Source organism: Topomyia yanbarensis, unplaced genomic scaffold (genome assembly GCF_030247195.1).
Source record: "Topomyia yanbarensis strain Yona2022 unplaced genomic scaffold, ASM3024719v1 HiC_scaffold_7, whole genome shotgun sequence".
In the NCBI taxonomy this organism is placed as follows: Eukaryota; Metazoa; Arthropoda; class Insecta; order Diptera; family Culicidae; genus Topomyia; species Topomyia yanbarensis.
Genome location: NW_026683935.1, coordinates 13,429 through 76,876, shown reverse-complemented (window position 1 = coordinate 76,876; position 63,448 = coordinate 13,429). Strand labels below are relative to the sequence as shown.

The window sequence follows — 63,448 nt, the reverse complement described above, 5'->3', positions numbered from 1 at the left end:
AAACTATCACAAAAAGGAATGAAAAATATACCTGTTATACCTGTAGAACACACCTCATGTGTTACGTTGTAAACTCGGTGCCCGTTGTTTGACAATGTGACACCTGCTGTTCTTCTTCGTCGCGTTGCTTCTTCAGTAGAGAAATAGTCCTACCTGCAACACTTCAAAACTCTCTCCGATTAAGCTGCTCGTCGGTATCACCACCACAAGCGCGCTCTCTCCGTTTCCACCACCTCGGTAGACAAATGTGGCTACCTGTGGCTTGCTGCGAAAATCCCACTGTCGATGCGGCACTTTTCAGTGCCACTTGTTTTCCTTATTCGTCGTACCACTTCTGCGGTAGACAAATAGAGCAAATGGGTCTACCTGTGACGCTTCCCTCTCGTCGATTAGAATTGCCCGACGACACCAATACACTATATTTTTTTCTGTGGGTACAGGCACGATCACTGTCGATCTCTGCCACCGCGGTAGGCAAATTCGTCTACCCGCGGTTTGCTGTCAAAACACCACTTGTCGAGGATGCCGTTGACCACGCCTCCGACGTATCAACTGTCGACTCACACTTAACAAACTGGCCTCTCTCTCTCTCTCCCACAATAACGCATACAGCGTCTCGCACTCCGTCACTCTCTCGAGAACAAATCCTTCCACCTGGAGGCACAACCGTCTCGGTCGGTTGCAAAAACTGTTATGTAGTGATCTGCCCCTAGGCTGGCATCCAATATCTCCGACACTACACAAAATCTTGATCCAGGGAGCAGAAATAATAAAACACACGTTGCTTCCAATAGGGCAGCTCTCAGAAGAAGCTGCGGAGGCTCACAATAAGCATTTTCTAAATTACCGACTAAAGTTTGCTAGAAAGTTTTCTACACAGCTGTGTAACCGCGATATAAATAACTGGTTTTTATTAAGTTCCTATCCCTTGCTGAGCAGTTCACGTCCGAAGGTGAATAAAAAGAATAAACCGTTTTCCACAGAAGCACTCCAACTTCTACTTCCCGATCAGCTTATTGTGAACGCTCGGACAGGAAACGAAAATTCAGACGAAGACGAGAGTGATTCGGATTGATAAAAGCTTAATATTAATGAAATAATTTCTAATATGGAAAAAAAGGATTATATTATCTTTGAATAAATATATCAAATATGAGAATTGTTGGCGGGTGTACCATAGTTGGTAAATCGATTGCCTAATACGCATTTCATCTGTATTCTACTTCCAGCCCACGGGTTAGAGATTTTTCTAACCCGAATAATGAGGCTAATGACCCTAAGGTTAAAACCTGTATAAAAGAAACACAAAAAAAAACAATATAAATTTTTAACAAGAATTTTATTTACAACGTTTAACGTGATTAACATTAGTGTGATTGCAATAAAAGAGCGAAGAGTGTATTGAAAAGCTATGTCACTGTTAAGTGAATTTTACTGTAAATAAACGTTTCTTTAGTCTACTTGATGTGCAAGATGACCGAAAATCCATCGAAATAATTTTGGCCACATTTTTACATAACATACTCCTATGTGCTTCGTTGGGCAAACCTTCATGAAAATGAATCACTGTATTCGGGTCATTGCTAGAGTATTACTGATTCATCTTCATAAAGATTTTTCCAACAATGTGAAAAAAAACTGAATTTTTCGTTTTCTAAGATGGCCGCTTTTACTAGCATTTCTCAGTTGAATCATATGAGGTTTTCGATTGATTGACACCAGTGTAGTGGAGTGCACTGAAACTGCACCGTTTTTGCACTTTCTAGCAGAAGTGCAGAAAACTGGTTATGTTCCATTGACACTTCTGCTAGAAAGTGCAAAACCAGTGCAATCCAATAAATTTAAACGGTCGCAAGTGTAAACTTTCAAAACACGATCATGAAAATTTTGCAACATTTTGTATAACGCTTGTTAGTTTGATAAATATAGGGCATAGTAAGTTCTGGTTTCCGGTATTCGATAGCTACTCACTTAGTTTAAATTACTGGCTACCGTAAAATTATACTGTGGATTTGAACAGTACATTATTCGATAATCAATTCAGTAAAACAATTTTGTTACTGAACTCTCCGCGATATTCCATTTTTATCCAAACATCAGAAAATACTGGTCAGTCAGCAAAATTTTCAGATCGTTAGCGGTATATTTCAGCTGAGGATTGATGACTTGTTCAGTAGTTTAATAATTGAATTTGACGAATTACCAGTGAAATCAACTTTTTTATCAATTTTTTACTGGTTGTATAGAAAATTAAATGACGTAAGGTGTGATTTCTCTATTTAAAGAAACGCATTTGAATATTCTACAAATAAAAAAATAATCCGAAAATTCTATCTTCATAACATAACTCATCTCCCAATCATTTAATGCTGAATTACGGATGATCGCTTTAGTACCCTAGGTTCACTAATGCTTTATTATTTATTAATACGCTTGTTCCCAAAAATCACCAACAATGTAAAAAACAGGGAAATGAATGTTGTCAAAAGTCACAGCTCTCCTCTTGGAAACACATAATTCTTTCCAATTTTCTTCCAGATAGAAAAGTAACGTTTTTCGCAGTTCTTCACTTATTTCGGCTTGCCATTATAAAACTTGACATATAAATTCATTATCCAAAGTCGTGATATCCCGGATAGAATTTTACAATAGATTTACCCTACAAACAATGATAAAACAATAAATATTTTAGTTATTACTGTTTCAACATTGTTCGATGCCAAGTTCTCACAGTAGATTTACAATAAAATTTCATGTAACAATAAATTTCACTGTTCAGCAAAAAACTGATACAGTGCATTCACATTAAATTTTACTGTTTGCGAGAAAAAAATGTATGGAGAAAAATTGATTTTTTTAATGTTAAGATACATAACCACCCCCCTTTTTCACTGTAAAAGTCTATTTTACATTGAAATCTACTGTAAAAACGTTAAAGTTTATTGTTTTTGTATTGTAGCATAACACTAAAACTTACCGTAAATTATTGTAAAATTACTGTACTGTCACAGTGAAAATCATGGTTTTGTTACTGTACATTTCTATTCGGGATGTGAAATTGGATTAATCAGGCAATAAATGCACCTCAAACACCATGATTTTTCCGAGGATTTTTCGAGGTAAAACATCGATTGAGAAAAAATCGCATCGATCAATGGGAATTTTGGAGGGAACATCGATTTTATTGAACTAATATAATAATAATCGATGATGGCAAACATCGAACCGAAAAGATCGGATGCAACAGATCGATTTTCCGAGGTGAAAAGAACGATTTTGAAAACATCGCATCGACATAATCCATTCTATTAACAGTAATTTAATTACTGTTAAAATACAGACTCCAATGTCGTTTTCGATTGAGAACCTAAAAACTAACCCAGATTAGTTGCTTCAAACAAACGTTTGCAGTTGGGTTCTCGCGAACTGGTGGTGCGAGCGAACCCGATTACCCGAAATGTTTTTAGGTTAGAACCCAGACTTTCAGTTTTCAGTTCAGTGGCGCATGACCTAGGTTCGAAACTGGCTTCAAACAAACGGTTTGACAGCAATTAGGTCCGAAGCCGAGTTAGTTTCTGCCTCAAGCAAAAATGACATAAAAAATACATGCTGCTGCTGTGGGAAAATATAAAGAAAATTTCATAATTTAATAATCTACGACATATAACTCCATAGCCTAAGCAACAGGTTTAAATACGAATAAACCAAATCCAGCATTTAAATAGAAAACGTTTGCACTTTGCAATATGTCATTTATGAAATTATTGCTGTAATTTTTCGCCAACGAATCAAAATGGTCTGAAATATAATGATCATCCCTATTATACTTTCGATATCGAATTCTCAATTTCGAACAAACAACCAACACAAAAACAAACACCCGAGAAAAGAAGTAATAAAACGAAAGTCGCAAAAGTCAAAACGCAACGTCGTAAAACGCGTAAGTGAGACAGCAAAATTGAATTGTGGAATGACGCACGCGTTAGAGAGAAATGGCATTAAAAGCTCCAGCGCATCAGTCATTCATTAGAGCACAACAGCGCTATAGTGATCGAAGCGAGAGCGAAGAAAAATAAATTTTTTGACAAAACGCGTCTCTTCGTACGAAAAATATCAGCAGTAGCAAAGAAGTGCAGAAGAAAAAGTAAATTTAATCAGTTTTTTCGCCGATATAATTTGCAAGCGTTATTGGCAAATTGACCAGATATTCGAGGTTAATAATTTGGAATATTTTTCCAAGCGTGAAAAATGGTGCGTTTTACAACGCGGACGGTGTTTTTAAATCGCGGTGCGATGTGAAAAACAAGCAACTTGAAATCGGATCAAACTCCGGTGGAGCAGGCAAGGACGCAAGGAGGCAAAAGTAAAAAAAGTGGCAAGAAATCGATTCCTGTGAGTGAATGAGCAAAAAAGTATGATTTCTGTAGGAATTTGCTAGAACTGGAACTGTAGTTAAATTTATCGGCTTGATAGTGGGAAATATTGTGCTGTTCGGCTGTAAGCTCAATAAACTATCGATTGCGAAATAAGTGGTCTTAGTCAAAAAGGGTATTTTGTAATGTCCACATCTGGAAGTTCATCGCCAGGCAGTAACAGCAACAATATCACCAGTAGCAGCGGGATCAACAGTTTGGAGATCAATAGCGAACGACGAGTCAATAACAGCACTCCCGGCTCTGGAAGGACTCCCCGTAAATTGGCTGCCAATAGTGCAGCGGGGAGTAACGGGACAACTTCCAGCAGTAGTTCATGCGTTTGGTGTGGGGAGAGCAAATCTCCCCTAAAGTACGTTCTTCCTACCCAGAACGGGAAGAAGGAATTCTGTTCGGAAACGTGTATCCTCGAATTCCGCAAGGCATACAGCAAAGGGGCCTGTATCCAGTGCGATAATGTGATACGAGCCAACGCGCCGAAACCCAACTACTGTTCGACGTTCTGCATGAAGAAACATCAGAAAAAGTCGCTGGCCGGCGGAACTTCCGCGGCACAGCCGACCGATGGGATAATCCCATCGACGACTTCCGGTTCGTCGGTCGGTTCCAAGATAAATGGCAACAACAACAACAACAATAATAATAACAGCAACAACAACAACAATGGCCGGAGAAGTAATGGAAACAATTCGCCGGGCCGGGAGCCTACCGCTAGCAGAATAAGTCCGGTGAGTTTGAATTGTAGAAATAAGTCTATGCTGTATACGACTATAGTACACATTATTGTTTAACTTTATATTCGTTGCGCAAAGCTGCATTTATAAAATGCGCCAAGTTGGATCGTACAAATATATACTCTTGTTATTACGAATTACGAGAATGACCAACAATCTAAACCTTTCCAACTCCTTCGTTACCTTGTTCTCCACTGTCATACTATCCTTTATTCTTCCTTGACCTGAATCAAACGAATTTTTCGAGCTAAGAATTAATAGAAGTTATTGATTACACTTTAAAACCAACCTACAGGATAATGTAATAGTTATTGATTGTTATGTCTTGAAATGAAGTTATGGCTTAACTCACTAGTTCCTTTAGAGCACGTAAATTATCCTCCAGAGTATAGGAGATAAACCAAAAAAATCAAACTAAATAATCGTGAGTAAGGACGTTTCCCAAGTAATAATGTGAATATATTTCATGATCCTATAGAAATCGTAATATGGCAATTATTATAGTCGCGCAGCTTGAACGATTTGCAACCTATGGTTTGTTCTACTCTGTCGTACCTTACCTAAATATGCATTGTTTTAAGCGAATATAAAATTTCCGACGTAAATATATGAACAGTTTTGATACTTTTGCAATGCAAGGTAGCCTTCCGGAATCTTTCAAAACGCTGGTCACAGCTCTAGAAAATCAATCAGAGAAGGTATTATTATTTACAAATTAATAAAAAGAACTGTGGTGAGAATGCATAACATAGGTTGAAAGAGAAGAATCACTTCACCCAGTTATTAGAATCGAGCTTCCATTTAATCAACGACAACTGCCTAAGGTTGCTCAGCATCACCGCAGTCCAGATTATCTGCAGGACCTATTTTACATATTTTGATTAACGGACTTTGCTCCGATGTCGTTGATAACAGGACTAAGGACCGAACGTCGATTATGACCATTACGTGATGGTGTGTAAGATTCGCGATAGACTTCCCAGCGTGACCATTTCCAAGCGTAAGAGTACCGCGCGGCTGAACATACAGCAACTTTAGGCTGAGAGTGCCAGGAATATACCAAATAAAGTCAGCAAGAGATCATCTCAGTCTGACTTCTTAGTTTCTCGCTCAGTTTAGAAGCTGAAAATCACTCCGCTGTCGCATCAGGGAAAGTAATCATACTTTGTTTACCTGCAAAAACAAAATATTCCTTCTATCTACTGTGTGAAATGCGGACGACCTGTGTTGCTGCTGACTTTTCGATATATCCCATAAAACCATCTATTCGTGAAGTGTTATAATTGTTGAATATGAATATGAAACTTAGCATCGCAGAATTAATAGCAGCACAATTTCACCACCCACAACAGGCGGTATTAATTGTTTTCAAAATCATTATAATTGGGTTTAAACATCAGCTACTTAACTTTTTTCGTGAGAACTTTTACATAAAAAAATATAACTTTCAAATATCATTATCCCGTGGGCTTGGCAGTGGACTCCAGAGTACAATTTTTTGTGCTTAGAGATTGGTAGGCTGGAGGCCTCGGCTCGGATCCTGGTGGTCCCTAGAATCTAGTAATTATCAGATTCACGATTCGCGCGCAATCGTTCGAGAATTCATGCGAATATGCGAATGGCCACGCGATTATAAAATCGACGCAAAGTATAAGACTCGCTAGCATTCAAACGCTCGAGCCCTTCGCGATCACACTATTACACAATTAGTCAACACCCACGCCAACCCAGACAGATATGCACCCATGGACTCAAACGCTAAAACTCACACCTTCCACGCACACACCACCACAGGACTCATAATCAGATTCGTACATACAAAGTCACAAGCAATAATTACAGGTATTCGTCTGGCAACCGGGGGAAGTGCATCTCAAACGCAGAACAAATCATTGCAATAATGGCCTTGGATCTGCGTTGCCTGTGTTCAAGTCACCATAGCGTTGTCTGTCAATTCAAGGATGTACTAAATCCGCTAACCACCACCCTCGGCCCTAGTGTCCGTAAAGGGATAAAAAAATAAAAAAAATAAAGCTTTCAAATAATATTATCGATTAGGGCACTTAATATTAAATACCGTTGCAGTCATATGAAATATCTTGATTTGTGGTACAGATTATCAAAAATAGTAAATGTGAAATGGCTATTTTTGAATGTCTTGCAATCTTTACTCAAGAAATAGTTCATTTTTAGAAAAAAAAAAAAATATATAGCTTAAAAACGAACGAAGCTAGAGGTTCAAAATATTCAGAAAACTGTTCTCCTGTGAAATATCTGAAAGTAAATCTAAAGTCATCTTAATGAAAAGTTAAAACTGCAAAGTTATATAAATAAAACCATTTTTAAAGAAACACCCGAATTTTTCGGTAAATTTCTTGTAAAATGAAAAGTACAAGAAAGAGTTCCAGTGTCTTCAATAAAGTTTTTCTCACTCTCGGCCCTAGCAGCCTAGGCCTATGTCTTCAGTTGAACCAATAAAAAATGACGCTCATATCCACTAGACAACATAACCGAAAACTCTACTGATATGGGAAAGCTTACTTTCTTCTAGCATCTGAACCGTACACCGAAATTTAGGTATCAGATTCACGACCCGCGCGCGATCATCGAGGAACACACGCGAATATGCGGATTTATACACACGGTTTTAAAATCAAATTTCTACACGCGAAGTTACATACCCGCTAGCACACGCGACATACAACGTACCAGCGCTCGATCCTTTCGCGGTAATACACACGATCGTGAAGTCCCCAACGTTCGCACATATCTGAACCGTACAATGAATATCACTTTCAGAATTACGGCCTGTTGCAATTGGTCTTAAACAGTGTTTTAGTGGGTGATATTTCCCGTCTCCCGTTGCAATGATTCTGACGAGGAATCACTCACTACAATTGCTCTAGAGCTCCAGTAGGACAATTCTCATAAAAAAAATAACGTGATCAATCTAAGTCACTATTCGGATTGATCATACGCTATCGGCAAAATTCTCATAAAAAGAAAGCAAAAATCGACTTCTTAACCAAGGCCCGGAAGACCGAGTGTCATATACCATTCGATTCAGTTCGTTGAAATTGGAAAATGTCTGTGTGCATGTATGTTTTTATAGTAAGGTTTAAAAAGCTTCAAAAGCCTATCCTGTAGTATATTGGCACTATGTAGGATTCAAGACTCCCGTTCGTGCCTAACCACTAAAAACAATCACTTTTTTTATTTCGATTATAGAGGTTTTAACCTCAAGGTCATTCGCCTCTTCGGGTTAGAAAAATCTCTTATGAAAAATTTCTAACTCTATGTGCGGGGTCGGGACTCGAACCCAGGTGCGCTGCGTACAAGGCAATCGATTTACCAATACGCTACGCCCACCCCCAAAACAATCACTTTTCACGCCCTTCCCCACGGCACTACGTCAACTATTACTTCGGTGGGGGTGAATCGTTTTGCTTTCGTCGCACCTCTTTCTTATGCTCCTTCTCGGAGGCTCACTTGGTTTATAGAATGGCTCGACCTATGAGCTTTAACTCTCGATTCTTCTCTTCTTTTCTCCATCTATTACGTAGCCGTTTTGCTCTCGTCCCCATGAGCCATTTAGGTGCTGATACCTTAAGCCAGTTAGCTCATGTTTCCGTGAGTCATTCAGCTGCCGGTTTTATCACGATCTGCTTGGACAGTCCCCAACGGTGAACTCACTCTACTCCGGCCGATGGTACTCCGACGGAGGAATTTCCCCCGATACCGATACCGGTTTTATTGAGCCATTTAGCTACCACATGTATCGAGAGCAGCTCAGATATTATCCTACTCCGACTGAGAACTCCCCGACAATGGAATTTCTTTCATTACCGGTATTTGTTTCGTGCTCTAATTAGCTTGCACTTTTGTTACGATTCTGTCGAGCAGTCTACGGCAGCGAATCTACACTACCGTGAATTTCCCGGAGGTAGATTTCTCCCGATACCGATGTACGTTTCTATGAGCCATTTAGCTCCCCGTTCTGTCTACTCGGTCTAGTCCCCGTCGTTGGACCTAGCCTACTCAACGGGCCATCCGGTAGGTGCTGAGGTCTATCCAGCGATTCCGGGTGGAGCGTAGCTTCCGATTCACTGGCGCCCCAACAACCCACTGCTAGCTATTCGACGCGGTCTACTCGGTTTAATTCCCGGCGGTGGATCTAGCCTACTCACGAGCTACCCGGTAGGGTGTCGAGGTCGGTCCGGCGATTCCAGTGAAGCCTGACGTCCGGTTTGCTGCCGAACACGGTGCTTCTCCGCGTGCTACTCAACTGGTCCCCGGTGGTGGACCCAGTCTACACCGACGTAGAGTTCCTCGGCAGCGGAATTTCTCCCGAAACCCGATTTGCGGTTCAACGTTCTAGCCAATAGCGCTACTTTGTTGGTCCCTTCGCCACTTGTTCTGCAGCTCGAAGAGTATACTAGTTACCACTCTGTTGACAGCGTATCAAATACGCTTGTCGCGGCACATCTCCTCGACGACATTGTCCACTGTCACACCAGACATATCCCTTAGAACTTCTTCGAACCTAGTGCATTCGAAGATTACGTGTTCCGGTGTGTCTTGAATGTTCACACGCTCCGGGCAAAGGGATGACGAAGCGTGCCCAAACCGATGGAGGTACTTCCGGAAGCATCCATGCCCGGACAAAAACTGCGTCAAATGGAAGTTGACCTCTCCCTGCTTCATATGTACCCAAGCAGACACATTTTGGGATGAGTCGGTGGGTCCACCATCCTTTCTCCGCGTTGTCCCACTCTTGCTGCCACTTAGCCAACGAGTTCGCTCGGATCAGTCTCCTTGCATTACGTGCATTTCTCCGTTGGTAGCATTCCACGTCCGCACCCAGAGTGATACAGATGGGAATCATCCCGACAACTACGCATACCGCCTCCGACGATACCGTTCTGTGCGTACTCTCGATCCGAACAGCCATTAGACGAAACGTGCTTGTCGCTTAGAGTTCAGCGCATCAACCCAGGCCGGTACGCCATACCTCAGTATTGAGGATGAGACACCCGCCAGGAGGCGCCTCGTGCAGCCTCTTGCTCCTCCGTTATTCGGCATGATCCTTGCAAATGCGTTAGTTGTCCTCGCAGCCCTCTCACATACATAGTCGACATGGCTGTTGTAATTTAACCGATCGTCGACCATCACACTCAGGTGCTTCAGCGCACGCATCGATGGAATGGATTGTCCCCCGACGCTGATCTCGACGTGCTGAATTCTTTTACGGTTACTGACCAGCACTACCTCGATCTTGCGGTGAGCCAGCTGTAATTTGACGTCAGCCATCCAGTTTCCACGATGCCTATTGTCTCTGCCGTCAGCATCTCCACTTCCTCAAGGGTTTCGTCTGTTATCGTCAGGACAACATCATCTGCAAAGCCGACGATCTCAAAGCCCGTTGGCAGTTCCAGTGTTAACACTCCGTGTAAATTATATTCCAGACTACTACTACTCCATGTTCGTTTCGTAGACCAGTTCTCGGCTCTTGAAGTAACTTTTCAGAACATTGCACGGGTAGTCCGGAACCCGCAATTTATGTAGCGCTACGGCGATCGCCTCCCAGCTAGCATTGTTGAACGCGTTCTTCACGTCTATCGTTACCACAGCGCCGTAGCAGTTCATTTTTGCTTCAGTTTTCTCCGCGCTCGCGATGATTGTGCGGATGTTGTTCACCGTCTATTTCCCTTTTCGGAACCCGATACAATATGCGATATTCCGTTCTCGCTTTCAGCGTAGGTCGTCAGCCTGTTAAGGAAGACCCTTTCCAGGAGCTTACCAAGAGTATCCAGCAGGCATATAGGCTGATACGATACTGGATCTCCTGGTGGTTTTCTCGATTTTTGCAGCAAACCAGCTTCTGAATCTTCCATCTATCCGGGAAGTAGCCATCGTCCAGGCATTCCTGTAGGACTATCCTGAACATGTCCGGAAACGCAAGAATCGCAGTCTTCCGTGGCACGTTGGGAATCGTGCTTCGGGAAAAGACCCTCCATGATAATTTTCAGTTTGTCAGCGCACATTTCGACTGGCGTCATTGGACCCTTGATCCTGGCCATAACGACACGGTAAGCATTGCCCCAGAGGTTAACGTCTTCTTCTCTGCACAGCTCCTTGTAGCAGGTGGACTTGCTTAGCACTACCTCTTGCGCGGCCAGCGCGGAATATTACCTTGCACTCTTTTCTGATTGCCTCAGATCTTGCTCTCTGAACGCGTCTTCTAGCTTTTTGGCAGGCAGCGTGGAGGTTGCTGAACCTTTCGTTCCACCAATACGCCGGACGCCGGTAGTTCCTCGGCTCCATTTTCCTCGGCATTGCTACATCACATGCCCTCACTACTGTTTCCGATAGCTCATCGGCACACGGAATTAGAATAACGCTGTTAGCACGAAGTGCTTTTCACTTCCGCTCGCCAGTCCTCACTCTCGGCGTTATGGTGCAATTTCGCCGACCAATGATGTAGTGGATCACTTGGTGGTCACTATGTGTGTACTGCTTACTAACTCGCTAATTCATGTTATCCATAAGCGAGGGACTGCAAAATGTTATGTCGATGATGGATTCTCGATCGTCTTTACGGAATATGGTAGCGAAACCTTCGTTGCACAGTCTCACATCCAGCTTCGCCAAGGCTTCCATCAAGCTGTAACCACTTACGTTGATCAGTCTGCTACCCCACTCCACGGCCCAAGCGTTAAAGTCTCCTATAACAACCGGCGTTAGTCCGACTAACGAGTCGGTTAGTGCGTCCAGCATCCGATTGTACTGCTCTGGTGTCCATCTCGGAGAGCATAGCAGCTACAGACAAATACGCTGTTGGTCCTGACGATCACGAAACCTTCATGTGTGTAGTCCTTCATCTCTTGGACAGGAAAACCGCCCATTACTTGGATTGCACTATCCACCACCCAGTTACCATTATCGGGAGGAACATGACACGGCTCTGCAATAATTGTAACGTAGCACTTCGTTTCTGTTGTCAACTGCCACAATGTCGCAATGATTGAGATTAAGCTGGGTTATTTCCGTCATCATGGGCCTGCCTTCGCCTTTATGTACACAAGGCATTTGAAGTCTCCCATCTATTGGTCGTTTCTGTCCTTCGGCTTGCAGATCCGCATGTTCTACACAGTGCAGACCTGTCTGGGCCCTTGCAGATCCTCGCCAGGTGTCCGAGGTCAAAGTATCGCACCGTCTGCTTGGTAACTCACGCAGCAACTCTCAGCGAGCATCTCGACCATTCGACTTTTATCTTACCGGTTTCCGCCAGCTTATTGGCAACGACCACCGGTAGTCGAATCGCCGCCGTGTAAATGTCTCCATACTGCTACTTTCTTGAGAAGAGGGGCGTAGGACACCGTATCGTTTGCTTCGACAATCAGTGCATCTGACGAGCCGAAGGTTTTCCTTTCCGCTTTTTGGGCCCGTCTGCTCTTCCGTCTCCTGGTGAGGATCTAGTCCTCTTTGGAGTCACGGAAACTGGTGTGTTCCCCACACCAATCTGCTTCTCCTTACCCTGCTTCGTAGCGCTAGGAAGAGAATAGCCTTGGCCGACGCCAATACTCGCTCAGCTACATCAGCCCTCTGCATTGCCATATCATACTCATTTACGGCAGATAGTAGCGCCGTTCGGATTCTGATTACCATCTCCTTAATATCGTTTTGGGCGTTGTTTCTCGCATCCACAAACTTGTGGCGCTCCTACGTCAAGTGCTTCGCTGCCACTACTTTTGGCTTCTGCTGGGTGTAATTAATCCCGCTCTGTTCTGGTTGTTGCTGCCGCTGCCGCTTCTCCTCCTCTTGTTCTTGCTGAATGAGTTTAGCTGCCGCTGGTGGTGGTGACCTCACTAACCCACCTACGGCGAACGAATTCGCCGTGATTACTCCGTATATGTTAGTTTCTTGTTTTTTCCATTTTATTGGATCCCGTCTCCGAACCGCTATCTCCACTCGTCGTACGACGGATCACGACAATGATTATATATGAAGCAGGGAGGTCATGTAAGGATTGACACTATCCTTCACGGAGAGTAGTGTTCAGAGCCGGATCAGCGTAAAATCGGGGATGCTTCAACCGATCCTAGTGCCATCAACTAAATGGTGACGGGTTTTCAACGTACCCGGAAACCTGCCACGGTGTTGTCGAGACGGAGGCAGCTGTGCTGTTAGCCTACTCGCCATTTCAAGTCGGTATCATGCTTCCTTACTCAGGGAGTAGAACAGCACGCCTGTCAGCCCAAAGCCGCTGTCCAATTCGTGATCCGTGTCTTGTCCGTTGTCGTTCGCCAAGGCCAGTATGCCATAATCAGAATGTTACTGGCGTCGATCCTGATGTGCCGGTTGGCACTCCGGTTGGGCTAGAGTGCTTTTATTGTTAAGATCTTAGATTATTGGAATCTTAAGATCTTAGCAGAAACAATACAGGCTCGCTTCTTCGGAGCTGCTTTCGGAGTTATGGTTTTTTTAGAGGTTTAACAGAGCCCAATCCAAACGCAACCATATTCTAGCAAAGCTCCCCAGCTCGCACTAGGACTGGGGGCGGGGTTCGTTAAGCCCCAAGACTACTGTCCTTACTGTCCCTGCTGCCCCTTGTGTATGTATGTGTGTGTCATTTAAACTCACTCAATTTTCTGAGAGATGGCTGAACCGATTTACGCAAACTAAGTTGCATCTGAAAGGTATAACGCTCCCATAAGTTGCTATTGAATTTTTATTTGATCCGACTTCCGGTTCCGGAGTTACGGGTTGAAGAGTGCGGTCACACAGCAAATTGCCAAATAAACTGGTACCACTATGATGTCCAAATGATGTTAAACATTAAAATGAATGCAACATTACTTGAATTTGCGGATTTAGTGATCAATCAAAGTAGCTTTGACCACATTGACCCCCAATGGCGGTTCTTGATGCATCCAGGGAACTCGCCAAGTTCCTAAACAAATATCTCCTATTTCCAGGCAAATTCCTGATAGATTTTTACTAACTTGTTTTCTTTTTTTTCGAGAGTTGTCCTACTGGAGCTATAGAACTAGGTTCTCGGAAGGGCTCCCCGTCAGAATCACATACTAAAATTTGCAGACGAGACAGGCAATGTCGCCCACTAAAACACTGCTTTAGGCCAATTGTAGCAGGCCGTGATTCTGAATGTGATACGGTTCAGGTATGTGCGGGCGTACGGATTTCGCGATCGTGTGTATCATCGCGAAGGACTTGAGCATTTGTACGTTAACGTGTTCGAAATTCTAAAACCGTTTGCCTTTCGCATATTCGCGTGTGTTCTAGAATGACCGCGCGCGGATCGCGAATCTGATACTTAATTTTTCGTGTACGGTTCAGATTCTAAAACAAAGTGGGTTCTTCCATATCACTAGAGTTCCCAGTCAGGTCGCCATGGAACGTGTTGTCTAGTGGAAGTGAGCTTTATTTTTTGATTGGTATAATTGAATGTATGGACCTTAGTTGCTAGAATGGAGGGTAAACATTTCCGGACGTGAACGATTCACTATCGCGCGCGTTTGCGGGTTCGCGTTTTTAACTTCGTAAGCACTAGAACGTTAACATTGTTACCGGAGTGTTTTAAAGTTTGCGCGATCGCGAACGTAGGTGTGCGTAGATGATTGCGAAGAGCTTAAGCGTTCGTATGTTGACGTGTTTATCGCGTGTGCCCATGTGTATGCGAATTCGATTTTGTATCCTTGTGTAACATATTCGCGTGTGTTCTTGGACGGCCACGCGGACCGTCATTCTGATATTTAGTTTTCGGTGTACGGATCACATTCTGACAGGGAGTGAGTTACACCATATCACTAGGGTTCCTGGTCATGTCGCCATTGAACGTTGTTGTCCAGTGGATATGAGAGTTTTCTTTTTAATTGATTCAATTGAAGGCATGGATCTAGACTGCTAGAATCGAGGATAGAGACTTCCGGACGTAACCGATTCATGCTCGCGCGAGTGCGGGGGACTGTATATTCACGCTTGAGATCGCGTTTGAATGTTTATAAGTGCTGAGACGCTCACCGGGATGTTATCATGTCTGCGAGAGCACGGGTGTAGGTTGCGTGGATGATCGCGAAAAGCTCAAGCATTTGTATATTTGTTTGTCGCGTGTATTCGTAACACGTTCCAAATTCGATTTTTATGTCGCCATGGAACGTGTAGTTTAGTGGATATAAGTATCATCTTTTTGATTAGTTCACCTGAAGGCATTGGCTGCTAGGGCCGAGAACAGGGGCTTCCGGACGAAACCGATTCATGATCGCGCGAACATGGGCCTCCAAATGGAGGTTCACTCTTGATACCGCGTTTGTGAATTTATAAGTAATAAAACGTTCACTTAGTCACCGGTGTTATCCCTTTTACGAGATCGTGGGTGTGGTTGTACGTGGATAATCGCGAAAGACTCGAGCGTTAATATGTTGTCGTTTTTGTCGCGAGTGATAGTGTGTAACTTCGCGTGGACACATTATAAGCGTATGGGCATTCGCATGTTCGCGTGTTCTTCAATGAGAGCGCGTAGATGTCTTCTCTAGTTTTTATTTCTATTGTTCCAACTGAAGGCATGCGTTTGAGTTGCTAGGATCAAGGGTAGAGACTTCCGGACGTGACCGATTAATGATTGTGCGAGCGGTGGGTTGATGCTTGAGACCGCGTTAGGAAATTTTTAGGTGCACACGTTCATTAAATTTGAATGCTGGCGAGATCGCGGGGGTTCGCATTCGTGATCAGGTGTGTGTTATCGCGAAGGCCACGTTTGTACGTTTGGAATGAGAGATTGTGAGTGTATATGAGAGAGTTAGCAATTTATGTTAGTGAGTGTTAGCATGGATCTAATTTAAAATATAGCAATAAAAAAGGGTGCCTGCAGAGAAAATTGGGCCCTAAACCCACATTGTATATTATTTGACCATGGCAGTGGATAATAAAGGTGGCCAAGTTAAGTGCTAAAATTGATCACAATGTAGCTGAACTAAAAAGAAAATATTCGTGTCCCAAGTTTCTGTGATATAATCACTGTAATACTGCTTTGATGAAAAAGCCCCCGGACCACATCAAGGCACAGTATCATGCCGAGGGAGATTTTTACTAACTTGTTTTCAAATTAAAAATACAGTAATTGCATTGACTACTGATGAATTTTATCCGGTTCTGACTCTTGGTTCCGGAGTTACAGATTGGTTAGTAAGGCTGCACTGGATTTTCCCATATAACGTTACAATCGTAATACCTCAGAGGCTAAAAACAATTGAAGTCGTCACCAAACTACTCCTAATCGCAGATCTATATCACTGATCGCCAATCCAATATTCTTTGAATATATTGTCCACTATCGACGATTCCGGAAGTCCCGAATTCCGGACATATTCTAAATTTAAAGTCACGTCGGTTCTTCGGTGATGACTGAACCGATTCTATCAAACCAGGTCTCAAGTGGAAGGCAAAATATGCAGTTTAGTATTGTGTCGCCACCTCCCCCCCGTCCCCCTTTGCCATCCACCTCCAGCTTTCATCACCCCTTCCTCCCCTATTGGACCATCATCAAAACAATTCTTCACCAACCCCGTATACCGAAATAAGATGAAGGATTTCTGACGCATCCTATACTCTCACTCTGCTATCTTCTCCCCCCCCCCCCCTTTCCAAATCCATTCACACAGCATTTCTAAATATGGTCGCGTAAAAATAGCATAAACTCGTGCTGATTAAGGGCCGATTTCTTCACCCTCGCTTACTTTTAAACCCGGTTTACCAGTACGTTTAAACCTGGTTTAAGCGAAAAGCGAGGGTGAAGAAATCGGCTCTAAGGGCCGATTTCTTCACCCTCGCTTACCTTTTGAACCAGGTTCAGCAGTACGTTTAAACCTGGCTTAAGCGCAAAGGGGAGGTGAAGAAATCGGCCCTAAACGAATTAAATATACTTTTTCTATTTAAAGTGTGTCAGCATCTACTTTCGTGGTAGTTGTGAGATACGTGCTATGGGGGACGGGTATAGCGTAGTTGGTAAATCGATTGCCTTGTACACAACTCACCTGGGTTCAATTCGCAACCCCGCACATAGGGTTAGAGATTTTTTCAAACACCTCAGAAGAGGCGAATGACCCTAAAACCGCATTATGTCTGTAGCCCTCAGCGATCTAACAATATACATGTCCACATTAGTCGCCGATTACTCCCCACTTTTCGAAGTTCGATCGAGATTCCGTCCTTTCCAACGTCCTAGCAATTTTCAGCTCTCGAATAACCTTTCGCTCTCCGTCTAGCGTCAGTTGATCCATAGCTTGTCCATCGACCTAACCCTGTGCATAAAGGGCCAGAAAGGATTAAGAAAACTTTGCTCAGCTTTCTAATGAAACTAGAGTCATTAAACTAAGCATACATAGGATATTACGACAAATAAACGAATTACAATCGCAATTTTTCTTTTTGTTTACGTCTTTTGATACGTGAGTTGATATTTGATATTTTTGATTACTTTATTTTTATTTGCAATTTCATTATTGAAAAATATAGGGGAACCCGAGCTATTCGTACCTACCTAAGCAAATCGCCCTTTTAGGTGGATAGATGTGAAAGAATTTATCGGTCAAAAGTTTCCAATGGCAGTGCTAGGCGACGATTTGCGCCACTCTACGTTTTTCTATCCTTTTACAATGTAGGGGTAAATCGGACCACCCTACGGGACAATTTAGGCCGCCATTCATTATCATTTTTTTTTTCAATTGAATTGTTTACCTATGAAATATTTATTGGAGAAACTCCTTAAGAAACAAAAAAAATTGCGTTACAAAAACTTAAACTGGTTAGTCACAGCTGTTAATTGGCGCATCAAGTATTTTCGTTGCTGTGGCATGTACAATCGTGTGCGTAGTTGCAAGCCGCTGAACGGTGGTTGACGGAATAGGGGGTCCGAATAGCCCCGTCCGCTCATTTCGTACAAAAGTAGTGAGCGCCTTGAAAATGTCATTCCATAAAATAGGACCCTCAAGCTTTCCAAAACACTTGCATGTTATTTTTTCACTTTTATTTGTTGCTTTAATCACGGTTTTACCATTATAATGATTTTTGTTTTAAGGATGACAAAAAATTGAAACAATTTGATTCAGGTGCCAAAATTAATGTTTTAGAATAGCGGTTCCACAAATTTAGACGACAGTCAGAAAATCGTTCGATTTTCTGAGAAATCTAGGGGGTCCGATTTACCCCCACGGTCTTAATAGCCCGGGTTGCCCTACGCTTAAGCATCTGTAAATCTTGAGTTTTTAATCAAAAGGTAGCGTTCGGCCAAGCAAACTTTTCGCAATTAGTTCATCTTTTCAGACGGGGTTTTTTTTTGTAAAATGGGGGTGTAAGCAAACAAGACAACCTATTCGGTATGAATTACTATTGTATTCAGTAATTTAAATGGCCAGCACGGTGAATCAATTTTTCCAAATACTAATCAGAACAACGCATTTTTCCCTTCAGGTAACAACCACAACCTCGACCGGCCCATTCCAGTACGAAAGTTTCCACGTGTTCGACTGGACCGAATATCTTCGCGAGTCCGGCAGTGTTCCCGCACCCGCTGAATGCTTCAAACAGGCCGTTACGCCTCCGAAAAATGAATTCAAAATCGGAATGAAACTGGAGGCTCTTGATCCGCGTAACGTGACCTCAACCTGCATCGCAAGTGTTGTGGGGGTGCTTGGTTCGCGGCTTCGGCTTCGACTGGATGGCAGTGACAACAAAAATGATTTCTGGCGGCTAGTTGACTCGAATGAAATTCATCCAATTGGTCATTGTGAGCAGACAGGGGAGATGCTGCAGCCACCGCTCGGTTTCCGTATGAACGCCAGCAGTTGGCCAACGTTTCTGCTGAAAACTTTGAATGGAGCCCCGATGGCTCCATCTCATATTTTCATGCCAGAACCACCAACGCCCAAGTGCAATTTGTATCAGGTTAGCTTTCATTTGTAATCTGCTCTTTTATTTAATATTTTACCAAAACAAAAATGTATAATTTTACAGGTTGGCCAGAAGCTGGAAGCCGTCGACAAAAAGAACCCGCAACTGATTTGCTGTGCAACGGTAGATGCGGTCAAAGAAGATCAGATTCACGTAACATTCGACGGTTGGCGAGGTGCTTTCGATTACTGGTGTCGTTACGATTCCCGAGATATATTTCCCGTCGGTTGGTGCGCAAAAAGTTGCCATCCGATGCAACCGCCCGGTCAGAAGAACAAAATGGATGGAAGTAACGCTCGCTCCAAAGGAGCCCGTTCGTCATTTGCGATGATATCCGAACCGGATTCGATGATGCCAACCACTCCCGTTACAGCGCATTTCCACAGCAGATGCAAGGGTGGTCCATTTATCAATAGCTCGAAGCTTCCTTCGATGGTGACCGCTCCGAATCATCAAACATTGGCAAAACTGTGCCTCCAGGAAGTACTGGCTGCATCCAAGGATCACTCGCAGCTTTCTCCGTTGCTGTTTGGCCTAGAAGGCGACGTACACATTGTGACAGCTGCTGGAAAGAATTTTACCGTTAAAATACCAGCTTATATCCGACAGAAGGGAAATAGTGCATTGGCGGAATTCCTCGAGACGTTATGTACGGCGTGCAGAGCATGCAGACATCTGATCACCTTGGAACCCGGTCCAGAGCAATGCGACGCATGTATGGTGCAATCGCCGCCGCTCAAACGACCGATCAAAACCGAACCGACTGTGCGGTCGGCTAGCCCACCGCCAACGGCGGCTTCCTCTCCGAAAGCAGCATCTATAACTAGAGAATCGCAGCACGAGAGCCCGCGAAGTCCTTCGCCGAAACGTAAGGCAGTTGAACGAGAGACGGCAACGTCAACGACCAACAATGAGCCAAGCTCGTCCTCTCCTGCCCCTTCCATGCTGGCGGTCAGTGTCGGTAAGTGTAAATGTTTCGTCCGGCTTACCGACGTACTCCGGGGCTTCAAGCGTTGAATGATATTGTTTGTTTTAAATTACCTGAACTATTTGACATCTTGAAATCTAAATGGCTATAAGATAATTTCGCCTTGCACCGTCTTTTCCTTATATAGCGCTAAATCATTACCATGTTATTCTTGAAGTACGTTTCTGTTGTTTTTCGTAGTGTACAAGTTGATAGAATGAAATCCAAATCTTATTGTTTTTCAATTTCGGGTGTGCCCTTTCACACATGATCAGTGCTGAGCTCCATCACGGTACTGATGGCAAACCTACTAGACAAAAGAGAATGAAACGGTTAGCAGTTAAAACAGTAAGCGATGCTTATTGAGCTACGGTTCTCATTCCAATGAATTGACAACAGTCAGACGGTTCTCTTCTGAATCTCTCACTCATTGGAATTATTATTGAGAGGAAGGCAAACTGACCGTCATTTCATTAACAATATAAATACGGTTATGACGGTCATCTTATCACAAACAACGAGCTTGAATTAACAAACAGGCGGTTCCACATAAATAGCTATGCTTAAAATAAACAGAAAGGTGGAGAAAAAATCAACAAAGCACCGCATGCTGCCCGAATACAATATTTCGTTTACTATACCAATGCAAAATAAATGGTACTCAATCTGTCTATCATTTCAAAGCGTTCTCTCTCTCACGGCTTCTGTGAGAGATAGTTAACTGAAACACTAACCGAGGAAAATGGAAATGAAATAACGGTCATTTTTGTGGTAATACGGTCACTTCATATTTACCCTCACAATTCAAAGACCACCGTGAGATTGCACAGCACTGCACATGATAGTCTTTTCATGTAGGATACACTAACATTTTATCCTAGGCGACTCGTTTCACATATATTAACAGAAGCTTGTGTTGAAAGTGGAAGGGCTTGAAACGATGTATACTTTCGATGTTTTTCAGCGCAGTATTTCTGGATGGCTTCTTTCTCGCTTGACATATTGGGCCGATGCGATGATTTTGTCGGACGACGAACAGGGTTACAGTATAATCTGTATTCATTCGTATTCGCCATTTTGGGATCAAATTTCTATAAAGATTTTTATTCTGGTAAAATGGTATGCAGTCCTTTGTAAATTCTGATTTGCATTCGAAATAAAAACGAAACCATCAAAGAAGTTAGTTGTCCACCGTTGCTGACCTAGAAGGCCTAGCTTTCGGCGATATCATGTTTGATTTTGTTGAATCCTCGAATGATGTAAATAGCAATGAAATATACCAGTAGTAAGGGATTGTTCAAGGATTCATCGAAGTGTTTTTTTTTGTTGTTTACCCTGTGTGCGGGGTTGTGTATAGCACCCAGGCGAACTGCGTGCACCAAAGTATTTGAAACGTGGAATTTTTTGCAGATCGAGAATTATCGACGTCAATTTAGTTTATGTAGAGAAGGAGTGAGATTCGCGGTCAATCAAACAATAAATTCAAAAGTTGAAATATTTAAAATTCAAAAACATCAATAAAAACTTCAAGCGTTTAAAAAATAAAAGAATCAAAAAAATAATTTATAAATTGTCATAAGTTTTATAAGTGTTTTAATATTACCTAATCAGTTTTGTTCTGAAAACGAATTTTACAAAAATATCCAAACAGGAAATCAATATTAAAAATGGTGCGGCAAATAAAATAATAATTTGGATTACTTTCTCATTCCAGAAACAGTCCTTGTGTAGAAAGTTTGCAGTGTCCTCAGGTCGTTCAGTCTCAAAAGAACATCTCAATCGATGAAGTTCGTATAGTAATTTAACAGCTTAAAAACAATCTAGCACTGTCACTTTCGATTTCCAGCATTTTAAAATACCCGTATTGGTTGGAAGTGAAACTGAAGCATGTCCACATTTTTCGACAAACTTTGCTTCCAATTCGTTGTGTTCCTCAATCTGATGCACGTAGAATGTCGATGGCTCGCTTGTTGAGCTTGGTTTGTAGCTCGTTTTAGTAACCGCGTTCCTAGAAAAAAAAAGGTAAAAATAGAGATATTTGAACTAATTTGGTTGTGATAGATAATTCAGAGATACTTATGTCATTCTTGTATAAAGCGAAACTGTGTCAGGTTTTAAAAAATGAAAGGGTTGTGTGCAGGACACGACCACGGTGACATTGAAAGTGTAGTGTGCAATATAATTCGCGATTGAATATTTAATCTACCTATTATCGACTCGCGTTCTAGCTTACTCTCTTGTTCATATATGTTAGAATTCACTATACATCCTTCCCATTAAACTATAATTTATTGAAGGTCATTCAACAATAACCAAATCATAAAACGATGTAAAACACCACGCTCTCTACAACACCTTTAAACTAATCTATTGTTTGAATTAACCAATTAAGGTGAAGCGATGCCTAAAATAACAAAGGTTCGATTATGCTCGGATATGTTCGGGTTACGTTCAGCATCTGTGTGCGGCTATAACGTACTATACCGATAGAGGATGGCATGCACACAAGCGTATCGTTCAGCAATCTGCTGACTGATTTTTGTACCACGTGTTTGATTTGTTTTGAAAAAAAAGGCACAAATTTTCCAAACGAATCAAAATTTCGTGAAGAGAATCTATTCATCTGAATGTGCTAACATGCCTACATACAGTGATACAATTTCTAAGCAATCTGAGATAAGACATTTAAGTTACAAACGATTTTATCTTGCGCGCCAATGCAATGTTTTGATTTCGACGATGAAATATAAAGAAGAAGCAGAAACGACGGCAACCATTTTAGCTGCCACCTTGTGACTCTGTTCAGCATATCCTTAATAGGAGGAAATATTCAGTTCTTCTACGAAATATGAAATTTCATTTTCCAATTAACTTATCAATAATGTGCTAATGAACTTAGGTAAACAATTTTCAGGTTAAGTATTTAATCCATTAATAGCCAAAATGAAATTATTTGTTAAATTACAGTGTTATTAAACCGGTTCCAATTTGAAACTAAAACAATGAACTTAATGCATGTTATGCAGTGTTTTATTTTATATAGATGTTTCAATGTGGAACTAGCACTCAAAAAATTACATACCCAGTATAACGGCTTGTTTCATAATTTAAAAATGTTTTGCTTTAAAAGTTCAATTGGTATGCACCACCGTTCTATTTGGTGCCTAATTTAAACAAGTTTAGAACTGCTTTTTTAATACATAGGGCAGGACATATACTGCCGTTCTACGCATAATTGTCCCATGTATATAGGGAATCCCATAGAACATGGGACAATTAAGCTTATAACGGCAGTATACTTAGACTGGGTAAACTGGGGAACTCAACACTTTCGATACGCACGAATCAATTATCCGCGATTTTAATCTACTATGCGGAACGAGCACCTAAATAAATCAAATCTTTCCGACGCGCGCCGCAATGAGCACGAGAGTGTACGGGTACAAACGGCATACTCTCAACCAGCACAGACACTGAGTACCGTGCTCTCCAGTTGTGGTGTGCAAAGCAGTACACAGCACATTGCACAATAATTATATAATAAATTATTCAAATATATATGTCGACCACTGCCATCGTCTCCGCTTTGACGTTCGACCAGAGAATGAGTTCTCCCGAGCAATGCTGTCATATGTTATATATCCGAGGAAGACGTCATCGGCAAAATCAATAAGCCAATCAGAATCATGCAAGGGAGACACCACGAGCGTTTGGCCGCTAGTTGTCTAGACGTGTCGTCGTCCCCTACCCCAGCGGTAGCAGCGTTCAAATGCAATACTCAGCGCAGCGCTTTGTCTTAACATGAATGGCTGCTACTGCTGTTCTTTACGGCCCGACGTTCGACGGGAGAATGAACTCGCCCAAGGAATGATATTCTTTAAACAGTCGAGGATGACGTCATTTATCGAAACGTAGTATGCTGGGTGCTCAAATCTGTCGTACTAGACGCTATAGCCACTATGTTACTTGTTTGGCAAAAGAGTAACTACTGATTCAAACAGGCACGCGCTACATTTATCTATAACTTTTCGTGTTCGATTGAGTCACTAAGGTGCTTGTTATTGACGGCTCTGCCCGAAAAACCTGCCGCGCGATTGGCAATATTCCCTTTTTTAAATTTTACCGATTTTCAAAAAAATTTTACTGCAGATATTACATTATTAGCAAAATTTGAGTTAGGCGTTCCTGAATCGGTTGGTGTATAAATGATTAAAATCTGGTAATAGCGGAGTTATAAGCGTGCAAACCTTACATAATTTCGTTACATAGGACTTATTTTAGATTTTAGAATGACATCTAGCACCAGATAGTAGAGTAAGACATTTTCAATGTTAAAAGGAATTAACTGCTCTCAACATATATAATCTGGCAGCAGTTAGGGTTAGGACCTGACCCAGTGTCTTTAACAGCAATGCTGTATAATAACTCTACCCATTTGCAGCCGTGGTTAGAGCAGCGTCTGCCACTCGATTCGAGTTTTCGTTGCGCTCAAGCGCGAGAATTTCACTGTGTTCAGCACATTTTTGTTATTATCTTGGTTCTTAACAACGAAGCAAAGCTGTTGATGCCAATTTGTACGCATTGTTTGTAGCCCGAGCAGTGCTACGAAATTTTAAAATCAGCTACCTATTCCTGATGGCATTTACCGAAAGCGACATTCAGATTCAACGCCTCCCTCATTCATTCACTTTCCAATTGACTGAAATTTCATGCAGAGTCGAATGCTTGAGTGCAGAGGAAATATAAATTCTTTCACCAACCAAAGCATTCATTTGTTATTATGTGGACAGTTTGAAGGCAGAAGTTAACATCTTCTACATTTTCGAGCATAAGTGAACTGGGTAATCTATATCTGGTGCACTTTTGCTCAATAATCCCTCTCAGAGCTACCATAGAAACAAAAATTATTTTGCTTCTGAAACAAAACATGTCTGAACTTGAGTGCGCTGCGTCGGGAGAACGAATGACGAGGGAAACGAACCAATAATTTCGTTCATCGCAGCGGGCATGAATTGAATTTCGTTTTCTTTCAAGTTCACGCAGGAATATCAATTTCTTACGCTCTAAGGCCGAGTAATTAATTAATCAGTGAAGCGCTCTCCTTAGTATGGTGAAAATAGGCGCTTTACCCTACTGTTTGCTTTCGAACACAATGTGCAAACTGCTTGTCAGCATCGATTTGCCGAAAGAGGCACATATTGAATCAATATAGCGGATGGTACTGTTTTTGTGCCCTACTATCGAAGCAAAAATAAATTCTATGCACTATAGAAAAACTAGAGCAGCATTAAGTTTTGTCGTGATCGCACTAGTTATCGACATCAGGACCACCCTCTGAAAATGGTTTAACTTTGGCTGGATTTTATGACTTTTTGCTTCTGCCACCGCATAACGCTAGTAACATGTAAACACAAATGAACACTCCGTATTAACCTAGGGCCCATATTATTGGCTCGAATATAAACTCGTCGAAATGTCAATTGACGATAGCTTCATCTGGAGTGTTCATTTGTTTACATTTTGCTTAGCGTCGCCAATTTTATTTTGCGTCTACAACCCAATGTGGCTACGCCACATCGCTTTTGCGCGTGCTGTCTGACTTCGCTACCGCTCAGTCGGACTTAAACTAGAGATAGCCCCTATGTTTGAGTAAGCCGGGCAAACGAGTGGATCACAGGTTCGCTTGCTTCCGACAGCGGGTCAACAAACAGCATGCATCAGACTAGTGATTTTGAAATAGATTTTCTCGGTGCGTTTTTAGTCTAATGCTTACTTTTTCTTATCAGGTAGCTGGTTGGTTACTATTCAAGATTTTGCAGTATAGTGTTGCAAATTTAAATTAAGAGCTGAGCGATTAGCAGCTAGAAATTCCTACCTCACTTTGTGAAATTACTGTTTGTTTACATTATTGAAAATGATTGTTATGAATAAAAACGTAGTTTAGTTATGATGTCCGAAGACATGTATATAGTCCTCGTATAATCAAAATATATGACATTATTTCTTAGAAAGATTTCGTGTGTTTGATAAGATAATTTTCCACTTGTTTCATGCCGAGAATCACCAGTAGCTGCAGTTATGTGCTCTTCGCTCTCAAAATATATTCGAGTGCAACTGTCTCTTTCTCTCCCTCGTGTGTTATCTATCCCTTTTTGCCGCATGAACGAAGTTGTAGAAGAACAAGTGAACAAAATTGTGAGGAATAAGTTGGATTTTACAGTTTTCCAATCCCTAATTGTAGCGATTATTGCAACGTAATAATTCCAAAACATTACGCCATGAACTTTCTTAAAATTATGAGTGGAGCTTTCATTCAGAAAAATGCCTGTAAAAAGTGGCGTGAATCAACAAACGCTGTGGAACAATTACTTTCGACGCTGGTTTACGTAATCGTAAATACACAGCTTCTCATTTCAAGCATCGATTTGGGTTGTATTTATAGAAACAAAGAGTACCGAACGCTGAAAATGATAAACTTCATACATTTTGAACAAAATTTTGGCTATGAAAAACTGCACAAAAATATTGCGTTTTTTATTTCCATATTTGTTTTTTCTCAATCCGTCAAATGACAGCGGCTCTTCCCTATTGAATCTAGGGGCAGATCTCTCTAGGAATATATAACAAATTTGCATCGAAATAGAAAAAATGCATTTAATTTACATTTTTGTATCAACTTTGCACTCCCTTGCTGAAAAATTGTTTACCAAACGTCTGATTCACTTTGTTCGATGTTTTGTTGAATATAGGGCTGGTTTTTGTAGGGTTTTAACTCTTACGCTTGAATGTAACAGGGTAGCACCCGTTGCACTCGTACTCATGCAACTAACAAAGTAAACAAACCAGCGACAATTGTCAAACATGAAATTCTTACATCATGAGTTCATTCGTGTCGTCATCTGGTAAAGCTCAATAGGTTCATCCTGGGTGTTCATTTGTGTTTACAATTTGCTAGCGTTGCCGATTTTATTTTAATTTCGCCACCCATTGTGGCCACGCCACATCGTTTTTTGCACGTCCACTCCGATTTCGCTATCGCTTAATCGGACCTTAACTAGGGATAGATCGTACGTTTGAGTAAGCCGGGCAAACGAGTGAATCACAGATTCACCTCGCCCGGCGGATCCTCGGCAGATTTGTGCCACATCGTACGTGTACACTTAAAAAAGAGGTTCCTAAAGGGTATCGGATGGTTGCCGGAAGCATCATAAAACAAAACCCGGAAAATAAAAATTTTCTGGCAACGCTCCAGCTCCCCATTGAACTCTAACGATTTCGCCACATGGGCGCCAGTTTGACGGTACCGAATGAACTTTGTTTACATTCAACGAGTTTTGATTCGAGCCAACAACATCCAGCCAGTCCGTGAGTTGATGGGTCGATATCTAGTCCAGATAGATTTGGCCGTGTAGTGGAAATAGGCCGGCGGAAAATAACTAGACTTAGAAGAAAAAAGAAGAGTAGGGGTCCCCACATTGGCTGGATGTTGTTGGCTCGAATCAAAACTTGTCGAAAGTAAACAAAGTTCATTTCATATCGTCACCTGGGCGCCCAGGTGGTGAAATCGTTAGAATTCAACGGGATGCTGGAGCGTTGCCAGAAGATTTTTATTTCCAGATTAAATTTTACTAAACTTCCCAGTTTAACTCAGCCGGAATGCTGGCTGGTTCTAATTCGTATTCCGGCTCCGGTGACACAACCGATTCAAGTTATAATGTTTAAGGGATACTATTTCGATGCGGCTTAGCAGCATAACCGGGCCTAGGAACCGAAGCGGCGCAAAGCCGCTGAGGATCCGCCGGGCGAGGTGGCCACCGACCCGCCGTCGGAAGCAAGCGAACCTTTGATCCACTCGTTTGCCCGGCTTACTCAAACATAGGGGCTATCTCTAGTTTAAGTCCGACTGAGCGGTAGCGAAGTCGGACAGCACGCGCAAAAGCGATGTGGCGTAGCCACATTGGGTGGTGAACACAAAATAAAATTGGCGACGCTAGCAAAATGTAAACACAAATGAACACTCCGGATGAACCTATCGTCAATTGACATTTCGACGAGTTTTGATTCGAGCCAACCCACTGAGTCGTCCAAAAAATTGTTTCAAAATCGTTCAACATGGGTCCAACGATGGACGTTTGTTGAACGGTTATTTGGACGTCGTCCAAATTGGTCCAACGAACGTCTTTCATTGGACTATTTTGAAACCAACCGTTCTTAGAGGGAATAATATGGGCCCCCCACATTATTTATTTTTTGAGTTTTTGTGCACAAACTAGGCGTTGAACAAAATTCAGTCAAGAAGAAGGATAATCTTTTGTACAGATTTGAAAGTGCGCATTGTTATTCAGAAACTCAAATAGACTCACCCGAAGATGTAGGATCGCTGTACTGACCGATATCTGCAGGATCGCTGTACTGACCGATATCTGGGGTAAATGCTTACATTGTTCTTCGGGAGCTTCCATAAAAAGTTGCAAACATAAGCGCTCCTTTAAATAGTTTACCTAGAAAAATGAAGGAATTATAGCATGAATTGATTTTATTATTCTATTTCTTCATATATTTATATTTTTTAGCATTGTCGAAGCCTTCTTTTCAGTCACGTAAGCTGAAGGTTCATCCACCAATAAGCATTATACCGGTGCCTAATATCTGCTTTATGTTTATGTATATATAGTAGGGAGGGGCATTGTTATATGGAAAAACGTATTCATAACCAATCAAACACATCAACAGCACTTTTTTGATTCCATTTGGGGTCCCAAACAACTGAGCAAAGTTTTGGGTCGATTGGTTTTGACCCAGCGTAGTGCATTGCGTTTGAAATTTGTGTGGAAATTAGCATGGGAAAACCTACTATTTTGCATTTTCAATTCTACAGACTACAATTCTTCCCGCAGTATGTCAACAAATGGATAGAAGTGTAGTCCAGAATATGCTGAACAACTTTGCCAAAGGATGTATGGTGTTGGCATTCCTCTAAAACAAGTTATAGCTATTCAAAGTCCTATACATCGAATTTAGTGCCATAAATCATTATTTTTGCCAACACTGCGGGTGTACCCGAGGTGTACCAATGATATTTCATTAGCACCAAAATAACATCATATATTTTAGATTTACCACTTTGGTATGTTTGGATGAATTATTCAACAGCCTTGGCTCAATTTCATGGGCGTAGGTAGTTTATCAATAGGGTGTAGGAGAGAGGAGAAAGGCAGGTTTTAATATATATGATTTGGAACTGAAATATTGTCGAGTTGGAATGTTCAGATGAATTATTTTAAAACATTTGTTAGGGACCCCATATGGAATCAAAAAAGTGCCTGTGCTGAAAAAACGATCATTTTTCCCCACCCTAAAATATAGGGCAAATCTATACAATGTCTTATACAATACCGGTATTATGCCAGAAAAGGCGAAATATTGTGCTACTCAGAGGTTGACAGCCCATTTTTGGGTTACTAATGCTATTATATAGCACCAGTGCACAAATGTCAACTTTAAAAACCTGTTATTGGAACTACTCATGCTATTAGAAAGCTGAAACGACTGTTATTTTCCGCAATCATTTTGCAACGATTTTCGGTATGACTAACAATAAGGAAAAATATTAAAATATTTAGAACCGTGTCCGATTCTTTTCCAATGCATTTTAATAAATATCCTTATCGGAATTTCGTTCTCACGCGATAAGAAGACTGTTTTATGAAAATTACCTTTAGTAAGTCTCTAACAGATGTGGCTTCCTCGTCCTGCTGCTTTAGCTGAGTAGGCTATATTGCATATTGCATCGAATTAAATAGAATATACCGAATAGAAATTTCAAGAGGAGCTGCATAACGAATAAACCCACGACATTACGATAGCATTATATCGGCTTTATATTTGCTCTATAGAGGCACTAACTACATATGTAAAACATATATGCTTGAATGATGTATGTACGCTTTATATACGTATACAGAGCAAGTGTTAATGGTATATTTCGGTTGTGCCTGTATGCATTTATGATGGTAATATAGAGCTTGATTGCATTATAAATGCTACTATAGAGCTTCAATGCAACATTAGTGCAAATGTACAGCCAATATTGTGGCATAACCAAGGATGCAAAATGCCTACCTTTTTACGGCTGTAATATTTCTGCCTACATTCTTTCTCATATGACGCTGCTGTTGTTCGCTAGTGCAGGACGCCAGCCTGTGTGCTAAGCAATAACATGACAAAAAAATACTGCCCCAGTACAGCCACCAGATGCGAGCGGTACAGCTTCTCTTTCCTTATTCTACGCTTTTTAAATTTTTAATTTATTTAATATTTTTCATCACAAACGACTACAATCAATGTCGTTCATTTACGCCACGACCGGCACCAACGCCTTCGTGTGCGTGCCTCTCCCTTCGACTATGCAGAGAAAAGTGTACAAAGCGAGAGGGCAAACATTACTACGCCTTGATATAAAACTCGGAGACCCGGAGATCGGCTCCAAAAACCGGAGTCTCCGGATCAAACCCGGAGGGGTGGCAATCTCAGCGGCGACACACAGAAGAAGATATATCAGAAATTCCTATTGACAAAATTATTGCTTTTAATTAGACACTCGGATATGACTTACAACGAGCAAGTCGCTGGTCACAAGTGACCAGTGATCCCCTGTAGGAACAACACCTGCCTAAGGTGTTGTTATGCAGTTGTTACACACATTTCATTATGAATCTTCTGAGAGAACTTTGCGTCGAATAATGTAAAAACAATAATAACCATATCTTTTGGTCTGTTATTACTTGTTAGGTGAATGCTATCCAGGCAAGCCTTATTTCATATGCTTGAATGGGTGGACACACTAACTAGAAGTACATAGTTTATTACGGAGGGTTTATGTATAGCTTTATTCATTCCAATGCATTGTACGAATAAAAATATCCTCAAAACTCTGAACTTGTTATTAATTCTCTCCTAACAAATCTTCCCAGCTGCTGTTCATCCGACGCCGTCATCAACGGTGGTAGTTCCACCCCCCAACCCAAGCACGCCTAACACCCCCAGCACCACAGTGAAAACGGAAATGCAAAGTCCAGTAGCAGCAGCCGTAACAGCAGCTGCTGCAGCTATCGCTTCTTCGACAGCAACGATGTCCGCCTCGGCAGCGTCCCCAGCACAAGCTACTGGCCCTGTTGTGCATTCAACTCCCACAGCCAATGTGGCTCCTGCTCCCGTTGCTAACACGATTATCCCGGCCATCCCAGTGCAAACCAGTAGCCCGCTCGCCGTTCCTGTGCAATCGTGTCCATCGTCGTCTGCTGTTGCGACGTTGCCGGTTCAAGTCGTAGTTGCAGCACCTGCAGTTGCTCCGATGGATGTGATACAAGTACCGGTCGCCGCAACGCCACCTATCGCACGACCTCAAATGCCTCGTGGTCAACCCAGTGATTGGACGATCGAGGATGTGATACAATTCATTGCCGTGCAGGACCCGGCACTGGCGGTTCACGCCGAGTTGTTCAGAGATCACGTAAGTGTGGATGGGTCATATTATCAATGTAATCTATTAAATATATTAATTTTTTTCTGGCAGGAGATTGACGGCAAAGCACTACTGCTGCTCAACAGCGATATGTTAATGAAGTACATGGGTCTCAAGCTGGGGCCTACGGTGAAGATCTGCAATTTGGTCAAACGAGTTCAAGGACGTCGGCACAACCTATAGTCGATATAAAGTTCGTTTGTTAGGTTTTGTACTAGCTTCACGCTTCTCTCTCCCTTCTACGTACGACTGCAACCGTTTTTTCCTATTTTTCCGTTATACATGGAAATAGTTTTAATTCGAAGTCCATGCGGTAATTTGTTGTTCAGCTAAGCCCAAGCAAGCATGAAGTGAGAAAGAGAGAAAAGCAATTATATTCTATTTATGTTTCTTATGACGTATTTGAATGGTGAAAGCAGTGATTGCGCCAACCGATGCAAGGTTTGAAATTGAAAAGTTGAATTAGTGATAGGATCCGATAGTGTGTAGGAGAATTCGCCTGACGAATTCGAATTCCAAGGCGATCAGTTGGCAACAGTAAACGCTATTTTCCGTGGGAACATTAAGTAAAGTAAGTGAAATGAAGTAAACTTCTTTTAATCATGTTCTGTTTATAAAGAATTATTTACATTAATAAAATGTAGTTTTTCTGTACCACGGAAATTGTTGCTCATTTTCAATAGCTCAGATGTAATTATTTCTATGTTCAAACCGATTATGTCTGCATACTAGAAGCTATTAGTATGGCAAAGCATCTTTAGAACAGTCATTGATTTGCGTTATCGGCGTTCAATAGAACATACAACAGATCAAACTTATATCATACAGAAACACACAACGATGCACACTCATTATAGCAAAATAAACTACAGTTCTATACAAACAGCAAAAAGTAGCATACGCAAATATCTACGATTTAGAATTTTCCGTACCACAGCAAAACAGCCAAGAGAAAAATGTTGGCATCGATATTAATACCAGTTGTTGACTTATATGTATACACAACTTGTTTCTTCACTTTTACGTATACACAATAATTTACAACTAACTAAGCTGATATAAATTTATCCTCGACTTGCAATAAACCAGTTTTCACACACAATAGTTTTGCTCACCGCAACGGCCATAGAAAATACGCTTCACTCGCAATCGTCCCACGTGTGACAAAGTACACAAATTTTTATCCGATTGATTTTGGTATGTGAAACATACCACTTACGTATTACTTCCGATGTAAGCTAGAACAAACGATTTCGAAACGTTGGACATACACATTTCACTTTCTGGCACTTAAATTTAGTAATTATTTTTTAACCACACCTGACAAGCAAAAAATAAGCGAAACACAGATAATTAAAATGGCTAGTTGTACAGATACTGCATCGAAGTGTAAGTCAGAAGGACAAATGGTAAATATTATTATATTCTTAGGAAAAATCATACAAATCAAAATAGATCACCAAACCAGTCACAAACAAAGTTTCCCGCTGCTCGGAACCAACATCTATAAACCCAAAAGGCAACAGTCCGCGGAACAACCTACTATCCAAAGCGTTCCACGCAAACCGTATCATCCGTTTCCACATTGCAGCCTGTTGCTCACCGCGTGTGTGCAAATTTGTAAAAAATATAAATAAAATAAATGATATCAGAGATGTTTTCGTGATGACTGTGAAAAATATTACAGAGTGTGTTTCATTTTACAATGCATAATGAAAAGCACCATTTTAGCCGATGGAAATGATTGCACACTTGGGTAAGACGGACACATGATTTTTTTGCAAATAGACCCACAGGTTCCTTGACCCCAATCGTAGTTACCAAACCAGTTACATTTGAGGATTGATAAAAAATAGTTTTAAACGTATTGCTCAAGTGAAAATCGAACGCCGTAGCAACACTGTTGAAAATAGGCTGGAGTTCAGTAACAACACTGCTGCGACACTATGCCCAAGAATGCAAAATGCCTACCTTTCTTGCGGCTGTAATTTTTCTGCCTACATTCTCATTTCTCTTTCGACGCTGCTGTCGTTCGCTAGTGCAGGACGCCCAGCGCTGTACGGCAGTCTGTAAGCAAAGCAGTAACATGACAAAAAATACTGCCCGCAGTACAGCCACCAGACGCGATCGGTACAGCTTCTCTTTCCTTATTTTAGCCTTTTTAATATTTTTAATCTATTCAATATTTTTAATCACAAACGACGGCAATGGACGCGATTCGTTTACGCCACGACCGGCATTAACGCTTTCGTGTGAGGGCCTCTCCCTTTGACTATGCAGAGAAAAGTGTACAAAGCGAGAGAACAAACTTTACTACGCCACACTCTCACCGAGCAGTCGGAGTACAACAGCAAAACAAAAATGTATTCTACTGCTATATGGGAAAATGTACTCGGTTTGGCTACCGTTCTGGCAAGAACTGTAGTAATGCGTCGCTGTAGCGGGCTGTATGGCTTGTATAAATGTAAATATACCGAAAAAATGTAGTTTACCGGTACCGTTGGGATCCCTGGCTATGCCTATGCTTCCCCGTAAAAAGGAGACAAATCTGCGGGAAAATTTTGCGACTATCATCTACAGGACGAGTTTGACTAGGGTTGCAACCCCCGGTAAGGCTTTCACCCGGAGCTTCTTACTAAGCTGGGATAGGTTTTTATTGAAACACGAGTATGCGGTGAAACCAGACCGACCTGCTTGGTTTAAATGAGACGATCTTTCCTTTTTGTAACTCGTCGAGGTATCGATTACTATAATTAACTCACATGTACCATTTAGTGCTTTGTTTTGGCAAAGCATAATGCACACCACTGTTCTGAGCTTTTCGCGTTAGGTTATAAATATTTCGCATTTGTTAATCGTTTTATCGATTTAGATAAGTACGCAATTCCACTTCCCTAGCCAAAGACAAAAGTCCAAAAGCACCAGCCATTCTTGCTGTGGAGCATAAGCCCAATTGCTTTCTGCCATAGCTAACAGTGAAAAGGAGCAAAGCAGGCAGGAAAGCGGTAACGTTTGGGAACTACGGTGTCTTCCGGAATTTTTAGTTGGGCGTGAAAAACTCCGTCATTTGCCATCACATTGACTAGGTAGGTTCTAATAATTCTTAATCAGAACTCCTTTTCTTGCTCAGAAACACAAAAGGTGTTTTCGTATTTGGAGATAGCATTAAACGGGCGCTAATTTAGTCCTGTCACTAAGTTAATGTCGGATTCTAATGAGGAAGTCGAAACGCCTCTCCAATAAGGTTTTTTTTTCTCCCTGGTCAACTGTTAAAGACTGCTGCAAGAGCAACCAACATGAACACCGTAAAAACTCGTTTGAAACAAATTCAATAAATATTACTAGACCCGGAGAAATTTATGCAAAACCCGAAGGCCCGGAGATCATCTCCAAAAACCGGAGTCTGCAGGTCAAACCCGGAGGGGTGGCCAACCTAAGTTCAACTCACATTGACTCAAGTTTCAAATACTTTTTCTTCCACACAATTTGAACTAGGTATGTAATTGTAATTTATTAATTAATCGCACGGTAACCTGTTGGTTTACCATTACTCAGGTCAAGGATAGTAATACATTAGAAACAATATTTAAAGGATGAGTCGATAACTATGGCGATATGGACTAATCGGTAAATTCTCGTAGTGAAACGTTCCGTATATGTATTTATTGTAACTTACATGTCGTTGAAATTTTAGGATGAGTTCGAGTAGAATGCTCGGCATTTGCGGCTGATGCCCTCTATCAGAACTTGTACGGTCGTTTCCGCTGTTTTCTCTCCTTTTTCCACTTCCTTATCATTTACTTTTTGTCCTTCGCATCTCTTTTGGTCTTCCGAAGCTTGCGGTCCGGTTTCGATCGGAAGGAGCTCAAAACAGTTGAGTGAGTTAAGTCCTCGGTTCAAAATCCACAAAATTAGCTTCATATACCACTCCTGCACGGCTGGATGTTGTTGGCTCGAATCAAAACTTGTCGAAAGTACACGCAGACTTTTATTTATGCATCGATAGCACTCTTTTCTATCTGCCTCTCGTTTCTTCTGCTGTAAATTTTATGGATTGAACATATTCGGTCTATCCACTTATTGAATACTTACTAGAAGTATTAGGTTCTTTACAGACACAAGGTTTGTTCCAGTACACGGAAGTTACTCCTTGTTGCTCCGAAGCAAAAAATTCTTGCTCCTTTTCACTCCGGTTTGCTACCAAAAGAAGAAAAAGGGAAGAAGATAATACAGGAACGTTTTTCTCCCTGTTTGCTCCGGAGTACTTCCCGGTTTCTCCTTGTACTGGAACAAACCTACAGTTAACCTCACTTTTCTTGACAGTTCGCTTATACTGTTTACATGGACTGAAAAATTTGTGGACGACTAGATTCGCTCCAAGCAATTCGTAAAGAATTTTTCTAAGTCCATGTAAACGATGTAAACAGTACAAGCGAACTGTCAAAAATGAATACTCAGTTCATTTGTGACGTCACCGTAAAGTATTCAATATTGGCTCGAATCAAAACTCGTCGAAATGTCAATTGACGAGGGCCCATAGGGCCCATATTATTGGCTCGAATCAAAACTCGTCGAAATGTCAATTGACGATAGGTTCATCCGGAGTGTTCATTTGTGTTTACCTTTTGCTAGCGTTGCCAATTTTATTTTGTGTCCAGCACCCAATGTGGCTACGCCACATCGCTTTTGCGCGTGCTGTCCGACTTCGCTACCGCTCAGTCGGACTTAAACTAGGGATAGCCCCTATGTTTGAGTAAGCCGGGCAAACGAGTGGATCACAGGTTCGCTTGCTTCCGACGGCAGGTCGGTGGCCACCTCGCCCGGGCCTCTGTTATGCGGCTAAGCCGCATCGAAATGGTACCCCTTAAACATTCTAACTTGAATCGGTTGTGTCACCGGAGCCGGAATACGAACTAGATCCAGCCAGCATTCCGGCTGAGTTAAACTGGGAAGTTTAGTAAAATTTAATCTGGAAATAAAATTTTTTTGGCAACGCTCCAGCACCCCGTTGATTTCACCACCTGGGCGCCAGATTGACGATATGAAATGAACTTTGTTTACTTTCGACAAGTTTTGATTCGAGCCAACAACATCCAGCCGGGCCCATATTATTGGCTCGAATCAAAACTCGTCGAAATGTCAATTGACGATAGGTTCATCCGGAGTGTTCATTTGTGTTTACCTTTTGCTAGCGTTGCCAATTTTATTTTGTGTCCAGCACCCAATGTGGTTACGCCACATCGCTTTTGCGCGTGCTGTCCGACTTCGATACCGCTCAGTCGGACTTAAACTAGGGATAGCCCCTATGTTTGAGTAAGCCGGGCAAACGAGTGGATCACAGGTTCGCTTGCTTCCGACGGCGGGTCGGTGGCCACCTCGCCCGGGCCTCGGTTATGCGGCTAAGCCGCATCGAAACGGTACCCCTTAAACATTCTAACTTGAATCGGTTGTGTCACCGGAGCCGGAATACGAATTAGATCCAGCCAGCATTTCGGCTGAGTTAAACTGGGAAGTTTAGTAAAATTTAATCTAGAAATAAATTTATTTTGGCAACGCTCCAGCACCCCGTTGATTTCACCACCTGGGCGCCAGGTTGACGATATGAAATGAACTTTGTTTACTTTCGACAAGTTTTGATTCGAGCTAACAACATCCAGCCATTGACGATTAGGTTTTACACCAACCGACATAACCCCACAAAACGAGCCGGATGAACTTCTTTTGACAATTCTCGGTGGTTTGTTTACATAGAAGTTACGTGAGTTCGAATGTAACAGATGAGCAACCGTTGCACTCGCACTCACGCATCTGACAAAGTAAACAAACCACCGAGAATTGTCAAACATGAACTTCATTCATTATGAGTTCATTCGTGTCGTCATCTTGTAGAACTCAATAGGTTTATCCCGAGTGTTCATTTGTGTTTACATTTTGTTAGCGTTGCCAATTTTATTTTGTGTCCACCACCCAATGTGGTTACGCCACATCGCTTTTGCGCGTGCTGTCCGACTTCGATACCGCTCAGTCGGACTTAAACTAGGGATAGCCCCTATGTTTGAGTAAGCCGGGCAAACGAGTGGATCACAGGTTCGCTTGCTTCCGACGGCGGGTCGGTGGCCACCTCGCCCGGGCCTCGGTTATGCGGCTAAGCCGCATCGAAACGGTACCCCTTAAACATTCTAACTTGAATCGGTTGTGTCACCGGAGCCGGAATACGAATTAGATCCAGCCAGCATTTCCGCTGAGTTAAACTGGGAAGTTTTGTAAAATTTAATCTGGAAATAAAGTTATTTTGGCAACGCTCCAGCACCCCGTTAATTTCACCACCTGGGCGCCAGGTTGACGATATGAAATGAACTTTGTTTACTTTCGACAAGTTTTGATTCGAGCTAACAACATCCAGCCATTGACGATAGGTTTATCCCGAGTGTTCATTTGTGTTTACATTTTGTTAGCGTTGCCAATTTTATTTTGTGTCCACCACCCAATGTGGTTACGCCACATCGCTTTTGCGCGTGCTGTCCGACTTCGATACCGCTCAGTCGGACTTAAACTAGGGATAGCCCCTATGTTTGAGTAAGCCGGGCAAACGAGTGGATCACAGGTTCGCTTGCTTCCGACGGCGGGTCGGTGGCCACCTCGCCCGGGCCTCGGTTATGCGGCTAAGCCGCATCGAAACGGTACCCCTTAAACATTCTAACTTGAATCGGTTGTGTCACCGGAGCCGGAATACGAATTAGATCCAGCCAGCATTTCCGCTGAGTTAAACTGGGAAGTTTTGTAAAATTTAATCTGGAAATAAAGTTATTTTGGCAACGCTCCAGCACCCCGTTAATTTCACCACCTGGGCGCCAGGTTGACGATATGAAATGAACTTTGTTTACTTTCGACAAGTTTTGATTCGAGCTAACAACATCCAGCCATTGACGATAGGTTTATCCCGAGTGTTCATTTGTGTTTACATTTTGTTAGCGTTGCCAATTTTATTTTGTGTCCACCACCCAATGTGGTTACGCCACATCGCTTTTGCGCGTGCTGTCCGACTTCGATACCGCTCAGTCGGACTTAAACTAGGGATAGCCCCTATGTTTGAGTAAGCCGGGCAAACGAGTGGATCACAGGTTCGCTTGCTTCCGACGGCGGATCGGTAGCCACCTCGCCCGGCGGATCCTCAGCGGCTTTGCGCCGCTTCGGTTCCTAGGCCTCGGTTATGCGGCTAAGCCGCATCGAAATAGTACCCCTTGAACATTCTAACTAGAATCGGTTGTGTCATCGGAGCCGGAATACGAATTAGAACCAGCCAGCATTGCGGCTAAGCTTAATTGGGAAGTTTAGTAAAATTTAATCTGGAAATAAAAATTTTCTGGTAACGCTCCAGCACCCCGTAGAATTCTATTTATTATCTAACATAAGTGTGGCCCGGCGTGTCTATGCGTTAAGGTTGCACAGAGAATGCGTAAAATTCGCAAATGAAAAAAGCAGTTTTTTTCCACACCGTATGTCAGATCTTCATAAAAATCAATCAGCGTATGTAGAATGTTGTTACTGTACTGCTGATTGATTTTTATGAAGATCTGACATACGGTGTGGAAAAAAACTGCTTTTTTCGTTTGCGAATTTTACGCATTCTCTGTGCAACCTTAAGGCGTTTCACCTTTTCGACTTTAATATAAGTAGAGAAATGTTCCAACAAAAATAGGTTTAAGTTGGCGTAGCATTTTAGTCAGTACGAAACATCATTTATTCAAAGACAATATGTATCATACATATATAAAAACATATATCAACTAGATAGCATAAGCACCATTCTATACGTGCTCAAAACAGAAATCAACGCAAAATTTTCGTTAACGTTAACGTTACATTCATCGAAGAGCGTTGACGATGAACGATGAAATTAACGCAAAAAACGAAGCCGTTGAATTCAACGGAAAAATTATCGATTCAACGATATTGCGTTGAAACGATAACATTGAATCCATCGCATTAACAACCCTGGTTACCACCTTTCTCTCCATCTTGCGTGCCAACAACATCCAGCCGATTTTTAGGCTGGATGTTGTTGGCTCAAATCAAAACTTGTCGAAAGTAAACAAAGTTCATTTCATATCGTCAACCTGGTGGTGAAATCGTTAGAATTCAACGGGGTGCTGGAGCGTTGCCAGAAGGTTTTTATTTCCAGATTAAATTTTACTAAACTTCCCAGTTTAACTCAGCCGGAATGCTGCCTGGTTCTAATTCGTATTCCGGCTCCGGTGACACAACCGATTCAAGTTAGAATGTTTAAGGGGTACCATTTCGATGCGGCTTAGCCGCATAACCGAGGCCTAGGAACCGAAGCGTAGCAAAGCCGCTGAGGATCCGCCGGGCGAGATGGCCACCGGCCCGCCGTCGGAAGCAAGCGAACCTGTGATCCACTCGTTTGCCCGGCTTACTCAAACATAGGGGCTATTTCTAGTTTAAGTCCGACTGAGCGGTAGCGAAGTCGGACAGCACGCGCAAAAGCGATGTGGCGTAGCCACATTGGGTGATGGACACAAAATAAAATTGGCAAAGCTAGCAAAATGTAAACACAAATGAACACTCCAGATGAACCTATCGTCAATTGACATTTTGACGAGTTTTGATTCGAGCCAATAATACGGGCCCCCGGCTGCCCGGATAGAATTTTCCCAGTGAGCAAATTTTCTGGCAGAGACCGCTCTGCTAGATTTTTGTAAGTCTTGGTTTGGCAACCTTGTCATTTCTGCGCGTATCCTGTCGGGTTAGTTGAGCTAGGGCGAACTCGGTTTCGATCGCGTTTTCTGGCAAGTTTTGACAGGAACCGAGCAAAACCCTAGCATAACTCGGACATAAACTGTGCAAAGATCCTGGCAATTCCTACCTGGTAGAATTTAGCACGAATCGAGTAAAACATCTGACAAAGATGTAGCAGGAAACGTGCAGAGATCTTGGCCGCACATTTCTGACTGGATTCTGGATAAAAGTGAGCAGCATCGGTTGGTTTGACCACTTCTGTCAGAAACGGTTGTTGAATTTGAGCAAATTCGTTGCCAGAATTCTCGCACAAATCGCGCAAAATGCTCGCAGAAACTCTGCCAGCATCAATTTTGCTTTACTCAACTTTTGCTAACTTTCTGCTTGCCACGCCGACCGGGTTACAATAGCATTTACCCTACAAACAATCATAAAACAATAAATATTATAGTTATTACTGTTTCAACATTGTTCGATGCCAAGTTCTCACAGTAGATTTACAATAAAATTTCATGTAACAATAAATTTCACTGTTCAACAAAAAACTGATACAGTGCATTCACATTAAATTTTACTGTTTTCGAGAAAAAAATGCATGGAGAACAATTGATTTTTTTTAATGTTAAGATACATAACCACCCCCCTTTTTCACTGTAAAAGTCTATTTTACATTGAAATTTACTGTAAAAACGTTAAAGTTTATTGTTTTTGTATTGTAGCATAACACTAAAACTTACTTTACTTCCGGTAACCATCTGATACCCTTCAGGAACCTCTGTTTAAAGGGCACCATTTCGATGCGGCTTAGCCGCATAACCGAGGCATAGGAACCGAAGCGGCGCAAAGGATCCGCCGGGTGAGGTGGTCGCCGACCTGCCGTCGGAAGCAAGCGAACCTGTGATCCACTCGTTTTCCCGGCTTTCCCAAACCTATCCCTAGTTTAAGTCCGACTGAGCAGTAGCGGGGGGGGGGGGGGGGGAATTAAATAAAATTGGCAACGCTAGCAAAATGTAAACACAAATGATCACTCCGGATGAACCTATCGTCAATTGACATTTCGATGAGTTTTGATTCGAGCCAATAATATGGGCCCTTTGAGGGCAGGGATGCCAGGTCATATCCCTTGAAATGTGTGCGCAGCCGATACTATTGGCGATTTGCGACAAAACCAAAATTAGTCATGCGACACCTATGATTCAGCTCATGAGCTGGCAAAGTGATTACAGTTTGCTTTTTTCACCCGCAAGTGAGTCGTAGCTTACAACAAAAACATCAACAAATTGATAGGTGATTTGGTGTTTAAAAGATATTTTTTATCAATGTTTACAGAAAATATATGCACTACCTGTGAGCGGTTTCAACATAGAATCGCCAATTTAACAGTCTGTGCAAATCTGTGTTAAGGAAAACCTAAGACAAGACGTAACAATAGGAGGGAGGGGGGGGGCGTTTTTGTTCCAATTTTACGTCAGAATGGTCCAGCCAGGGATACCATTATGCCAGATTTATTTGGCACAGCCAGAGGTTTTGGCAGCTTTCAGACAAAAAGACAAATCTCTCATTCTGCCAGATTTTTAAATTTTAGAAGCTGCTACATACACATTTTAGAAATTCGGGTAATAATGTCTCAAATTTTACAAAAATCGATAGAATATGTTGTGTTCTATGAAAACTAAAATGTATGCCAAATTTCGATGACATTGAGGTCACTGTGAAGTGCCAGATTTTGCCAGACATTTTAAGTTGAACTGCCAAAAATAGTGGCAACCCTGGGTCCAGCTCCTGATTGGTTGATTCTAAAGAAACTAGAATAACAAAGAGACGCCATCTTAATTCAGTGAAAACAATTCAACTAGCAACCAGGCTACAGGTCACAGGCAACACTGCAAATGTGCAAACCTCTCCAAATTGTTTGCTGTTATTCCATTTGTTTCTTCTAACCAATATAAAAATCCGATGCGACTTCTGATCTGCTAAGTTCCTCGACCAGCTAAAACCTAGTTATATCCGCAGGAATCGTATTTTGCAGCAGAAAACCATATTAGGCCAAAATTTATTATTTGCATCATTCGTTACCCTCATGCTGAATTTCGTGCTCCCATAAAACCAAGCCCTTTTCTCTTTAGCGATTCTAAACTGGTATTGTAACCAATTTGGTTTGAGGATATAATTTTTATCTTTAATATCTTTAGTAATTTTAATGAATTGCATAACAATACTTCCTTAAATACAATGCCACATAATGCTAAACATTTACGATTGACAACTCTGTTGTTCGTTTGGAATGACATTGACAGTAAAATTGGAATTCCAAACGGAACATGGCGTGTCTTTGTTATTCTAGTCTCTTTAGTTGATTCTAACTTTTTGTGCCGTACGCAATGTTACTGCAGGGATAGCGAAACGATGTTTGGCAGTGTTGCTATATTTGTAGGCAAAGATTGTCATTACTTTTGACAAATAAAATTATCATCGTTAAACAAACAGCCCTACTACATTTCTCGATCCATTGTCCGCAAATGCGGATTTGGTCCGTAGTTACCCAAATACCAGTACTCTAACGGATGCGCGAAGCAAGTGATTTTCGTTTATTGAAACGCAGCACTCCAAACAGAAAAGTAAGGGAAGTCAGACCTCGTTCAGGTAAATTTTGCAAGACCCGCATTATAATAAAATCTGCATCTATAGTTAGTGTGTTGAATTATTGTAGGATTGGCACTAGACTGCCCTAGAAAATAATGAATTTTTGAAACCTCCATCGGCCCACCTCTGAGTCGATTTCTAGTCCTACCAGGAATACTTGCTCCAAATTTGAAGCAAATCGGACAAGTCTAGCTACCGGACCAACGTGCCCGAAGTTTGTATGGGATTTTTCGACAATTTACATCGAGAAAACCCACTAGCGCGCATTTTCGCTGCTAGGGTGCACTGTATGCATCGCATTATCACTGTAAGTGAAAATAGGAAAGATAATTTAATTGTCTACAACTTTGTCGAAGACTGCTAGTCAAGCCGGCTTTGTTAAAAGAAGATATTAAACTTTTAACGAAGTGAAGTCTGAGTCAGTTTTGCATGGGGCCTAGCAGTGCATGGTTGTGTATCGGTACTCGATTCCCGCCAACTACTAATTTTTGTGAGTTAATGGTTAAATTTAGCTGAATAGTATGTTTAGAAGAATTGTAGTACATGAAACGAGTCATATTTTGGTTAGAAAATTTTAGTTCCATCTGTGACCGCATAGAGGGCGCCAACACAAACTTGCCAACGAAGAGAGATAGAATATCGAGATGTTCGGAAGAATTACTGAAAAATGTCTGTTCTACAACTTTGTAGAAAACATATAATTCCTATCACAGGTGGAACTAAAATTTTCTAACCAAAACATAACTCGTATCACATAGTACAATTCTTCTGAACATACTATTCAGCTAAATCTAACCATTAGCTCACAAAAATTAATAATTGGTGGGAATCGAGTACCGAAACACAACCACAGAGAACAGACATATAAGCTGGAACAAACTTTCCCGAAAAACCTGTGTAAACATTTAAATGAAAATACGTTGAAAATCACCACCGCATACAGGATCGCATGCATGAGTCACCATTGTATCCAAGTTTGCACACAAGTCCCGTTTAGCGATTGCTGTCCGATCGAAGTGCCGCCAAGCGGCAAGTTGCTACTTGATGTTGTCATTTCAAAGCGACAGTTTTATTTCTTACACAAGTTGAAAACATTACTTGTATGTCAGTTCTCAGTGACACAACCATGCACTGCTAGGCCTAGTGATATATAGTCTCAGATAGTCGTCTAAGAGTAAATAATGACCCCAACCGTGCCTGTGGGTAGGCACATTTGCAAGGGTTGTGTTCATTATGACATGGTGGCGAGGGAGTTGGTACTACGGGAAGTTTCTGCAGTGTATCAAGTCACGGGGTTTAGAATCAATACAATTGGTAATGAACGCTTGATTACCAGCGCAGAGGGTGGTGCGCTCTCTCGTCAACTGATGGACTCGATCGGCATCCCGAATAGAAATATACAGTAACAAAACCATGATTTTCACTGTGACAGTACAGTAATTTTACAATAATTTGCAGTAAGTTTTAGTGTTATTCTACAATACAAAAACAATAAACTTTAACGTTTCTACAGTAAATTTCAATGCAAAATAGACTTTTACAGTAAAAAGGGGGGTGGTTATGTATCTTAACATGAAAAAATTCAATTTTTCTTCATACATTTTTTTATCGAAAACAGTAAAATTTAATGTGAATGCACTGTATCATTTCTTTGCTGAACAGTGAAATTTATTGTTACATGAAATTTTATTGTAAATCTACTGTGAGAACTTGACATCAAACAATGTTGAAACAGTAATAACTATAATATTTATTGTTTTATGATTGTTTGTAAGGTAAATGCTATTGTAAAATTCTATCCGGGATGTGATTCACCGAAATCGATGATGTTCTAGGAAAAAATTAAACAACCAATTAATGATAAATGTTGGACTAACGTGGTGATCTTTCCAATACGGACAGAAGATGTCAGTCAACCCTCTTGTGGATCGATGGAAAATAGCATGCATCTTTGTGTTGGCGGCTGCTCGGAAAATCTCATCAATAGTAATTCTAATATACGTAAATCAAAGAACATTTGTTGACCAGACGAATAATTTTTCCTTCACGTAAATAAACTCTAAGAATTACTAACAACAAAGCAAAGCATACTTTGATCAGATAGCGATGTCAGTTTCATTTATTTTCGGCAACTTTGACTTGTCCAGGCGAATCAGCCGAATTGGGTAGTTTAATTCATCTCTTTGGTGAACCAAAAAATGATAACCTTTTTGTAAGGAACTTTGGCGTATTTAATTTGTATTTGATCCAACCCTATGAACCATGCCTTCGTTGATACTTTAGGGATAATTAAAATGAAACGGGCTTGTAGTTTTGAGAAAATATATTTTCAAACGCTTAATATAAACTTTCCCCTTTCGTTTTTAGTCACCCGAGATGGTCACCCTACATTGTCGGTAAAGATCAATTTTACAAAAAATTGGTGGATACTGAAATGATGCTTGCATATAATGTAATGCAACCGAATTAGCAATGCTTCCATCACTACCGTACCGTACGAAAATAATCTAATAATACATAAGAATATCGTGGTTTACCCTACTTTACCCTCTTATTCAAACACATACAACGCAAGCCAGCCAACCAATTTATATCAGCTAAACGGACTTGCATGCAAGATGCGAGAGCGCAGAATCATAATCGCGATGCCACCAAAAGCATAGGTTCGAAAGAGAACATGCAACATAAGAACTCAACGGGCGGCTATGCTATCTTCGCGTTCCGCTGGCTAATGGTTTCTGTGCAGTCAGTTCTCGTCGGTTGTTCTTGCGGGCTGGTCGTTCATGCTGCAGCTGACTTCCTATGGTCTGCACTTCTCGACAGCATTAGGACCTATTCGTGTTTTGTTTGCTCCCGGCCGGAACCGTGGGAGAGAGCGCGAGTTAAAACGTGTTAGTACCTTACCTACATATCTGGCTTTCAGTCGGTCAGTCTGGTCGAATACATACCTGTTGAAGCCTATACATACCTGTATATGCTGTGTGTTGCCGTGCTTGCGCTTAAGGTGTGCGTGATGGCTTAGCGAACGGCTGCGCCTACTTATTTATGCGACTTCGTCACTTATTATGGCTGGAGGAGTCATGAAGTCATCGCGGCAGCAGCAAAAAATCGACAGAGGAGCCTCCAGAATCCATGAAAACCCCATGTGCTAGTTGTTTTTATTTGTGGAATAAGCGCAACGAAACCAGCGCGATAAAGTTCTATCAACAGTGCGACGTAAAGCGCAGAAGAAAAGGCAGCCTAAAGTTTATCCTACGTGAAGTTTTGATAGAAAAAATTGCAGCAGTTCGCGCGTGGAGAACTTGTTCCGAGCAAGGTGTAAAAAGAATATGTGAAAAAGTTAATTTACAGTAAGAGGCAACCAGCAACGGATGGAAGACTTGTTCGTCATTTCCGCTGTGGACTACCGTGGCCGCCAAGAAGCAGACGCATGCAGATCGCATATGGGAACATTCTTGAACTGAAAAAAAGAAAAGAAAAAGGTGAGAAGTGTTTTACCGGGTGGTGGGGGGGAGACTCAACTGAGGGGGTTTTGGTGTAGACTACGTTGTAAACTAGCAACCTACTCTTTGAAAGGGTTGAACTGTTGTCCTGTTATACAATCAGTAACAAAAACGCATAATACGACAGCATTTGCCTGTGCTTGAAATAATTACATGTCGGATTTTCTGGTGTGTTCCCTCTTGAAACCGATAACATAATGGGAACCTGCACAGCTATTCACTTGGCCCGTCTGCATTTATTCATGCAAATTCCTGCAGACTACAATGTTGATTCAATACATTTGTGTCGAGTAATGTTGTCTATTTCAGGATGCAAATTTATATTGGAATGTAGACTTAATGTTCGAATCTTACTACGTAATAAAAATAAGTGCTAAGCGATTGTATGATGTTCCGCAATATATGTACTAGACCGGCACATATGTTGACTTTTTTTCTAGTGATGGGCTATCAATTATGAATATTGACTCGTTTCATTTCCTCCGGCTTATACAAAATAGTTTCATAACATGTATGTGAAAATATGTACTATACGAAAAATGTATGCAATATTAATTCCCAAAAGGGAAAAAAATAGACAATTTGTGCATTAAGTGCACAGGACCTAGCTTAAATCAAGTTTGATTTCTGTCCGTTGAACTCATTTCGTCAGTAACTGGTACCCACTTGGGACCAAGTTAAATTATGTATCTAAATTAGTACCAAATTTAGCACTAGTAACTTGGCCTCAAGTTGGTACTGACCAGATGAATTCGAATCACAAACATCAAACTTAATTTACATAATATCGACAAAAAACATGAAATTCCGCAAAATTATCAATGTCGCATTGTGAATCCATATGTACACTACTGAATTGTTTATTGGAAATTATTGTGAGTAAACTAGAAGTACCGGTAGAAGCTTCTACAGTGTCCGACAAAACAATAAGACCACCTTATACAAAATACAAAATTAATTACTTTCGATATTTTCTTTCGTTAAATATTTTGTCCTGTTTTTTTACACAAATCAATTAATATGTTAATGCTTTTTATGAATAACATGAGAGTAGAACATATCCACCACCTTTACATCGAAATTAAAAGAAAATGTGTTTGAACTTCAAAAAAAAGCGACAAAACAATAAGACTACTTTACAGCACTACCGTAAAAAATGAATTAAATGAGTTAATGATCCAGTCTGCATTAGTGTGCGGTAGTATAGCCATTATTTCTGATTACTTATATGTTTCTGTTCGACATTGACTGAGACACAGTGAGGTATGTTGTATTTAGAATGACGGCCCAGGCTTCTTGAATATTTCTACACTATTCTTTTCTACTTCGAGATTTTTCAGAGCCAATTGATTTTTCAACTAGGGTTACTGTGCCCTAATTCATCTGAGCACCTCTATTCATCCCACCCATTTGAACACATTAGTTAGAGCAGTGTCTGCTATCTCTATTCAACGCATTAGCTCAAATGGTAGGATGAATAAAGGTGCATTGTGCTCGACTTTTCGCTTCGCTCTAGCGCGAGTATTATACATTTTCCAAGCTAGATTTTTTATTGATCTGCTTCTTAAGAACGAAGCAAAGATGTTGATACCTATTTAAGCGCAATTCAATCAGTTTAAGCCGAATTATCAGCGAAATAGTGTGATTCCGTGACTAATGAGATGAATAAGGGCACGTCTACCCTATATGTCACAAGTTTTTATTTAGATTAAGAATCGGAAGGGCAGCTAGCCCACGGTGTCTTTGTCGAACAACTTTGTTCAAAAAAATTCGGCATCCGTAAAACTTCGGGATAAGAAGGAATGGACTTTTCCCTTTCATTTGAAAGTAAAATTAAAATATTCTGTCGGGGGGACTAAAACAACTTTTTATTTTAAAGTTTTTTGATTGAAAACATAAATTTTTTAATGTAATTACTTCGCATTTTTGCCACTAATTGGTACTATGACATTCAAAAAACACTAAAAGTGAGAATCTGATGAACAATTTCATTGTCTACAACTTCGTAGAATACTATAAATCGATGTAAAATTACCCGAGAAAGTTATTAAAATTTTATCAGTTTTTAGGTGTGTGCGGGGCCTATGTGTTAAGAAGTCGATTAACAAGGACTTACAAAAAAATGTTGGATTTAAATGAACAGTAAATTCAGATAAATTTCAATGTTTACAAAGTCCCATTCTCAGCAGAAAAAATATATTTTCAGATTCCTCCGGGTCTTGGGCGAAAATGACACATTATGAACAAAGAGGTGTGGAAAAGTGTTGTCCAAATTTATTAGATAATCTTATCCCTTTTCAAGATGTTGATTAATGTCACTGATTTTATCATGCCCTTTTCATTTCTTTTCTCGCTCTAGGAGATAGCTAATGTAAACTAGAATGACCCTTCTTCCTGATCCTATCCTGCCTGGTAAAATACAAAGCTTTATATATTAATGAACCAATGTAAACAGTTAGAATCATTGTAATAAACGACGGATTTTATTGCAATTTTGGGTTGAGAATCCTGTTTGTCCTTATCAACATTAAAAGAAAGATGATTGAAAGAGAAAAAAGCTCTTCGAGTTTTGCATCCATGTTTGTTATCTTTTTGGGTAGATTCATTTCATCAGAATTTATAGAGTTTTGCTTGTCCTCAAATTTAATTCCAAATCGAACACACTTCACACAATCTTAGAAAAAAGAACAAAACCAAATTTCATAATTTCCTTTAAGAAGAAATTCCGGAGTCGTTACTCGTTGAACACGGAACACGGATCACAAAAGAAAACAAACAAGAAAATATCAGGCTGGACCATACATTCAGTAAATTCTCAAAGTAATACAAGTCTGTTTATTCAAGATTTCCCTCATAATATGGGATAACATATTAAGAAGATAGAGTTGCCAGTTCAGTTCTGAATCTGGAGATATTAACAGCAACACTTCTTTCGGATAAAGGTGATACTTTCTATATCTACTTTTATATTGAGATCGCTATCTTCGTACAATAGACAAAACCTTTATTTCTCATATATCCCACAAGATGCTAACGAGCAAAAAGGTTGATTCAAGATTATATCAAGCATACTCCAGAATAAGTGAAGAAGAAACAAATATATCTGTGACAGAAAAAAATGTTTCATTTTGCTGCATTACCCAGCATCTTTCAAAAGAGTCTTAATTTCGTTCAAATTTTATCTACTCTCCACTATATCTCCTTGCTCCTAAAATATCATTGGTGCGCATAAAACGGTGGAATCTGGAATTATGTTTTTTCCGCTTAAAGGTGGGACTTTGCTAGCATTCAGATTCTGAGCACACTGTTAAAATGAAGCAATCTATTTTTTTACAAATGAAAATGCTTTTGCAATAAAACTTCTTAACCAATAGGCCCCGTGCGAAACTAGAAACTTTGATAAAAATTTAGTAGCTTTCTCTGGCGATTTAAGATCGCGATATAGTTTTCTAAAAAGTTGTACACAATGAAATTTTCCATCAGATTCTCACTTTTGGTAATATAGGAATGTCTAAAGAACTACCTAGGGGCAAAAATGCGAACCAGTTTCATTGAAAACCCTAAGTTTCCAGACAAAAAATCTTTAAAATAAAAAGTTGTTCTGGAACCCCCGACTGAATATTTTAATTTTACTTTCAAATGAATAGGAAAGGCCCATTCTATCACATGCCGAAGGTTTAGGGATGCCGATTTTTTTCGAATAAAATTGTTCTACCAAACACACCGTGAGCCACTTCATTTCGTGGATGTTATGGTCATTAGACCGGCAACAATTTTGACTTTTTTTTCGGAACACTTTTAAATCAAACGGGAATTGGGTTCTCATACCATTTGTCAAATATGAGCTTTTTCTGAAAACTCTAGTTCACTCACAAGAGTTTTCAAGTTTGTATGGTGAAATATATGAAAAATAGGCAAAAGAAACAACAAATTCATTAAAAAATGCCAGTATCATCTTGTGTATCCCATAATCTGCAGATAGATAGCTTAAGGTGTAAGGATCAACATTGCCGAAGACTGCAAATTGAACCGGTTTTTACAGTAAAAAGATATTCTCATATAAAACTATGTGTTGCTTCTCTTTCTCGCACATGCTTATAACAGGCAATTTCAAAAAAATCGGTTGTTCTTCAAAGTTAAATAACTTTATCGGGGAACCTCTAATCAATATGCAACCTTCAACAAAGCTGTTCGTTATAAAAAAAGCTATGTGGCAAAAATTTTTCAGGCATGCGGAGCTACTGTGGAATTGTTTATTTAGCTTTAAGTTTTTATTTCCAAGTTTCCATATATATTACTATAGAAACTTCAAACCTCTTGTGGGTGAACTAGAGCTATCGGAAAAAGCTCATATTTTGCATATGAGTTGTTCATCCAATTACCATTCGAATTAGCAGTGTTCCGAAAAAAAGTCAAAATTAGTGCCGGTCTAATGGTCATGCAACCACCTTTTACTGCTTCAGGCGGTTTTATTCGGTTCATTATTTTGCGTAAACTGACACTTCAAAGGTATTTATCACTCAGCATATGGAAGTGTGGAATCTCTAAAGATCTTTGGTTAAAAATATTGGTCCATAATACTTTTTATCTGGAAAATTGGACAAACTCCATACGAAGCAATTCAAAACCATTAACCTTAATGTTCTTTCCTCCATGATTGGATATATTGTGACCATTCAGAATTTTCTTAACTGCGAACCAATCGCTCCCCATAAAATCCAGCTATTTTACACTTTTGTCTCATCTGACCAGAGGATGTCCTGCTATTTCTCTTTTAAATAAGGAACCTAATTTTTTTGGTTTTTTTTGGCGCACTACGGTCGAGTCTCCAGGTGTCTAGAGGGCTAATAGGACTTCCCAGGGGCTCCTACCAATATAATTACGCTCCACAAGCCATCTGTGGAGAGTTCTGGGTGACAGTGATTATTTCAGAGTATCCGTAATCTTCGATACTGGTTTGAATGTATTCATATTGGGAAGTTGTTAGATATGAGTATCATCAACGGGAGTTCGTCACGTCGCTACACGTGGTTTTGCATCACGGCGAACATTGAATTGAAAACATGCTGTTGGGCTTTCTAGAATACGAGAGAAATATCTCGCTGCGACTTTTCCTCTTTCATCAGTCCTTTTATCAAATTCTATCGCTTTTACGAAAATGATATCTTCGACCACCTTTTCTCCATAAGCTTGCAACAGACTCGCCAAAAATAAGCTTTTAATGAAATTTTCGATATTTCTCTGAAATTTAATACTTTTAATCGTATTTTCTAGAATTAAAAGACCCAAGCTAACCCAAACCATCGGCGACAAGGTCAGATAGAACTGATGGCAGCACACCACCTAGAAGACATTCGCAGTTTCCATTCGCAGACACTCAATTACCTCATATCTACTTGTCCTAATGATGAGCACAAATGTCGGTTGCTAAGCATTGCGTGTATCCAGCTCGTGATATATGAAGGTACTCCATGACCTCGTACTTCTATAATTAATTCGAAAGACACGTTGTTAAAAGTACCTTCTATATCAAGAAATTCTTCCAAGCTTGACTGCTTTTCGAAAAAGCTATTTTAATGTTGTACTACATCCCGAATGTAGTAGTCGATTTAACGATCCACTGATCTGAGAAGGGCGGACTTGGTCTAAAGCTCTTTGCCTCCTCATAAGCAACGCGACCACCTTTTGGGAATGAATTTTACAGTTCTTTCCCGCCACGCTAATGAAATGTATCCTGTTGCAACGCCACAAAAAAAAATTTAAGTATGCTTCATTCATATCCTCTTTGAAGTAGAACTGAAGTGATACCATGTTTTCCCCGAGACGTATACGGAGCAAAACTTTAACCGTTCATTTGATCGATTCGGTTACGGTTACGTGCAAGTGCCCAAGAATCAGCACTCCCTGAAAAGAATCCAGGGACAGTGGTCAGTACAGCCTGGAAAATGTGAGTCAAAAACATCTTTGTTGTACGAGGATTCGTCATTAGTAATTCTAATCGATCTGACATGAAAGTGTTTTGATTAATCTTCTATTTATTTAATCTACTAGTCTCGTTGATTATTCAATATCGCCTTTTCTTAATCGTGACAACCATTAACGCGAAAACGTGGTTTTTGTAGGTTTGGCTTATTCTAACTCTCACATCAATTTGTTCAAACCTTTTTAAGATTCTCAACAAGATAGAAATTGTTTAAGCTAAGCTCCGTCATCTTGCATACAAAAGTTTTAATTTGTTAATATGTATAAGTGTTGATTATTTTTGATCGGGATAGGGAATTTCTTTTGCGTCCTAGCCACCCCCCCTCCATATTCTCTCATCCATTTCTGGATTAACTACAAAAATGTAACCTTTTCGGAAAATCATGCACGGGTAATGTTTGCAATTTTGTTGCTTGTCTCGCTTTAGTCGTTTCAAGAACAAAGCAAAACAGCGAACTCAGTGTTTCAATACCAGCATTGGATTTTTATATACATATTGGATAAATTGTCAAATTAATAAATAATAACGTCTAGATGAGCAATCTTAGTAATGGATCCTGTCACGACATTTGACCATATATTTCGACAAAATATAACAAACTCAACCGAGAGTTAGTGTTACTTCAGCCCATAGCAAAGAGCATTGTTTTGGAAACTACTTGTTTTGTTGAGTTTATCACCATGAGAAGGTACAAAACTTTTCCAACGACAAAACACTTATCTCAAACGTCGTGGGGTGAAACGCGATTCTCCACATACTGTCATATTCTGCGCTTTGAACATTTTTTGTAATGCTTGCACGTTTGTATATAGTACATACTGGCTACATTATTATGAATGCGGTACCACAATTTTTCACCAATACACACCTCTAACGGAAACCTACTCAACACTAAATTTTCAGTCTTATTGGTGTTCAAGAGTCAGAAAAAATAACTTGTGCATACGACTATTTTCGTGTTGACCATTCTACGAATTTGGTTGTGCACATAGCGCTCGAGATAATCGTCATGATTAAGCTAGCTGTGAGTTATGGTTTTTTTTATCGTGACGTAATATAGAGGATTGACAAGAATGAAGACAAATAACTTTTAAGTATGCCTAATATATAAACACGAATAGCCTAATTGAACTTATTTCTTGAACAACAAATATATGCAGCTAATTCAGAAAGTACATTTGATCTCTTATTCAACTCATTAGTCATGCTGCACTACTAGTCATGGAGTCTACAGTCAATGGAATACGCCTAAATCGGCATCAACTCATACCAAGCAGTATATTTAATAACAAAATTGGTGTTAAAATGCGAAAAATGCTCGTGATTCCGCAAAGCGAGTAAACGTATCTCTCTTTATCTTTCTACTTGGGTCAGTGCACAGTGGACAGTTACAAAAATTGGTAAACCTTATTCAAATCTGATTTTTAACAAACAATAAAGCTTTTAAACTGGTGTTAGGCGTTGTTGATTGAGCGATCGCGAACATTAGTAATCGTCGTTACCTTCATTAAAAGTGATTTACTCTGGATCATTAAATTATGTTTATTCATCCATTTATTTATTTATCAATTAAATGTTTTTTTTTATTTAGGGGCCGTTCATAAACCACGTAGACTCATAGGGGGGACGGGGGGGTCTAGCAAAAGTCTACGTTTGTCTACGAGGGGGGAGGGGGGCTCTTTGAAAAAGTCTACGTAGACTCTTATTTTTTTGTTATTCTCGTATTACTAATTATAAATGGGATTTAAAGAGAGTTGTATTTAAAATATCGGTCTGTTCAGCTAGGTGTATTTATGCAGGCACTTCAAAGCTAGTACACTATTGAGGTAACTACTCGTTAGGCGACCACTCAACCCAGAACCCACGATTTTGTTTGGGCAACCTCACACATTGTTGTTTCTTGCGTATATTTTGATATAGTTTTGATCTAGGAATAATACAAAATGACAGTTCTAAAGATGCTTGGCCAAAATTCCTCTCGACGGAAGATTTTGAAATCATCTGAGACACCACTAGTTAGCAGACATGCATGGACCATTAAATGCATGAACCATAAAAAGTTGAAAAATGGTCAAAGTTAAGCAATAAAACCACCATTGTAACAACAAAACACCCGATTTATATTAATAAATGGATTAATTTTTTTTATTTGTTGATTTCGGTGGTTAAAGCAGTAGTGTAGTGAAACTTCTACAACAAAGTGTTGAATCGAGTTAATCAGTTTCTCTTGCAATCATTTACACTGATTTCAAAATATTTAAACACCCGTTAAATTTTATGTCTTGACCCTACGCAACTCCGTGCAAACCGGTTCTACTATATTTATCTTCGAAAATATTCGGAGTTAAGCTTTGATACTTTGCGATAATACTCTCAGGTGATATGGCTATTAATTACATAAGAAAAATAAATATTTTTGGGAAGATTTAAATATTTGTTCACGAAAAGTGAAGTTTGTGAGCATAGTTGGTGTATTATTTTAGTCTAGATAATAGTACACGTCGACAGTATTATTTTGTAATTGTTTCCTTTAATTTAACAATTTTGAATGCACCAGTAAGGCTCAAAAAGTGTTTAGCAATTCTGCATTGTTGCCGTAGGTTACACTTCGGCCAAAACTTGAACTAGTTATGGCAATAAATCTATTTACATATACTTGAGTGACTAACCTTGAAAAGAAGTATTCCGCTACACAAACGTTGACAAGCACCTTGATTTGTTATTAATTGATTTGATCAGTCATAGACAAAAAACCAATGTGAAAAACCTTTCTTTAATATTTAAAAAGTTTGAAATAAATCGGAACGCTAATTTTTAATTGAACATTATGTGCTTCTTGCTAATTCTACATTTCCCGCGAATAAAAAAATAAAAGTCTACGTAGACTTTTGGCGTGGGGGGGGGGGGGGGGTTTGGTAAAAGTCTACTAAGGTCTACTTGGGGGGAGGGGGGGTTAAAAATTCTCAAATTTCGGTCTACGTGGTTTATGAACGGTCCCTTAGTTATTTGTTATTAACAAACACAATATGGTTCACGAGAACGCATGATATGCGGATAGTCATCTTAGTCAGGTAATTGGTTCGAAAGAGACTTATAACTTCCGAATTGGTTGTACACACACCAAGTTTCTGTGTGGATTGCCCTACAATCCTCGGACGTCTGGATCTTCAAGCCCGCGTTCGAGCTCTACGTAATAACTCTCTTCCGTTCAGGAGAACCAACTGTGGTTGCTCGAAGGCTGTTACCGGACTCCAGCGAATTTTTAACAGTGTGGCGACGGCCTTTGACTTCAACCGGACGCGGAATGCGATAAAAGCGAAAATGTTGGCAATTTTAAAATATAATTAGTTTAAGAAACCACCATCGGGGCCAAGGGGCCTTTTGGTGAAGGTAATAAACGTAAACAATAAATAAACCAAGTTTCTGTAATTTGTTTCAGCAAAACTGAATTTGCTAAGAATTCAGCTTTGCAATTTTTGTTTCGCTGTTTTTTCTTTGTAAAGCCCATTATTTTGACGAAAATCAGCAAATCTATAGAATTTGATTACTGCAACAATCAGTGAAAGAATGGCAATTTTGCAAAGTTCCAGCAAATCAAACTGACAGTTCAGCGAATTTTGACAATTTTGAATTGCTGTAATTTCAGCGAAATATTTTTTGCTGAAAGTATTACTGATATTTCAGCAAAGGCAAAATTCAGCAAGATTTTGCTGATATTCGGCAATCAAAATTTAGTGTGCAAAGCTGGTCCTGTACATTCATGAAGCAATGATTGAAGTATTTCGAAAATGTGAATGCGCTGTTCTTGACTATAGCGATAGTTGCATCCAGCGCGCTTTCAAATGATTCACCGTGACGATACAGACTTTGCAAAACCATAGCAAGTTTGCTTATCCATCAAGAAGTCCCAGGTTGAAACGAATCAGGCCGAAAAATGTCACATTCTCGCAGAAGAAACATGTAACTATATTAAATTAGTTATAATATTTGCATTCCGACTTCGTCTCATCGGAATCCGACACTAATTTAGTGACACGACTAAGCTACTTGTGTTCCTGAGCAATACCAAATGTTTCGATTTCATTAATTCTCATCAGCTTAAAATGAGCTCCTTTTTTTGCGGGACATCGTGCTTGATTAGGGCTTTGCTCAAGAACACAAATTGTGACCCCGTTTTTTAGAGCTAGCGTCAATCCGGCGTTAGCTTAGTCCTGTTACTAAGTTATTGTCGGATTCTGATGAGACGAAGTCGAAATACAAATATTATAATTAATTTAGACTTTAAACAATTGTCTCCTTAAGGTAGAAAAATAGTTTTTATCAAAAGTTTTCTCCGCTAAGGAGAAATATAACATAGTACATTTAATTAATTCGGATTCTCAATCGGCTTTGCACAATGATAACCGTAACTGATATTTTGGTATTCAATCAGCGACAAAGCCAGTATTAGAAGACCAATTTCTTCACCGTCGCTTTGCGCTTAAGCTAGGTTTAAACGTACTAATGAACTTGGTTTAACAGATAAGCGAGGGTGAAGAAATCGACCCTAAGACACAGAAAGCTTTGGTACAACGAGTTTATAAAGGTTAGGCGGAACAGTGTGCTGAGTACGTGATTTTTTAAAGAGTTTTATGCTAATTTTAAATGAAAAAGCGAAAGGCAATTTGTTGGTAGTACTATCTAAGAAAATAAAAACAAGTTGCATTAAAAAAATATTGAAAATTGGGCCCGCCACCGAAGCGAATTTATTCGCATAGGCTTGCGGTGAACACTCTTCCACATAAAGCGCTCAACTGAAATCAAATAAGTTAGAAAATTATTAAAGAAAAATGTAATATGGTGCACTTGAACGATTCAGTTTCCCAAAAAAATTGTCATAAAAACGTGTGAACAGTAAAATTGCTGTTTTAGATGATCAAAAAAAAATTTAGCCTGAATTACACAATTATAAAAACCTGATTTTTCTTTGGATTATTTGAGAATAATATTTACGGTTTCCACAAAACAGATCAGTTCAGTTCTAGTGGCTTGATTTCATGAATATACAAGGCATTGTTTGAGGTGATCGAGAATATGCAAGAAAGTTCTGTAATTTAACTCTGTGTTTATAAAAAACTCTTTAAATTACCGAATAACTGAAGACGCTGAACAGGATTTGAAGCGACATGGTTTTTCGTGTCGATGATTTTGTTAGAGAGAATCATCTTATCGTAAAGTTAGTGAAATTGGTCTCATGTGATCAAAGTTACCGCGGTGATCAATGATACCACGTTTTATTGTAGTTGCGTTTGGTTTCAAACTAGCTCGTATTAGACACACGGCGCGCGAAGCAGAACAGTCAATAAAAATAAAAATACATCTTATCCCATATGCAGCTGCATCATGTGCGTAATGTGGTACAGATAATGTTCAGAAAGCTTCATTGTGACAACAACATGCAACACGACGTCGAATGAAACAACTTTATTACCAAGATTATATATGGTAGGTCTAAACGCAAACTAGCTTGGAGTTCAATAAGGGAATCATGTCAAATTAAGGTAAAATAGAACCAGTTATGTATGACACTTCAAGAAACTTTTTCCCAGATATTGCCAATGGTATTCGTGCAGCAATTTGACACTTTCAGCAGATGGTGTGAAAACAACCGAATGGTTCTGAATCCGGCGAAATGTTCTGTGATATCGTTCTCCAGAAAAAAGATCCTATTGAGTTTGAATATAACTTGTCTGGAGCTCTTGTTTCCCGAGTGAGCTGCGTTACGGATCTTGGAGTGCTGTTAGATTCGAAACTTACATTTAAGAATCACATTTTGTATGTTGTTGGTAAAGCATCGCGAAGCCTGAGCTTCATTTTCCGTACGGCTAAATCCTTCACAGATATTTATTGTCTCAAAAGCCTCTAATGCTCTTTAGTGCGCTCCACGCTGGTGTATTGTTCGGCAGTCTGGAACCCGAATTACAAGAACAGCAGCGATCGAATTGAAGGCGTTCAACGAAAATTTATACGGTATGCTCTTCGACGCCTGCCTTGGTGCTATCCTGTTCGTCTACTAAGCTACGAGAGTCAGTGTCAACTCATCCACCTCGATACCCTTCAGCGTCGTAGAGAAAGAGCCTTATTCATCTCTGATCTTCTGTCAGGACGCATCGATTCTCCAGATTTACTAGAGCGAGTCAACATCCAAGCAAGGTTCATAACGTTACGCGGAAACGTTCTTCTGAGAGTGCCGTTTCTACGAACTATTCACACAGCTAATGCCGCTATCACGGGACTACAACGCCTCTTCAATCGTGTGTCGCACCTGTTCGACTTTCATTTGTCTCGGATATCATTAGGAAATCGATTAATGCAGTTTTTTAGATGTAATTAGTTTAAGTTTCCATCATTGGGGCCGAGTGCATGTGTGCGATAAATAAATGAATAAAGTAAGAACGCTTGTAACCTTATTTCTTCTTACCTGACCAGAAATATGGCTCATGCCAAATTTCAACACCATCAATATACTATAAAATATTCTCAATAATCCATAAATACCCCAAAATATGGTAGCCTGTCAGAGTGGAAACCGAGTGAATTTGAGCAGATTGCCTTCTAAAGAAAACCTATTTACTGCAATCAAAACTAATAAACAGGCACCTACACCTTCACCAAAGCACAGAAAAGCATCCATCCAATAAATGCTGCGTCTAGTATCTCGAAACGAATAGCCTGCACATTCAGCGAAGTGTCAACATTTGCATCTATTACCTCCAAACCAATAACCCGGAAGAATAAGAGCGTCAAGAGAGCAATACCTATAACGAGGTGGACAACGCAGCTGTCATTTACTTCTCTTTTCACCTTCACGTCATCCAATTTGGCAGCCATTTATAGTTCATTATAGTATTGGTATTGAAGGTTGTGCCTTGGATTGATTTGCGTAGTGAACAATCAGATGTAATTCTCAGCATGTTCCACGGTAAGCTTTCAACCATGTACTTTAGGATTTTGTGCAAGATGGAGCTTCCTGCTTGTCCCAACATGATGGATGGTATTAGTATTAAATTGCGCACGTTATGATACTGAATATACGCAACTTTAGAAAATATTCCACGTAACGATGACAAACTTTGTAATAAACAACTGCGGTGTTGAGCCTGAGCAGAACTTTTTCGTCTTTTTCACTCATGGCAGCAAGAATAAATATAATATTTGCTTTGTTCTAGAAACGGTACACTAGATCGAGAAGTTGTTAGTTATCATTCACTCTTTTCGTTTGTTACTCTGACTCAGGCAGGAATAGAAAGTAGACAGTGTAACGTTCACAGCATGCAGGAAATATATACTAGGGACCCAGATTTACTAAAGAACTGTCAGTGATCTCTAAAGCAATAATTCGGTGTAGCTAAAGTGCCTCCTACAAAAAGTAGCTACAGTGCCTGCTCATTTCACCCGACCATAATAGGTATTAATAAATGCGCACGGTATGCGTATACCCAAGCACCACTCTAGGAAATTATAACAAATTTGTATCAAATTTAAAAAAATGCATTTAATTTCCATTTTTGCTTCGCAGGAAAACTGTTTCGCCTTACGCTGATTTATTTCGTTCGACGTTTTTTTGGATGCAGAGTTAGTTTCCAGCAGACTTGTTATAAACACTTCAACACACGATGAGGGCTAATATCCCTCCCTCTTGCTCAACGAAATGATGTAGATAAATATTTTCTTACGCATGGGATATTTGCTCCGTGGAGGAGAGTGTGCTACACCTCATGATGATTCAAGAGGAGTTTGTGATGTCCTCACACGCCTTGTGAGGAGGTAATGATTAGTTGCTATGAGGTTTTGTTATATGGGTTTGATGCGTGTGTAAAGTTTATTTCTGATGTATATTTTTGTATTTGAAATGAATGTATAGTTAAGCGTTGCATGAAGCAATGCAACTATCTAAATATATACATAGTTTTCAAATATGTATAGAGTCATGAGCCTCTTTTCACCTTATTACAATTAGCACCTTACCCATTTGAAACCATTGGTTAGAGTTGTGTCTACCATATATTTGTACTATCTTTTGACTTAAATGGTAGTGCGATAGTTTGGGCATCCGATTAGAGTTTTAGTTACACTCAAACAGAAGTATTCCACAATTCTCGGGCCATTTATTATTTTACTAGCGGTTCTTAGGAACGAAACAAACGTGTTGGTGCCAATTTATAGAAATTTCATCGATTGTAGGCCTTGTAAGTGATACAATAGTCCAGTACCCTCCTTAAAGGGCCAGAATTTGCCATCGATCTGTTATTAAAATATAATACTCGTTGAGGAAGAAGTAGTTACGTATCAAAGATTGCGACCTTTTTTGACGTTTGGCACCCATAGCTTAGCTAAAACGTGACATACATGTTTATATTGAAGCAAACCGTTTATTCGTTACGCACTGTCCAGGTGGATAACCGGATGACATCATAACTCTTTTCACGGCGCTATAGTGATTTTTTTAACTTTTCAAGTGAACTGGCATAGGTTATAGTGCAACACAAAAAGTTTTGAAAAATGTTGCATGCCCCCAAATTGATTTATAGCAGAATTAAATGCTCTTCCGAATTATTATTACATAGAACCATGACGTGCCCTTGGAAGAATGTTGAACCATTTGCATATTTGTCATGAAAAAAATGCAAAAAATGACAATTTTCTTATTATTGTCGCAATTTAGCACAATATTTATAACAGAATAATACAGCATACCTTTGGAAAGGTGTATTTTTTCTCTTTCTAGAACTTGCTAGAAATCGGCGCTAAGACTGGACAACGTAATTAATGTTTTGGTGCCAAAGGTCCCAGAAAATTTTTTTGCTATAAGTGAAGATGATAAGGAGTAATGAGAGCAGCCTTCATTTTTTCGAATTTTCCATAGCACGTTGATGCCAATACATTCGTTAAAAAATCGGTTAAAATGTTACTTGAAAAATAATAATGATGTTGTAAAGCGCTCCCATAGGAACCTGGGCAATGATGTGAGAAAGAACTCTGCGAAATTTCTAAACGATTAGTATAGGAGGTTTTAGGTTAGTGTGTACACCGCATTTTTTCGATTTTCCTCCTGAAAATTCATTGTACCTCACAAAATTTCAATATTTTGCAATGAAAATTTAAGAAAATATTGTACAAATGTTGGATTCTTGTAATGGAATTGATTGAATAGGCAAAGGCTAACGTATATCCTACATAATTCATGAACTCATGTTTTCATTATATTTGCTAAACAATCTGTTCAAAAAATTATTTCACTTGTAGGGGATTATTTAGTGAAATCAGTATCAAAATAAGAAGCTTCGTGTTCTCCTCCGAATATAGGGTAAAGAGGTAAGCCCCTTACATAAAATAAACCCTATTATGGTGGGTATACCACTAATTTCTAGGCCTACAATTGATACAATGCGTATACATTGGCATCAGTAGCTTTACTTTGCTCTTAAGAACCAATATAATAACACAATTGGCATTATGCTATATTTATCCGTAGTGGAGAAAAATTTTAATTAAAAACTATTTTCCTTCACTAACGAGAAAATGGTTTGAAACCACCTTTGCGCATAAAGGACACAAAACCTATAACTAAACTATTTATGGAGATGCGTTTCGAGTTCGAAAACAAAATTTGTGCTTCTGATTGAGTTGGTATGAAAGCTGTAAAATGTTCGTATTTAAGCACAACGAAAACTCGGTTCGAGTGTTCCAATTATTGCCTTACCTTTTAAACCAACGCGTTGAACAAAGATGGGAAAAGCTGCTCTAACCAGCGGCTACAAATTAGTAGGGTGATAATAGAAACAAGACGAAAATAGGCTTATTACCCTAGCGTTGAAAGTAGATAATCAGGATAGTATACAATTTTCGACTATGTATAATTTTAAATATCGCTGTCTATAATTATCTCATTTTAAAAATGTATTGCCCATTGGAAATTTATCCGCATAAACTTTCTACTTTGACATTTAGTAACAAATAAACACAAACAACTTTTTTTTTAAACTTCATTGTCCATATCTTGGAAACTAACCAGCCAAAACAATCTATAATAGAGATAGAAACGAAACTATTTGATAACAACATTTTTTAAAAAATTTATTGAGAAAGAACACTAGAATAGAATCGAATATTATGCACCCATTTTACTTGGAAGCGATGTCATGTTGTATTAGATATCAAAATTAAAATATTTCTAGAGAAAATTTTCAATAGGATGTAACATCGAGAGCCTCTCTTTGTTTACTTTCTTACGACGTCATTACAACACTTTGCACTAATTTTCCAGTACATATCGAAAGCCGACGGTTTTTACTAGAATATTATGCAAAGAGTAGAGTAGTAAATGTTGAAATGGCCGAGTAATGAACAGATGTAAAAGTTACTTACGTCCTACACACCAAAAAATAATGAAAATTAAACGACATGTAAATCAATACGAATGTAAACATACAACAATTGAATCTAAAATTTGATTGAAAATTACATTAACATCAATTGGAGCATCAAACAGCATACAATTTTACACTTTCATTCGTGTAATATTACATGTCAATCATTTTACAACCGTATTCGAGTAAAAATACATTGAAGTGCATGTGTTTTCTGTTTAAAGAAACTGTAATTTTCAACCCACGTGTAAAATTATAATAAAATTCGTTGAAGAAAGCGCGACAAGTCGTGTGTATTTGTGGTGGAGCTTAATTTTACATTTATATTCATGCTCCAAATATGTGCATGAAAATAATCTTAAAATTACAAAATATTTTTATCTGTGTATTCTAAATTTTCTCAAGATTTATCTTCTATTATGGTGTTATTAAGTTTGACGAATAGGATTGATTTTAAATTTTCCGAGCTGAGGTTTATCTGATCGTTAGTTAGTATTTTCCCAAGGCCACTGAATCCTCGCTCAATTGAA

General features: G+C 40.0%; 1 protein-coding gene and 1 long non-coding RNA gene across 2 annotated transcripts; one reads left to right on the top strand and one right to left on the bottom strand.

Annotated features, from left to right (window-relative positions):
- Positions 1-4,056: 4,056 nt before the first annotated feature.
- On the top strand, positions 4,057-33,307 carry LOC131696083 (polycomb protein Scm-like). Its single transcript, XM_058984617.1, has 5 exons — positions 4,057-5,161; positions 18,653-19,126; positions 19,196-20,093; positions 31,073-31,611; positions 31,675-33,307. The coding sequence occupies exons 1-5, from the start codon at positions 4,559-4,561 to the stop codon at positions 31,804-31,806; spliced, it is 2,646 nt and encodes an 881-aa protein (XP_058840600.1). The 5' UTR covers positions 4,057-4,558; the 3' UTR covers positions 31,807-33,307.
- LOC131696084 (uncharacterized) lies at positions 21,779-35,941 on the bottom strand. Its single transcript, XR_009306722.1, has 4 exons — positions 35,716-35,941; positions 35,300-35,661; positions 28,463-28,600; positions 21,779-22,107 (listed from the first exon to the last, which is right to left on the bottom strand). It is a non-coding gene; the product is annotated as an uncharacterized LOC131696084 (long non-coding RNA).
- Positions 35,942-63,448: the final 27,507 nt, after the last annotated feature.

Excerpts from the sequence above, each read along its gene's own strand:
- LOC131696083 (XM_058984617.1), top strand. The coding sequence starts at position 4,559 with ATGTCCACATCTGGAAGTTCATCGCCAGGCAGTAACAGCAACAATATC. Across the intron at positions 19,127-19,195 it reads CCAAGTGCAATTTGTATCAG|GTTGGCCAGAAGCTGGAAGC; the intron begins GTTAGCTTTCAT and ends ATAATTTTACAG. Across the intron at positions 31,612-31,674 it reads CCGAGTTGTTCAGAGATCAC|GAGATTGACGGCAAAGCACT; the intron begins GTAAGTGTGGAT and ends TTTTTCTGGCAG.